At 38.1% G+C, this 72089-nt stretch overlaps 2 long non-coding RNA genes across 2 annotated transcripts; one reads left to right on the forward strand and one right to left on the reverse strand.

Moving 5' to 3' along the window:
• Nucleotides 1-41319: 41319 nt before the first annotated feature.
• On the reverse strand, nucleotides 41320-51345 carry LOC128821991 (uncharacterized). The gene is made up of 3 exons (XR_008441305.1): nucleotides 50838-51345; nucleotides 44222-44329; nucleotides 41320-41576 (listed from the first exon to the last, which is right to left on the reverse strand). It is a non-coding gene; the product is annotated as an uncharacterized LOC128821991 (long non-coding RNA).
• A 2568-nt stretch (nucleotides 51346-53913) lies between these two features.
• Nucleotides 53914-56146, forward strand: LOC128821990 (uncharacterized). The gene is made up of 2 exons (XR_008441304.1): nucleotides 53914-54066; nucleotides 56041-56146. It is a non-coding gene; the product is annotated as an uncharacterized LOC128821990 (long non-coding RNA).
• The last annotated feature ends 15943 nt before the right edge of the window (nucleotides 56147-72089 follow it).

Below are 72089 nucleotides of genomic sequence, written 5' to 3' on the forward strand. Positions count from 1 at the left end.
TAACAGGTCCCTTAAATACGACATTTTTGGACACAGCATTCAGACTGGAGAATTGAACTCTGAGGGGCATGCTGAATAGGTATGACATTATACTTCCTGCCGGTGCAGGATATTCCCTGATCGGGGTTAATCCTCAAACCTTTCTGTGGGTGGAGAGGGAAAGTGCTTTTAGGGTGGCTATAACTACAAATATTGACAGTCATCAGAAGCATTTCACAAGAACTGTCTTTTCTTTACAAAAATGTTTCACTACCACCATTCATAGAAGCAGGAGCATCTGCCTATAAGCGCTGGAACGGCACAGGCCAGGGATGGAAATTTCAGGCATGAACAAGAAGTGGTGTTAAGACAATACGAATGTTTGTGCACATTTCAGGCAAGGCTTGAAAATTCAGCTTAAATGCATAGTTTTAAAGTAAGGATGATAGTTACTTAATATTTTTATTTGGTTTTTAGGCTGGTTTTTAAACACTATTTTATACTGACACCCTATGTTTTCTCTTTAGAACAGTATCTAAAGCATAACTTTGGATTGTAAGTATCAGGGGGTTTTTGTTTGGTTGGGTTTTATTTAATTCTTTGGAGCAAAAATACACAAAATCATTTGAGTTGACCTTTGAACTTTTAGTTTAACTATAAATAATTATTTTACTTCTGCATATCTGTAAGGCTAATTGTAGGAAAATGTTGTAGTTGAGAGACAGAAAGTCCCACAGACTTTTAATTTACTCATGAATAATTTTAATTTCTTGTGTCTTGACAATGAGTGGAAGAAAAGCACAGAGTCAGTTTCTTATTGGAATGTAACAGCATCTGTTTTGGCTTTCATGGCAGTTTGGGTTTGCCAATCTGAGTTTCCAGGCCAATTTACCAATTTATGTAGTGGGTTTAGTGCTGGCCAAATGCCAGTGCACCCACTAGAAATTATTTACTCATTTCCTGCTGTGAGATATGTATTAGGAGGAGGAGGGCAAAACATGCTCAAAAGTTTAAAGGGTCTAAAGAAAACTTTATTAACAGAATTAAAAGAAAAAATTATAAGAAAATCAGAATAAACCTTCAGAACATTTCTCCTCCCCTCACATCTTCTTTCCCACTGACAATGTAAAGAGACAAAACTTGGAACTTTCAGTCAGTTTACCACCTCTAATATAATCTTTTTTCAGTCCACTTAGGGACAGGAGTCTCTCTTGCCATGCCATGGAGACTTCTCCACAAGAAACAGTTCTCTTGTGGCCTCAATGTCACAGTGAATCAGGTGCTCAGGAAAGGAAAATCTGTTTGCATTGGGAAGGTCCCTTCCATGCCTTACAGCTTTCCCAAAGCTGCTTTCATGAGCCATGTCAACTTATGGGGTATTGTTTTAAGGATGATCTGTTCTAGCACAAAACCAAAAGTTTTCTATTTTATCTCTGGGAACAGAGGTTTTTCTTCTTCTGTCCCTGGGACAAAGTTTCTCATCTCTCTCATCTCTCTCTGTTCAGGCTTCCCATTGGATTACAGCTTTTCAGCATCCACACGCTCCAGCACAAGTTTTCTCATGGGCTGTGGGTAAATGCTGCATCACCCCATGCACTCCATAAATTACAGGGAAAAAAGAAATCTGATATATCAAAAAATATATCTCCACCATAGCCTCACAAAAGAATTTCAGCCCAAGACTAAGACTCCTCATTGTCCTCCCATCTAGAATTTCACTCCTTTACTGACCTCAGTGTCCCATGCCATTTTCTCTATCTGTCTTCACCCTTCCCTTTTCCTGATTCGGGAGAGAATTAGTGTTTATAGGTTCATTTGTTCTCAAGCTTTATCAATTCAAACGGTTTTTACAGAGTCCTGAAATGTTGAAAGGTTGATCTCGTCCAGGCTCCACAACTGAGGAAGCGCTGTGTCTCTTGCTGCTGATTATGTGGTCCCCACCAGCACCGTGAGAGTCGCACTGGCTGCCAGCACCACCCCTGCGCCTTTTCTTCATGCTGGGTGCTGGGAAAAAGAAACAAAACTGCTGCCACTGCTTTTTTCCTTCTGTCCACAGCATGGCTGGCTAAAAGCGGCTAAACAAACAAAAGTCCATTGTGAGTCATGCCGAGGTAGCTGTGGCCACACAGTCCCGGGCACATGGCCACTCCTGGACTCTGCTGGCAGTGGCCACTCCCAGCCCCAGCTGCTCCTGGTTTCGGGACCATCCCCAGCACAGGCCATGGGGCCACTCCTGGCATTAGTGCCAGAGTAAAACAAAGTTCATTTGTGAGCCATGCCAAGATAGTCCCAGCCGCGCAACACTGCTCCGGCCACGCCAACTCCGGCTGAGCAGTCCTGGCCGCACGGTTGCTCTCGGCGCTGGGACAGGCCCGGTGGCATGGCCTGGTGGTGGCAGAAATCCCAGCCAAGCAGCATGCCAACCTGGACCCAGCCAGTTACCTCTTCAGAGGCCAGAAACCAAGAGAGTTTTTCACAAGCTAGCCCATCCTTAAATGTGTGTTCATAGAGGCATGTCCAGCTCTTCTGAGTGATATAACTGGGTGTCAATCTTCAAAACTAGCCTGCTGATTAGTTAACCAGGTGTCAATCTTCAAAACTAGCCTGCTGATTGGTTAACCAGGTGTTAATTTTCCAAACTGGGCAGTTAATTGGGTCTTCAAAACCAGCCAGTTGATTGGCTCCAGCAGGTCCCCACAAGGTACCACGCCCCCATCTGAAAAACAGGCTTTCTTTTTTATGTGTTTGTTAGTGTTTAATTTATTGCTGTAGATAGACAGCAAAAAATATTTATCCTTGGATCATATATTTGTTTAATGTATAAATGGCTACTGAGTGTAAGATCTTGTGAAAAAAAATTACACGAAGAATGCTAACTAGTAATGAATGGAAGGAAAGGGAGTTTTATGCTTCCTCGGAAAAAAATGGGGAATTTTTGAGAGATGAAATGCAAACAAGTACTCTTAATATGATAAATGTATCATTAACTATGGCAGACAAACAATTTAAATAAAAATAGAAAAAGTATCTCCTCTAACTAAGGAGAGGAAAAAAATGGAAAAAAATTATTTTTGTCATGATTGATTATCACTTTAAATCCTGTGCAGGATCTGTAGAGATCAGGTCCAAATTCCATGAAGTGAAGATGCATACATCCAAGTAGAAATCATTGATACTTTTTCAGGAAGGAAAGAGTCCTTCTGCTGTAACTTCAGTTAAGCTGTGAAATGTGTTTTGTTTGCTTAAGAATTTTATGACTATTTGAACAATGCTGTATGGTTTAGATAATACAGATAGTTTATATATTACATTTGTCTTAATTTGGGATTATGCATAATTTGAAGTAACTGCATTACAGAAGAGTTCTTATAATTCAATGATTTGATGATTTTAAAAAGCAGGACCTGGAGAAATAGAGTACATTTCCATTAGAAAACAAGCCAGAGATACACCATCAAAAAGGCCTGAAGAATTAAGTCACCTCTAGGTGTCTGTGTATGATCTTGAAGGCTTCTGGTATACAGTATCATCAGGTAAACACTTCAGCTCCGAAATCACAAAAAGAGAGTCCCAGCACCATACTCACAAGTACCAGCTTTAGAGGATTTGTTCTAAAACTTTTCAGAAATACAGTGGTACAAGTCCTTCAAAGTTCCAGGGATTTGAAAAGCTCATAAGTTCTTTTGGCTTTATGATCATTTATACTGCTGTAGATATCAATAGCATAATTTTTAAAACCCCAAAAAACCCCCACAGTTTGCAAAAGATCTATGGCTAGTACCATAATAAACAGAATATTTTGCTGAAGTAGTGCATCATGCTTGATTTAAAGGAAAGCCATGAATGTTTTTGACCTCTTTTCCTCTGTGAAGTTTGGCAAGACTCAGACATAATTTGAAGACAATACTGGCTAGTGCTGCTGCAGACCTTTGATGTTATCAAGAATGCCAGCCAATGGGAGACACATGTCAGAAATTGTTGTTGGGTAAGTAAACTGGTAATGGATTAGGGAACTGTAAACTTAGAGCATGATGGCACAGAACAGAGCAGGGTTAGCAGAGATCCTGAAATTGCTGTGGGAACCACTACTCAGTCTCTGCCTGTGAAACAGTATCTCTCTTCTTTAACAAGCTAACTTACCTACCATTCCATACTCATGAAAGTTCATAGCCTGTTTAAATGCTTCCATAAGTAACTATCTAGAAAGAACAAATTGAAGATGCAGTCTGCAAATATGGGAAAAGTCTGAACTGTGTAGCTGTGATTTAATCTCAGTCCTTCAGAAATATGCCAGAGTAGTTAGGCTGATGACAGAGACAAGAAAACAGCCTTAAATTGAAGGGAAATGGTTGTTTACAATACATAGATAGCGATTTTCTCAGTTATATTCTTAAGGTGACATCTTTGGATGCTGTTTACATTTTCAAACATTGCTTTTCAAAATATTAATTGAAATCAAGGCAACTCAAACTTCATTTGATCGACATTTTTCTCTATTCTTGGTTCAGTTCTTAAACTTACTTTTATTAACAGATCGCAAGGACACAGAAGTAATAACATAAATGAGAAAGGGGAGCAGTTGTCTTTCTCTTTTATTACTTACTGAATTGTAGGTTGCTTATATACGAGTATGCAAAGCCAAAATAAAACTAGCTTGATATAACCTTCATTCTTTCTATTTTCTGTGCATAGAATCCATGAAATCTCAGATCTCTTTTTATTAAAGATTAATATTTTTCTAACCTTGAACAAGACATTGCTAAAAGAGAGGCTGACTTTTAGTGAAGTATAGATACCAGGCTTAGAATACACCTGCATTGCTTTATAAATACATAAACAGGAACAGCAAGAAGCAGTGTTGGTACTTACTGAAGTTGAACCAACTTTCAATCACTTAAATGATGAGTGTAAAACTTGGAGTTTTGATCTGCAGATGAAACTCAAAGCCTTCAAAGAATTGCTATTCACTCACAAGAAGTTTCTCATGGAAATCTTATGAGAAGAAAAAGCACTCTGAAAACTTACAGTCATATGAGTTCAGTGACTACAAACTTCCAAATACTCTGTGGGGGTTATATCTCAATTGGAAATCTTACCTCTGCTTTTATTTCTTAAATATCTTGATTTTTGACAGAAAATGTGTCACAGTTTAAGTTGTTAGCTCTAAGGTTAGAGAATTTCACAATTCCACCCATCCATGCATCATGGTTTCATTGTCAAAATCCTTTTTAAGAAAAAAATCCATAACTTGCATACTAGTAACCATATGCTTCCATTCTAATTGAATTTTGCTTGTCAGTAATCTAGTGTGAAGGAATCAATAAATAGTATTGTAGTTTTGTTCCCAGTACACATTTACTTTTGAGATCCTATTAACTCTTTCCACTCCTAGGAACTAGATCAATGCCATACTTCCTGAGGAAAGGAGTTTATGAAGAAAATCTATATGATCACAGTATGAAAGGCTTTGCCACTCTTGTCACAATAGTAATTTTCATTAGGGGTTTTCATAGGCAATTAAAACATTTTAATTAAAGCTGTTCAAGATGTCCTTCTGAATATTTAGTAGCTAATAGAAAGACACTTATTATCCCAGAGTATAACAGCAAGTAATAAAAGGATGCTGGTGACATTAATTAATTGCTTTATCACCATGATATAAAATATGTATTATTTATCAGAGACAATGCAGTGTCTCCATTAGAAACAATTATTTATTAACAAGTTAATGCTGCAGCTTTTCTCTTGGTAACTATGCAGTAAACCCCTAAATCTATGTCCCCGTTATACTCAATTATATCAGTTAGTATGTACATATTTTCCAGTACTTTCAATGTTCTTTGTGAGAATATCTTTATAGACAGCTTTTTGGGGTTTAAATAAACATTTTTACTGATATATATGAGCTGTATCAGCACTTGAGAACTAATTTATATTCAGTTCTGTAGGTGGTCTGAATTATTTTTGATTATTTTTAAATATTAATGCAGTACTGCACTAACTGTAATGTGTAATATTGAAAGATATACTGATCTCTAGAGAGATTTGCAAATCAGGTTAATATGAATCTTACTTTACTTGGAACTGTTTCCCACATTTAATATGTAAGTGGAGAAATCTGCTATTCTGTGATATTAACAATAACATTCCAAACATGCAATATAGTTTTAGACTCTGCAAGATCATGGTCATTAGAAGAGTTTATTTATTGTCTTTCTCTATGATAGAATGATACACTGCAAGTAAGTTGTCAGATCCCATTAAAGTAAATTCAGTGTGTTTAAATGCATGTCTGTTTTATCTTTGCCTTTCACGAAGTTTCTATTACTATTTTCTTTTGCTAAAAGTGTTAGAAAATCTATGAGGCTTTTATTGCAGGTCACTGCACTGTAAAACAATGTTTTTGCATGAAATCATACCCAAATATACATAAATCGTGTTACACTAACAGCTGGACTCAATGATCATAAAGGTATTTTTAAATCTAAATGATTCTCTGATTCTGTGATGCAGCAGTTGCTCAGAATTACAGATTAGTCAGCCGTACAGCTGACATCATTATGCATATTACAGTATAATGTACAGAAAAGCAACCTTACTTTAAATAGCAATTTTTAATAAATTAGCTCTACTTTTGGCACATTTTGTATTAATTTTTATTATTAATTAATTAATAAAATATTTGACATAAGAACAAGCACTGCAATGGACAGAAACTTTTATGTACATGAAACACATAGGTAACAGGATTTTTTTTCTTAGAAGCCTTTTATGCTGGCTGGTTTCCAAACACCCACCCAGCTTGTCTCTTGCTTCCTCTCCTCAGTAGAACAGGGGTAGGAACAAACCTTTGACAAGTCAAAGTAATGACAGAGAGATCTTTCACCAGTTGCTGTGACAAGGTGGGAGAATTAATCTAATTTATTATAAACTAAAACTTGAGTCAGGTGAAAAGGATCAAAATCAAAAACTGTAATACCTCTCTCTCACCTCCTACTTCTTCACAGGCTCAGCTTCACTCTTTTTCATTCCCAGCTTCTCCATCTTCTCTCCTCCAAGCAGTCGGGGGGGATGGGAAATGGCAATTGTGGCCAGATCATAGCACTTCCTCTCTGTTGATCCTTCCTTCTTACACTTTTCCCCTGCTTCAGCAGTACTTTCCACAGACAGCAGCACCTTAGGAAATACCCACCTGACCTGATATGAAGTACTCCAGAGTTTGCAGTGTGGGTATCTGTTCCAGGGTCTGAAGCTCTTCCTCACCTACTTCATCTGACTTTGGTGCCTTCAGGGTTCTTTTTCAGATTTTTTTTTCTTCATTCCTCACAGTGATGGGCAGGGATTTGCTGATATTTTCATACAGCTTGGCTGAGTGTCCCAGCTGAGACTTGCAGTGCCTCTTTTGGAGCCAGCTACAGTTGTCTGTGTCCAGCACTGAGTAGCACCAGTCACTCCTCATAGACACCATCCCTGCAGCCCTCCCACCCCACTTCCAACACCTTGGCAGTTAAACCCAATACAACTTCTCTGTTTTGTCTTATCCCCTTCTTCATATTTTACGGTAAAGTATCAAAGTGACTGTTGAATTATGAAAGATGTACATTCTACATTTCTCAACTCAATACAAAGCAAGCTTGTCTCTTCTCATATCACATGCAACATACGATTTTGACTTAGTATAAAAAATAGCTAGGTTTGAAGAGCATACAAATTTTCTCTTATTCAGTTCTCAGTTCAGCATCAGTCATGGGTGATTTTTAAATTTTGAATAGGCAAGCAGTTGGTGTTTCATCTTTGTCTGTAGTTTATATCTCAAATGTTCTTCTTTGCAACATGTTAGAACCAGTAGGGAGAAAATGCTGTTGGAGCTGGGAGAATTACATTAAGGGAGGAGAGAAATGTGAGAGACATATTAACTGAGGTCCACTGCTCACAGTCTTTCTCTGTATCAGAAGAAATATTATATAAATGTTCTCAAGACCAAACATTTATTCCTAAGACTGGAAAACACCAAATTTAAGCACAGCTCAATGCACGTTCATGCACTGTTTTAAAAATGAACAGACTTCAACTACCGTAAAGTTTTAGTACTGCATCACATAGAGAATGATGAGGAGGAATAAGAGTTCTTTTTTACTTTGGTCTTTGAATAAAAATATCAGTCAGACAGAGAAACTCTTAAACTGAACTCCAGAAATTCTACTGCTGTAAGAGAAGCAGGCAAAATCAACAAAGTACAGACAAGAGGATAGAATTTTACCTTTTCTCAGTGTTAGAAAGAAGAACAAAACCAAATACATTAAGATAATATTTAAACATCAGTAGAAAGGAAATAATTAAATTACATGCCTTACTTCTTTTTTAAGTATTTACTAGGATTATGACACTTTGATAATATTACAGTGTTTAGAAATTTTTAATCAGGATTAGATTTTTTTTTGTGTGTTTGTAATTCTAAATTATAATCTAAAAATGCTCTGTTTTGATTTTAAAGGTTTTCCCAGATTTTGTCTTCTTTTTGGTTCATAACTCTTTCTATATTACTGTTACTTTAATATTATACTCTTACCAATTTTTTGTTTAAAAAATAAGAGTAGAAAATATGATAAAGAAATATTTCCGAGAAATCAGGAACAAATATGGAATTGAGTTATGCATGAAAGTTAATCTTAAGTGCTATCTGTATTTAAAATATGCAATTCATAGACAGTATAACCAGGTTAAAGAATTCATCATCATGGATTTGAGTACTTCCCATGCAATGCAGATTGGATATTGAAGTTGTAAAGTCCCATTGTATTTCTTTTGCTTTCAAAATCCATTTTACATTTAATTTCTGTTTCTCAAACAGTTACTTCACCTCTGACATTTCAAGAAAGGACTTGAAAGCAAGACTTTGCGATAGCCTCTATTGTCTTGAAGGTCAACATTTTCTTTGAGCAGTGAAAGCAAGGTGGAAAGTGATTATTACGGCCTTTACTGTGCCTAAAGAATTCTTTGATTTTGTTCAACATTTGCCATTTTCCAGCCACTCAGATCAGAAGAGTACATAAGGATCTGCCATTCTAGACAGTTTCTCTGCATTAGCAACAGGTAATTTTACAGCTGCCATGTATGAGATCATCAATTTAGTCTGTGTAGCTAGGATAGTATTGCTTGCTACCTATGCCTTTAATTGTTTGCATGCCCAGTTTCACAAAACCTATTCTTTAATCAGACACAGATATATATTTATTCTAGAAGTATTTCTATGAGGCACTATCTTTTCTGGTCTTTGATTCACAGCACTGTGCTCTGGTCACCCTCTCAAAAATAGTCTCTCTATTAGCTTGTCCTCTTTACCTCTCCAGTTTTGCTAAGTCTGAAGGTTAGGTCTGCTGTGATTGTTTGTGAGATGCAGAATCTAAGATACTTTTTTTTATCTTCCTGCATATACATAAATCTCTACCTGTTCAACTGTCTTCAGAATTATAATGCTGAAGACTTGCCCTCGATTATGCTTAAAATTTAGTCACTAGACTTCACAGAAGCTGGATCTCATTAATTAAGTTTGACATTATAAAATCATACAATACTGAATAATCACAGTTAAATTGTAACTAACAAATTACTATAAACTTTATGTATTAAAATAATTCAGATAAATAGAAATATGTATGATAAAGTAATGACAGAATAATTCATACTAAATTGTCATGTCATTTCCATAGCTGAAACTGAGTTAAAAAAAAAAAAATGACACCCTTATAGCTTAAAGTAGTATCGTTTTTCCACTAAAATCTGAGAACGATGAACACTGCTTATACCATTTTAAAGATATATTTGTTAATTATTTTTCTATTTAATTTCTTTTCCACAAGTTTGTGTTAACAATATGGAACCAGTGATTATACAAAGCAGTGTGTAGATTTAATTCTGTAAATGCTGTGTTGAAACACATCATTGCCTCATTAACAATAAGTGAGACATCTGTAGGGCTTAAAGATGCAGAATATCTCATTAAAGTTGGAAAAGAAGTGGGAAAATGTGCAACTATTTAATTCAGAGTGAATATTTTCATATTCAGATTAATATTCCTGACTGTAAAACACTGTCATGGCTATAAATATGAGGAATTAAAGTACTGGTGTTCATTTTTTTACAGCATACAGACCCATGGATCAATACCTATCTATTTATAGTCATTTGTATAATTTTCCAATTTGACCTAAAAGTATAACTTAATCTAAAATAGTATTGTATAGTATATTTAGATATGCTATCCTTTACAGATCTTGTTGCTATATATAGTTGAATATTTATAAGCTGAGAGAGAGAAAATAAAATCTTACAATTCAACATGTGTATTTCTGCTGTAAAAACTACCAAATCTCTTACAGACCAGTATAAAGAAAGCATTTTTTTTTCCTTTCCCTACTTAGAAATCAGAGTTTATATTTTTTCTTCTATTTCTAATGCAGATCGCTCTGAGGTTGATTCCAAGTTCCTTTTTCATCACATTGTTTGAAGTAAATATGAAATAACTAAGCCTGAGAATAGCACAAACATCTTTGAAGTGTGCATGATGATGAAGACAAGACTGATTTACAGATGATCTTTTTTCTAGACAGAGTACTGAATACAGTAGGGAATTTGAAATTTTTTTTCTTATTGATCTGATAGTATACATCACAGAGAGGTCAATTAAAAAAACAGACGAGTGGTCTAACCAGTGTGCAAATTGTGATAGTCAAAAAGTGATTTGGTTGCTTAAATTGTAAATTGCATTGACCAGAATATTTATAAATCCTGTACATTTATTAAATTTTTGTCTGTTTTCATTTGGGAAAGTGAACTCAATAGGGGAAATAAAGATTGAATTTGTCCTCATTCAAGATGAATAATTAGCAAATTCCAATAAGTATAAAGCAAAGAAAAATTCACATTGTATCTAAAATCTAATGAATCAAATGCAAGAGTCCACTAAATTAATCCTATAATTGGACTATGCATCATTATACAGAAGAAATCCTATTTTAAAATTGATTAGGAATGGTTCAGAAAGCTTAGACATGGTGAACTAAAACTTTTTCGTACTACTACCTCTGAGGTTGATATCCTAAGAAAGATATTGCAGTTGAAGACCACTCTAGATGCACTGAAATATAAATTATCTTACACAAGATGAAACACAGCAAAATAGATAAGTTTAAAATTATAACTTTCACCAAACATGGAGTTGTAATACAATTTATGAGTAGAAACTGCTTAAATGTGACACTGGGTATTGAAATTCTGTATTAATTTATACGTAACTTTCAGATGAACTTTTAGAGAAATTTTAAAGAGTTGTTATACATAAGGTTCTCTAAAATAGTCTTTTGACTGCTCAGGGTAGATAATATTTGAGATGTCTGACAGTGTTGTGAATAATATCTTTGTGAACAAGTAAACCTATTGCAATTTATAGTAAAATTTTGCTAACTACAAGGGTAATAAAAAATCTAATTCAGTTATGCATATAAATTAGATGTTTTGTATCACCAATTTATTAAATTGCAATATTTTAATTACTTGTACAATAAATTGCATAATTATGTAATGAGAACCAGGAGTAATTATGTTAATTGTTGCTTGCCATTGTACATCAAAAAGGATAAAGTGTTTTCTTGACAAAGCCATTTTACAGAAGTGTTATTTTGCATGGAGTGCTAGAAAAGATCCATAATTAAAGTAGTGTCAAGATTTATATTTATAAGGCTTTATTTAGCTATGACTGAATTCAATAATTCTTTCTATTGTTTTAGATGTTTTTTGGAGTGGATCCCAAATAAGATTAGGACTTGTTAAAATTCTTAAAAATTAATTAGACTGTTCCCCCTTCTCCTCTCCTTTGTGTTCCTTCTCTTAAAAAATGCAGGTCCATCAAATCACCAAAAAAAAAAATTAGTAAATGAGTAGCCATTTTAATATCTAGCATCAGAAACGAAAGCACATTAAGGAAACCTAGGCAGTTCTAGTTAGAAGTTGCTTATCATTGTGTAATACCTTAACATCCAATCAGAAAAAGACTTCTGTTAATAATGAAGTCAGGTGTTTGTGGTTTTTGGTATATTCCATGTTCCATGGATTTAGGAAAATAGCTGCAAAATCCTAAGTGCCATCTATCCAATATTGAGACTTTTAAAACTTTGTTTTGGATTATCATTGGCTTTACTTTCAGGAAAATGTGAGATTACCTTATGAAGTTTTTTAAGGCAGAGTCCCTTCTGGGCCTTACATAACCTCTTTGGTTGGAGTGGTAATAGAATTAGGACAATCTTTTAAGGTAGGTCCTTTATTTCAAGCACTTCCTGGTGAAACTTTGTGAACATGTCACAAGTGGATAAATATCTAATCATGGAACTGAATAGAGACTAGATATAGAACAGAGTATTTTTCTTGTGGTAGTTATGGCGGCCTGGGGTCCCAGGGGTCCAACCGGCCCCCCGGCAGCTGCCGCCGTAGGTGTCCCGGATAGCACTGTGCTAATCAGCTCAGCCTGTCTGGGCCCTCGGGCTAGCTCCCAGCCGCAGGCTACTTAGCGAGCAACTCTGGAGTGATTTCAGCTCTTGTGAATTCAGCTCATAGTGATATCAGCTTGTTGCTCACTATGTGCCTCAGTAGACGTAGGAATTGAGAGACGAGAAGCCTGTATGGAGTTCCGCAGCGGTGTCTTTATTGGCAGCTCCTGCAAAGGGTTCCCGTGACAGCTCTTCTGCTGAATTGGGCAGAGATGGGATTTTATATAGGGTTCTGGCGTGTTGGAAATTGGCCAGGATTGAGAAGAATATGACCTATAGCCTTACAGAGAGATAACAAGGGTCTGAGGGTGGAAGAGGGGCTGCTTTGGTCCACTCATCATGACTATGCATTTCTTATCTTAGGCGAGTGACCGCCAAGGAGGCCTTGCAGGGCCTCTGCCTGCTACAGTAGTTAGGTGAAGTTTATGCACTCAAACTTACCTGGCCCTTCAAGTATCAAGTTTGGGAGATGAGCTGTGCAAAGAAATCTTTTTCCCGATTAGAAGTATAATGAGGAAACTCCAGAACATGGTAAGAGAAGACTTGACTGATTTTCTTTGGATGACACCCCCGCCACCTTCCAAATCCTGTTTTGCTTGAAGTGCTTGCGATTGCCTAGCTACTGGAGAAATTATCCTATATGATTCACAATTGTTGATGTAAAGCACCAGTGCAAATATAGTGCTAGCTGCAAACTTCTCTTTGTTTCTAGAAGTTGTTGGTGCTTCAGCTGAGGCAAAACACTGTTTTACTAATGATTTTTGGAAGTTTTACATTAGAGATGTTGATTTAAGCCAACGTCTTTCAACAGGCAAGATTACCATCCTGATGCCCATTGTAACCTAGACTCAGAGAATCATTTAGATTGGAAAAGATGGTTGGAGTCCAACCATTCTGCAATAGATCTGGTAAAATGGAATATAATTGATAAAGATTGCCAGATGTCAGCTAAAAAAAGCCATATTTAATTTTCTCAAGGTGTTTTTGGTTTTTTTCCTGTGGTGGATTCCACTGACCTGTGTTATTTATAGGCTGGTTTTAAGTTGTCTTCATAATATTGTTAAAGGTTTCATTCCAGTAGTTATCTTTTATATTTTTTTTAAAGTAAGCTTCCTAATTTTTTATCCCTTGAGAATTGAATTTTAAAATCACATGTTGCTGGAAGCCTGTGAAGATCTATTTCTCCCTAGTGGTCCATTGCTAGCAATGGTAAAAGGCTTAACATCTCATATTCAGAAAGATGTCTGTTCCTGAGTGCAAAGTGTTTTGTTTCTATGTTTAATATATTGGCTTAAGCAGTAGCTACTTCAAATCCATTGAAATATGCCAGTAAAAGAAGTAATTATACATAAAAGCATATGTGTGAGCTCAGAGAAACTAGAATCCCAGTGGGCTTAGTAACATATATTCCAAAGGCTTTGTATTCAAAATTCTCATAAAGCATATATGTAAAGGTAAAGAGGTTTTAAGGACTGCAGAGAGAAAGATAAGGGAATTACTAATAATGCATGTTTACAGAAGCAAAAATCCTTCATATGGAGTTTGAGAGAAAATCAGATTTCTCCAGTTTCACCTCGGAAAGTTTTATCAGTATAATGGTGTTTCTGGAAGGATATTTTTGGTTTTTTCTTTTCTAACAAGAGTTTGCAGAAGCAGAGGTCAGGTATCCCTGGATAATACATATTCTTGATATACATTATATCATATTATATTAAAACACATGCCATATTCCTTAATCTGTTTGGTCTTCCTTAACAAAAGCAAATCACTACAGCAGCCAGAAGTAGTCCTTAATGAAATATAGCTCATTTTAGCAAGATTGTTCGGTGTTTGCCTTTTTTTTTTTTTTTTTAAGAATGGATATGAAATATTAGTCTAATTTTTATTGGAAGGAGAATACTACAGGTTACAAGACTGAAGGTCTTAAAAACTATTAAAAGCCATAAAAGTATAAATTATTTTAACAATAATTGCAAACCCCTCTTTAATATGAAAAATAAAGTGTTCCTAAGCAGTCTTCTAGGAGATAGAGCAAAGGATAATTTTAGGTCTTGAGTTTGTACGGCTATCATAAAATTCACAGAGAAAATCAATCATAAAAAAGGAGGAAAAACCCAAAATGAGACGCTATTTCTCTGATAAACTGTTCTTCGTTGAACATTTGTGGTAACAACCATTTAGTTTGAACAGATACTCTAGTGTGATCTTTTTATCCAGTAAGATTTAGGGAATTTCTGTTGGGCAGAGAGATGAAATGTGACATTTCCTTATAATAAAATCAAAACCAAGTATGAGGACTTCATAATTTCAAATTATTTTCTAAGTAAGTTATATAATGCATCTTCCTATCACTCTAACATACAATTCTTAGTCTCTTAGCCCTGCTTTTTGTTTAGATACATGCGTTTGTGAAATTTTCTTAATTTATGTGGGAATTTCCTATAAGATATTGCTTATAATATTCAAGATTATGTTATTGCTATGCATTTTCTGACTATATCAACTCAAAAGTAAAGCAGTATGTGGACTCTGTAACAGACATAACTTATGATGTAATCTGAAGTTAAGCATTTTAACTGATTTTGAAATTACTCTGGTAGCTATCAGTTGTTATTTTAAATATTTCTCCATGCTGCATAATTTGATAGTATCAGGCATAGCTCTCTTATTGTCTTCTCCTGTTCTGCCATGACCAGATCAGTGATTGTCCATGAATACTTGACACTGGTGAGGCCGCACCACAAGTACTGTGTTCAGATCTCATTCCTTACAACAGGAAAGACACTGAGGTGCCAGAGCGTGTCCAAAGGAAAACAGAACTGGGGAAGAGAGTCTAAAGAGTACATTCTGTGAGGAGCAACTGAGGGAGATGGGGTTATTTAGGCTGAGGAAAAGGAGCTTTAGGGGGGACCTAATTGCTCTCTACAACTACTTGAAACAATGTTGTAGCAAGGCAGGTGTTAATACTTTCCCCCACAGCCCTCTGGAGTTACAAGGCTAGCCCAGATCTGAGAGAGCTTTGGGGAAAATATTACAGGGTTAAGGCAAAAGATTCCAAAAGGGGCTCTAACCCTCAATGTGGTCCAAGACATTTATTCCATAGGAGGAAGAGGGAAAGAAGGAAAGAGAGCGGGCAAGAGAGTGAACAATGGAGGAGCAGGACATAATCTAGACTCCTGTCCAGGAAGAGATAATTGGCTCCCAGCCAATTAGGTCCAGAAAGGAAGGAAAGGTTAAACTAACATGGTTACAGCTACAGGAGTCTCTGTAGGGGGGGAACCATTCCCCAGAGTGATGCAACAGGCAGGGGTTGGCCTCCTCTCCCAGGCAATTAGTGACAGGGTGAGAGGAAATGGCCTCAAGTTGCACCAGGTTGAATATCAGGAAGAATTTCTTCACTGAAGGGTTTTCAGATATTGGAATGGGCTGCCCTGGGAAGTGATGGAATCCCTTTACCTGGAAGTGATCAAAACAACCCCGTGCCAATGGATTGAGGCAGAGTATCTGAAAAATTGCTTCTCAGAATAGGAGGTGGCAGTGCTTGTCAACAACCAGCTTGACATGAGCCAGCAGTGCCCAAGAAGGGCAACAGCTTATAGCCAGCAGGATGAGGGGCAGTGATCATTACTCTGTACTTGGCACTTGTGAGGCTGCACCTTGAAGGTTTTCATCCCTCACTACAAGAAGGACATTGTTGAAGCATGTCCAAAGGGCAATGGACCTGGTGAAAAGTCTGAAGCACAAATGAGGGAGTTGAGGTTGATTAGGTTGGAGAAAAGGAGGATCAGGGGAATCCTTATTGATGTCTACAACTACCTGAAAGGAGGTTACAGATGAATGGGATTCTGTCTCTTTACCTAGGTAACAAGTGACAGGCAAGAGGAATTGACATCAGGTTGCACCAGGAGAAGTCTAGAGCTGATATTTGGAAATTTTTTTTCACTGAAAGAGTCCATAGGCATTGGAAGAATGTGCCCAAGAAAGTAGCTGGGTCACCGTTCCTGCACATATTTAAAAGATGTGTAGATGTGGCACTCAGGGACGTGGTTTAGTGGTGAACACAGGTCCTAGTTGAAGAAAGGTGTAGGATCTTAGCAACATGTGGGCATGGCCAGGCTGTTATTTTACACCACACCCATTATCATGGTGTGTGTGGATTCTTGGAGGAAAAGCTGAGCACCCCACCAGGAGTGCACAATTTTGCCTCTCAACACCTTCCTGCCAGAGAGATTGGCAGTAAGGTATTGGCGCCTCCTCTGCTCTACCATCCACTTTCCCCCCGCATTCCTCTGAGATGCTTCTGCAGGATGTGGTGCTGAGTAGAGGCAGCAGTGTGGATCTGGGACATGGTGCTGAACAGAAAGCAGCAAAATGCATCTGAGCCCAGCAAGGCTAGGGAGATTGTGGAGCTTTCACATTCTGAGGAGGCTGCAATCTGATTTTAAGACTCCTCCCATGGGACACCTGATAAAACCCCACGGCCCTGGGTCTGCTCTCTCTCTGCTCTTCCCTGCTTAGGCTCCCGGGCCTCCACCCCCTGCTACCCCCGGCACCGGGGGGGAAATAAAATGGACTCTCCTGCTAAACAACAAAGGGACTTGTCTCATCTGTTTTCCCGCTGTCGGCTGTGGCCACCCTGGACACGATCGTCCTTGCTGCCACAGGCTGCTACAGGAGATGATACTTGATGGGACTGCTTTTTCCCTGACACAGCAGAGAGATCAAAGGTGTCGGTGCCAAGACAAGCCAAAAGGGAGCCCAGGTGAGCCAAAAGGGAGGATGGTGGACTAGTGCAAAAGGCAGAAGCAACCCATGGGAACCAAACTCCAGCATGACAGAGCAGTAGTGGCAATGACATAGGCACCTGCATGGAACTTAGCTCAGCAAAGGGGCAATGTCACCCTACTCAGACAACCTGCCTGTCGGGGGGTTGTTTGTCATTGTTTTTATTTGTGTCAAAACAAGCAAATATATGTGCCTTTTCTTAGTTTCTTGCACCCTTATGTAGCTTTAACAAAATAATGGGAAAACAAATGGAATGGATAGGATGTGTCAGTATGTACAGCACTACTTTGGCACATTAAAGGGTCTGGACCTGGAAGAATGATACCCACGTATCTTCAGTTTCCTGTCAGACCTAGAAAGCTGTAGCCAAATTAAAATACTCACCTTAAAATACAACTTTTGTTGCTGCTTTGAAATCTTTCACACGTAACTGGGGACATTTTCATTTCAAAATCACGCAGAAATTTGCCCAATCGTCCTATTCAAACAAACACACATCACAGATGTTTTTTTCTTTTATGTGCCATAAAAGAACCACATCTTCACCTATTTTTAAAACCTATTTTTTTAAACTTATCAGTTACATGGTAGTTTAAAAGTGTAGAGGAAACATTTGCCATGACTTTAAAACCTTTTTTATTCTCGTGAAAATATGTTTCTTCTAAATCCTCTTTAAAGTCTAATATTTATTGACAATATTATGTAGTGCCAATTAACAATTTTACAGTAATTATAATAAGAATTTTTTCTTTTTTAATTACTACATTCCCCTAAATTTAAATTTATTATAAGCTAACTCAACTGATAGTTGAAACTTTAACTACTCATGAGTATTTTATGTATTAGAAATAATTAATATGAATTTAATTTAGAAAGCTTCATCTTCATTAATATCATACAGAGACTCTTTCCAGAAACTTTTTACAATGTAGAAGTGAATTATTAGCATAAAGTTTCATTTTTGAAGGCAGAAATTTTCTAGAAAATTTAACCAAAAATTATCAAACATTACATTGTTTCTTCTTAATAGCTAGCTATGTTACTTAAAGCCTGTCCAGGGTTTATATTTGTCCTTGAAAGTTCACATAGTTCTCACAAAAGTAAGAATACAGTAATCTTGCACTTTACTAGTGTACAACTAACTTCATGCACTTGCAAAATACAAAGCAAGAAGTATAAATAATGACAAAGACTATGAGTCTGTAATTGTCTCTCATATTTAGGCAAGCTTTTTTCTTGTAAAACACCCTAGTCTCTTCTACATTCTCTGCTCAGTCAAAAAAAAATCTGGAAAATTGAGTCAATATTTCCAGGATGGTTTTACAAAAGAGGTCAACTCATCATTACCATTGTAATTGGGCTTGTGTGGCCAAGTTTTGGTAGCGGTGGCTAGAGGAGTGGCTTCTGTGGGAAGCTGCTGGAAGCTCCATGTCTAGCAGAGCCAATCCTAGCAGCTCCAAAGATGGATGTGTCACTGGTCACGGGTGGACCAATTAGAAATAGTGGTAATGCCTCTGTAACAGCATATTTAAGAAGAAGAAAAAACACATTACTGCACAGCTGTAATTGAAGCCAGAGAGGAGCATAGTGAGAACATGTGAGAGGAGCAACTCTACAGACAAGGTCAGTGGAGAAGGAGGGGAAGGAGGTGCTCCAGGCACTGGAGCTGAGATTCCCCTGCAGCCCCTGGTGAAGCCGCTGTGCCCTTGCAGCCCATGGAGCACTGCAGGGGTGCAGAGATCCACCCACAGCCCGTGGAGGAGCCCATGCCAGCGCGGATGAATGCCTTTGAGGCCACTGAAGGTCCATGGAGAGAGGAGCCAATGCTGGAACAGCTTTCCATGCACCCCATGGAAGAGTGGCCAACACTACAGGATTTTGGGAAGAACTGTTGCCATGGGATGGACTTGCACTGCAGCAGTTCACAGCAAGCTGTTGCTTATGAGATGAATTCATGTCAGACAAGTTTACAAAGAACTGTCTCCTGTGGGAGAGCCACATCGCAACAGGGGAAGGACTCTGCTCTCTGAGCAGTGGTAGGAATGAATTACAACAGCCCCCATTCCATGTCTTCCTGCTCAGCTGGGGGAGGAGGTAGAGCTGGGAAGGAGAGACGATGGGGTGTAAGGTGTTTCGAAGGTGTTATTTCACCTGTCATTATCCTGCCCTGATTTTGTTAGTAATAAATTCAGTTAATATCTCTAATTTTTGCCCATGATGTTATTTAGTGAGTGATCTCTCCCAGTCATTATCTCAACCAATGAACTCTTTTGTTATATTTTTTCTCCCCTTACACCTAAAGAGGAGAGGGATAAAGAGGCTTTCGTGGGCTGCCTGGTATCCAGCCAGCACAACATACTATGTATTTTTGAAAGATAATTAAACCTATTATTATAGCAACTCTGAAAGATACGACCTAGATTAGAATTGGGTAGAAAAGTCCAAAATGGTCCATTCACAGCAGCAAAGAGTTCTACAGTACAGCAGAACAAATATAAGTTCTTTCAGGTGAGCCACGTGTTGCTCAGGCAGAAGAGCAGAAGTTACACAAATATTTTAATCTAATCATATTTTTCAAAAGAAACTTGTTATATGGATGTAAATTTTTTGTATATGGATAATTCTATAACTGTCAAGAAATGTAAAAGATGAATATTGGAAAAATGTTGAAAGGACACATCATCACTATGTATCTTCAACATGGTCAAAAGCAGTATTTTATGAAAAGTTTGGTTTCTAAAATTACCCAGAATGACAGAAAAATGATTGAGGCAAATAACAAGAAACTTATGAAAGTGAGGCACAAAATTATTGAGATGGCATTTGGATGCGCTCTGTATAAAAAAGAAAAGAGGAATGCAGTCACAGCATATCTCTTGAAATAAAATTGATATTGATGATTCTCCTAATTTCATTGAAAATCTTTTAACTGGCCAAAATGCAAAACATACACAACCTGATTTCTTGGCACCTGACATGCAGTGTATTTAGGATTTTTGTCTTTTTTTTTTTTTTTTTTTTAACAGGAATCTGTTGGACAGTCTTCATGACAGAATTTTGGTAATAGTTTTATCAGAAAGTGTGAGTGAAATGGTAAATTGTGGGACACTTAATACTCATGCAGAAGTACTACTGAGGAAAACACTATGAAAAACCTTCTAATTCTAAAATTCTAGACTTTCTCAACACCATCAAAGCAAAGAATAATTCACAAGGCATGATGAAGTACTAATAAAGTGATAAATCACATAACATTATTAAATTTTGCTATGGTAGTGAAAACAGAAACTACTGAAAACATGTATTTAATGTGCATCAGGAATACACCAAATTTCAAGGAAAATTGGAGCTTATATCTAAATACTAATAAACCAGTAAACTATGTGATTCCAGACATTATAAAATAAGAAAGCAATTTTGATAAATAGTGAGATGTATCAAATTTCTGCAGGATATTTTAGGACCACCAAGAAGCATACTCACAGAAGAACAATAGCAAATGTGTAAGATATTTATATACATTGTAAATTGGCAGTTAAGAGAACATCACAGATGAAAAGAAAATCAACTGTAAAATATATTTGATCAGAAAGAAAAAGCGAAACATACTCACTACGAGGGTCTCTTTCCCTCTGTCCCTCCACACTTGTAGCTCAGACTATTACATTGGAAGTACTTTCTTCAGTGTTCACCTTCCAAAACATAGGATGTTGAAAAGGATCAGAAATGAGATGCTCATATGATTCAAAGGGGAAATAGTGCACAACTAGCACTTTGAAGAGATATTGAGTTTAACATTCATTCAACATTCATTCAACAAAGCCTCCAGGCTTTATTTATAATGCAAAAGATATTTTAGGAATGTTCTTCTCTATACTCAGCATGTTATCCCCCTATCTCCCAAGGCTGTTCTTCACTACACAAGATCTTCTTCTCATCTTCCAGCTCAAGATTTAGCTAATTGTTGCCCTTCCTGCCATTTCCACCTTTTATTCATCGTTGTGGAAGTGCATGCCCCTGCCTCAGTAATACTTATCACTTCTCTTATCCTTTCTCTCTGATGGCCAACTCTGTCCACCTAGAAAGAGAGAAATATATAAATATTTTTCCTACCTATAAAATCAAAATTCAATAATTTATGCCAAGCCGATATGGAGACACTTGGGTATTTTTATAATATTTATGAAAAACTTTTTTAGATATCCTAATTTAGATTATAAATATTTTATGAAAAGTATGACATTGTTTTGTAAACGGTTGTCTACTCCTCTTGTACTGCAATCCTGAATCTTGCAAAAGCTGTATGCTACATAGAACTCTAAAGGTAAAAATTGATACTTTGACTATTTTGTGACTTTATGTATTCGTCAAGTAAAATAACTTTTTCCTGTCTCTTCCTTTCTCAAAGATTTCACTGTTTTGCCACTATAGGAGTACCTGATAGACAAATGGCATAACAATGATATTCAAGATGTTCAAGAACAAAGATTCTTCACACCTGACCTTTTCAAAACAAAACAGCTGAGGAAAAAGTTTCAGAAATTCCCCCCAGCGTATTTTTCAAAAATAAGATTAAGGCATCAGCTATTCCAAAATAATACTAGAAATAGATTATCTTGTGTTCAGTGTGATTTTATTTCAAAAATTTCCTGTAATATTTTTTGATGTGAGAAGATTGATTTAAAATAATTGATTTTCTGACACTTTTTCAAATGACAAAGCCAGGATAAAGCATTTTATTTCTGCATTGTACATCTGATATTATGATTCCTGTTTCTGTCTATTAATTATATATAAAAAAAGTTAAATGTACAATGAGATGCACTTTTATTTTTGTTGACACAACTTACAAAAGTTATTTAATGCTTGGTTTAGTGTTATATCTGTACTTTACAAAATACTTCAAGACTTAGAATCATGGAATGGTTGGAGATGGAAAGGATCATCATGGATCATCTAATTGCAACTCCCCTGTCATGGACACAGGTATTTTGCACTAGATATGTTTGTCCCAAGCTCCTTCCAAACTGACTTTGAACACTTTAAGTGATGCAATATGCATAATGTCTCTGGGCAACCTGCTTCAGTGCCTCATGATGCAATATAAATTTTTCTATTTTTTATACATTTATTCTATATATTTCTGTTTTCTAATAATAGAAAACATCTTCCTTATGAACAACCTAAACCTAATGGTTTTCATGTCCAATGTATGTATAGGTAGCTCTAAAATATGTATATTTTTCCTGCATTTAATATTTACTTATTTTTGTGCCTGGCTCTCAGCGGGCATGGGATGGAGGCTCGCCAGCTAGCTGTCCCCAAAAACAAGGTTCTTGCAGTTTAATGATGGGGAGTGTTTATAAGTCTCCACCTGTTGGATGTGAGGGAGAAGTCCAGGCGCAGCAGTGACTACTTGCCAGTTGTGATCAGGAAAGAAAATAGGATTAGTTAGTCATAGCCAGTAAGGCTGTCTTTTATCTGAGGTTATTACTTGAGCACTGACATTATTGTCAGTGACTCCCTCATGGCCTGCCCTATTTTTATCGACGCGCAGGGCAGACCTGCGTTCTGTATTTCGGTTTTTTTTGTGGCTGGGATGCTTCCCCCTCCCCTGCCCCTCCCCTCCCCGGAGACACCCTTCCTCTGAAGGGGCATTGACTTATAAAATGTCCTTCTTCATGGCAGTGGAAGCATCTCCTCCTAGGTGGTTGATTCCCTTGGGTAACAGCTGCTGGAGCTGCTGTCCATTCTCGCACAGCTGGTTTCCTCGGGGTGTCTTCTACAGTGATCATGGCTTTCTTCGTGCACTCCTCTATGAGCTGGTCTAGGGTGGGAGTTGGAGTTGAAGGGAGTGACAGGATGATTTTTCTGCAGGCTTCGTTTGCGTTGTTGGAGACTATTCCTAGTATCAACTATTCTTGTATCTCTAGGTTTTTGACTCTTTTTTCTACAGCAGCATGAACCCGTTCAACAAAGTCTATAAATGCCTCTGAAAAAGTAAAAGTATAGGGTTGGATTGGTTCTTTGGATGGCATGGTCAAGAAAGCTTTCTCTGCAGCATCTTTAACTTGATCTAGAATTATTTTTGGAATCCCCCCTGCCTGTTTCTGCGCCTGCTCCCAGTCACCTTCACCGACCAGATGATCAAAGGTGATATCATTCCCATCTGCGTCAGTGGAGCATTCAGAGTTCTGCGAGAGCTGTGGAAGGAGGTCTCCTACTAATCTCTTCCACGTTTGCTCCCATATGGAGCAACATGGATGATGTGAGCAAGCAATTAAAAAGCCTTTGTAAATCTGCAGGAACCAGCAGGAACCAGCATGTTTGATGTAAATGTTGTTTTTAAAAGACTCCTAAAAAACTCGCTTTTCTGGCTGAATTCATGCTGTGTTCTGCAAAGTTCCTTGATGCTCTGATATGACAATGTTTCCCACCTGGGGTGGTCCCCCCTTGCATTATAGGTGACTGGGGCTAGGAAAGGTGAGTTGTTATTTTCCACCACTTCCGGTCTCCCTGGCACTGGACTCCTAGTCCCCCTGTTGCCATGGGAACCAGAAGCCAGAGCGTGGGAAACAGGAGGCTGGTGGGCGGAAACCTGGGCGGAGGCAGCCGAGAAGAAGGAGGAGGGGGCTGGTGATGACACATCAGTGGGAGGAGCAGTGGGTGGAACCCTGGGTGGGGTGAAACTTCCCTCCGCAAAGGGGGAGGAGGGACCCAGGGAGAGGGAAGGATCAGGATTTTGGGCGGGAAGAGGGAGAAAGGGGTTCTGGGAAGAAATAACATCTGCCATGAGGCCAAGGCCATTTTGTGGTGCTTGGGTGGGCTGAGAGAAGGAGCCGTCTTGGAACTCAGAACTAGGATTTCTAACAGGGATAAAGGGATTGGATTGAGGGATTGGGGTGAGGTCCCTGACAGTGTGGCAGGGGACCTGGGGGAGCCAGGGAGACAGTGGCAGCCCTGCATGTTCCGAGGACAGGCTGCTCCCTCTTGTCCAACTGGTGTGGGGGAAGAGGGAATGGGAAAAGAAAGTGGGGAAGAGGAGTTTCTGGGGAAAACTGGGGGTAAATTTGCAGTTTGTTTTTTAACTCCCTTTTCTTTCACTTTTAACACATCCCAAATCAACAGAAATAATTGCAAAATGCCCTCTTTTAATGGAGGGGTCACCTCTCTTTGTTAAATCATTCAATTTAGCACCTACTTGTTTCCAAAATACAACATTTTGCACATCTTGCGAAGTAATATTTGGAAAGTTAAAAAACAACCACCTCACTAAATTTTTAACAATGCCTTTTGAAAATACAACACCCACCTCTCCCAGCAGCTCTGTAACTTGGTAATAAACTTCCCTTTGCTGGGTAGACAGCCTGGCACCCATCCTATCTATCTAGCTTCCACCCACCCTCTGCAGGAAAAAGGAGAGAAAAGGAAAAGGGTCCTGAAAGCTGACGGGGATGAACCAAGCATGCTATGTGTTGTGTGTCCCCTTGCCTCAGGAAACAGCCACCCACCTCCCAAGCCCCTGGCTGGGTCCCTCTCAGACCCTAGGGAACTCACCCAACTGTCAGCTTCAGGAAATAAAGCTGCAGAAGGGGGTCCTTGATCCCAGAGACACCTTCCTGGATGCTGATGAGGAGGCTACGTCTCTTTCCACTGGGAGCACCGCTGACTAAAACGCAGCGTGCTCACACAGAGGCGATGGCACAGCACGACTTATAAATATGGGGCACGTTTGCCCACAGTACAGCCTGTCCATCGGGTTTCTTCGTGCGGAAACTGTGGTGCCGCTTCCCACCACCGCTTCTGTGCCACGGTGACACACAGCACCAGTGCCAGTGATCCTCGCGGCAGTGAAGACACGTGGAGAAAGCCTCACGGCAATGAAGAAGCCCCAATGTTGGTGTGCCAACTGCGCCTGGCTCTCAGCGGCCACAGGATGGAGGTGCGCCGGCTACCTGTCCTGCTTGTGGCTGGAGGGCAGACACACGAGTGGCCATCCCTGAGTCTCTGCTGAGACTATTGCGGGTGGAGGTGATTGCTGTGGTGTGAGGCACAGAGCACGAGGAAACCAAGGCAGAGGAATAAGGGAAGGACACTTGTCTGAGTCTCCAAAGATTTATTCTCGAAGTGGGGGCAGAGCAAGTGACAAATCTGAACCTGAACAGCCTACTTTTATAGGGTAGAGGGAACACAGGGAGGACACAACTTTTGACCAACAAGAAGGCATTTGGGGAGGGGTGCAGAGTAAGGGCTCCCTAATAGAAGCCAGCACGGGGAGGGAGCAAACCTTACAATCCAATTCTGCTTTGAGGAAGGGATGAAAGACAGGGAACACTCCAGAACCAAAGGAGTGTGCTGTCTTTGACAGACAGGGGTAAGACAAGGGAACAAGGGAGGTATACAGGTGGATTGACATGTTGTCATGGTTTGACATGAAAGTAATTTTGTTCAAGAAGTTAGTAGTCAAACCAATCAGTGGTCAGGCTTAGATATGAGCATTTAGACTGACCACTGAAGGTATAAGCATGCCTCTGAGAACACAGGGGGTTAAAAGCAAGAACTCCCAAGAGAACTCTCTTTTTAGTTCTAGTCAGAGTGCAGTGCAGACCTCCCCTGCCTGGCCATAGGCTGGGTGGGGGAGGGGAAACCCTGCAGCCTAGGAGAGGTAGGCCAGAGCCCCAGAGGGAGAAGAGGGCAGGGAGTGAAGGGAAGATAACCAGGCTGCCCCCCTCCCCGCAAAGGACCGAAGGGTGGAGGAACACTGAAATGTCCCAGGAAGCCCCCCCAGAGAGGAAGAGACAGAGAGCCTAGAGGCACCTGGAAAACGCTGCAGAGAAGACAGAAGTGTGGGGGGAGGCAGGTGCCCAGCTGTGGGAGTGTGAGAGTTCAGCAACGTGCTGTGAAATCTCAACCATCCTGGTCCTGGGAGCCTGAGACTTTTAACCCTTTCCTAAAAAAAGAAAGCTTTACAAAACACTATTCCTCCTCAATGTAGGAAAAAAATAATAATTAAAAAAAAAAGAAACAGTCTAAGACTGAGATTTCAAAAGAAGATAAAGAAAAGAATTCTAAGTAAGAAGAAATGATAGAGTAGCTTTTAGTCTTTTCTTATATAACCATAAACTGAACCAATCTCTCTTGCAACAGAGATTGCATTTTTAAGAAAATGCAATAGTAAAAGCCAAGAAAGTACAAAAGTGACAGTAACCTACTTCAGCAGCTGGAAGTACAAGAGTAGAGAAAAAGATCTCTGTTCTTAAGACCCTCGGCCCCAGGAAAGAGAAAAATAGAGGGGACTATTGTCCCAAAACAAAAAACTGAACTGTTGTTCTTTTAGTTCTTAACAAAACATCCTTAAAAGAGCCCTATAAACAGTCTGTCCATACACAGTAGTAAGAACACTGTGACATAGAAAAAAGAATGTCACACTAACAGATTTTCTCCAAGCAGTTACCATGTGTAACATAAAAACACAAGAAGTAGCAACTGTGTTTCCTACAAAGTCTATAACACTACAAAAGCTCCACTCTCCCTTAATAAACTAAGTATTAATTAGCTAAAGAGTGAGAACCTTAATAAAAGTCCGAATTGTGTCTCACTATAGTTTTGTTAGAATTGGGGAGGGGGTGGGGGGGAAGAAGAATGTTTTAGAAAGTTTTCATCCTAGATTTAGTGGGTATGTTTTTTATAATAGTAGTAGTTTAATAAAGTTTTTTTTTTTTCCCTTTGTTATTAAGTTTAAGCCTGCTCTGCTCTGTTCCTAATCACATCTCACAGCATTTATTTGGGAAGGTATATTTTCAAGAGAGCGCTGGCATTGTGCCAGCGTCAAACCGTAACACATGTGGATTGACATATATTTTTGCAGGGAAAACTGTGGTAAACAACTCAGGACTGAACCATTAGGGAAGCCAAATGGAGTACATAGACTGAACCACTACAAACTTATAACAAGGAATATTAAAACATACTATAGAAGAACAAACTTGTTGTATTGTGTTTTTATATCTCTGTAACACTTCTGTAATGGTTTGCCCCTTCACCCCCCATTTTCTCCCAATGGTTCCACCCTGAGCTTTCCTGCCTTTCCCTCAATGCCAATCTCCCTGAAAATGCTCAGTCATTCCCCTGTCCCCTCCCTGCTACCCTGTCCATCACTTGGCTCCACAGCCCGCTCTCCCAGAATCTTCCACCTTGGGCATCGAGTGAGTGGATGAGGCCCAGGGGTCCCTCCCTTAAACTTTCCCCATTGGTTTGTGTGTCTGTCTGTCCTTCTGCCTTCCATTCCCCCAAATCCCCCCACTGGGTGGTGGGTGTCCCTTCCCCCTTGTTACCGCCCTGGTATTTAAGATGATTGCGAAAGACGTGAGGGACTTTTCGGCTGTAGGGACAATGGCATTCGTAGCTCCTCGGAGCTTGCATGAAACCTGACTTTTTCCCCGGCCTTGAGTCGACTCCCTCATTACCTCCTTGGACGCCGCCTCTCCTCCTAACAAGGCAAACAGTGAAGCGCTCTGTCTTAGCTGCTCCCCAAATCTCCTGGAGAAACAGGGGAGTGTCCCCTGCTGCTGACGGTGCCTTGGCTAGGCAGGCGAAGCCGGGGAGCTTCAGGGCAGTCATGGCGGCACAAACTGTAAAATAACAGACTACCACACATTTTATTACAGAAATTCCTTAAAGAATGCTGGCTACCTTTCTTATATAAATCAACGAGCAGAAAGAAACTGTAATTTTTCAAGCCAGGAGATCCTATGGAGAATAAGTGATTTCCAAGCTATCCATACCTGGTTTGAATAACTGATTCATTGAGGTGGATGACTGTGTGAGCAATACTGTAGCTGTCAATAATGAAACAAGAAGCTCAGGACCACACATATAAGCCAGTACTTCTGCACATGTGTGTGACTTCTGTTAACTTAAAATTATAACACCTGAGATTAGTGATGCAAGAAGTTCAAAAGGATTGCTCTTCCTCTTTATTTCACATCTTCTGAAATTGGAGTATGAAAATCTCTGTAGTCTCTGAACACTTTCACACTGCATCAGGTTGCCTGACAGCATGGCAGTCTTATGGACAAAATGGTAAGAAAGCCCAAATGTTTTGTCTCTTCAGTCTTATGCTTATTTCAGTTTGTGATTTGACTTTTGCGTCTTCATCGCCATACTGACACACATTACTTACACATATGTGGCAAAGATGAATATTAAAGATGCAAAAATCTTTTACAATTCTTCATCATATGACATTGTATGTTAGGCAAGAACAGGTATTGCTTGTTTAGTTAAGTATTCAACAATTCTGAATAATAATCTAAACCTAAAAACAAGTGTAAAAATGTAGTACTAGAAATCTTAGAGAAATCTTAGAGTTAGTATGGAATTTAATTTACAAAGTCTTGAAAAAATCATTATGAACACAGGGTGTCAAAAGTGAAAACTGTTAAAAGCTGAGTAAACTGCACTTGATTTTGAAGGCAATGGAAGATGTAGCTACTGCTTTGCATAGAGGTAATTCTGCTGAGTAGGCAATTCTTGTAATCTGTATTTAATTTAGCTTTTTAAAAAATACCTGGATACTGTCTGAGAGTTTTCTTTCCAAAAATCATGAGGGCTACCACTATCCAACATTTTTAGTGTAGTACAACAGTAAAGTTACTGTAACTACAAATAAATGCTAAATAACATTAGTTTGAGAAAAATAAGAAGTAAAAAAGAATGAATAAAATATAAAATAAATAAATAAATAAATAAATGTTTTAAATTTCAACCAGAATAGAAAGTTGGTCTTTAATCTTCATTAAAAAAATCATTCTGAAAATGGGGGAAGGAAAGAAATAAAAAAAAATCTGTACAGTTTTTAAAAAATAGCATTTAAAAATATGGTAAGAAAAATTAAGGCATTTGTTAAGAATCTATTGCAAAGGTTATTTCCATAAAATTTCAATAAATTTAAGGTAAGAAGAACTAAGAAATTCAATGCAAAATACAGTTCACACAGATATAATTTCCTTTTTTTTTTTTTTTTTACATTATTAAAAAACTCAGGAGATAGCTCTCAGTTATTTCAATTACTAAATAATTGATGGTCAGACCGGTGCTTTCACTAAAAAAACAGAAAAGGACATTGCCTCACACAGTTTTTGTTCAATTTCTTGAAATATATCATACAAACCCCAAACTTTATAGCATCCCTCTCATGGAACTGAATCAATAGCAACATGATATATTCTTTCTTTTGTTGCGTTTTCATGAACAAACACTAAACATGATGACAGAATAAACACTAAATATGGTGACAGAAAAGCCCTTCAATTTATTCTATGTAATCTTTTTTTTCCTCTAGTAACCTTAAAAGAACCGTAGTTAGAATTCAAAATGAATAAAGCAATTTCAGAGGAAAGGCATCTCATATTAAACTATTATGCTCATTTACCATCTTGAAAAATACAGAAATAAAATATATAAACTTATTTCATATTCATGTCTGATAGCATAGAGTAGTGGAGGATAGGATAGAATAGAATAGAGTAGAATAGAATACAATACAATAGTCCAGTTGGAAGGAACCTTCAACAATAATTCACTCCAAATGCCTGACCACTTTAAGACTGTCAGAGTTACATTACAGCTTTTTTAATATGATTTGTAAGTCCTATGTCTTCAAGCTCTCCCTAAAATCCCTGAATCCCTGTGAGGAAATAAAACTTCTCAAAGTATTTTTTTTTTGTTGGTTGTTTTTGGTTGGTTTTTGTTGCTGTTTTTTTGGGTTTTTTGTTTTTGTGGTTTTTTGTTTTTGTTTTTGTTTTTGTTTTTTTTTTGGTTTTTTTTTTTTTTTTGGTTGGTTGGTTTTTTTTTTTTTTTTTTTTTTTTTTTTTTTTTTTTTTTTTTTTTTTTTTTTAATATTACTAAGTGGTAAAGCCCAGAAAAATTAATAATATTTCCTAGAAATATAAGTATATTTATATTGGCTGGAAAACACATGAACTCTGGCTGTGTGCAAGCACAAGGAGAAAGGCAAGTTTTTATCATGATGAATCTGAATAGACCCACATAGACATAGTATCTTTTAATCATGCTTTTGGGAAGAAGAATGTTTCAAAGATAATGCTGAAAGATATTCTATAAATTTAGAAAACACAAAAATCCTTAGGTCACCTCATAAGAAATCACAGAAATATGAAGATTACAGAGACAGTTTATTCTTTAAATGATTAATGATGTGACTGTCTTGAGATACGTTTTTTCCTGATACTAAATGTCTTTTTTCTAGGAATCTGACATAAATCTAACCATTTTGCCACATAGTAATAACTAATGAAATATGAATTCTCCTTTTGTTGTGTAGGACCTATTTTCGCTTTCTGACAATTTTGTTTTCTTTACCAGCTCTTCTTTGGTGTGCCAATACTTAAGTCCCCAAAGAGAAAACCTACTAAGTCAAAGAATTTTTAATTCATATATGATCTAATATGTACACCATCATGGATTCAGAAATATTTCTAACTACGTTTCCATGTGATATATTTCATTAATTGTCCATTTATACCTGACGAGGTGTCAGAAACTGAAATATTATAGTTTATGATTTAAACATCTTCATGAAGGACTTTTGCCTGTTATAGCATAACTATATTACAAAAAATGCAGAAAACACCACCACACCCTGAGTGGGGCCCTGACTGAGGCCCTACACCACTCACTGATGAAGACAAGTAAAATAACAACTCAGGACTGGGGGAGAAGAATAAATTCACAGAGCACAAGCTCAACACCTTGGGAGCGAGGCCGCAGCCCCAGGGCTTCCAGCCGCCGGGGCCGCACAGGCCTCACACACAGGTGGGGGCAGCGGCTCTGGGGTGTGGGGAAAAGGCCTCTGGTGAGAGGCAGTGACCGCCCATCCTGCGCTGTGCACAGGGCTCAGCTGAGCGGGCCCTTGGCCCGGAGGAGCTGCAGCCACACGGAGACACAGGGGGGCCATGGCCTGCCACAGGATCCCCCAAGGAGCCCCGAGCCCGCAGCAGGGCACGGCGGCACAGTGCAACAGACCCGCAGTGCTGCGAGGGACAGCGTCAAACCGGGTCCCTGCAAGGGAGGCACCTGGGCGTTCCCACCTGCCCGAAGGTATCTTCATCCACGGGATGCCATACATTTCCGTGTGGTGTGGTGGCACAGCAGCCGCAGGGGACCCTCAAGAAGACCAGATGGAGGGGAGCAACGAGATGTCATTGGGATCCTTGGAAAGGGGATATGTTTCTTCTTAACCCTTGTCACTCTCTCCCTGTCACCCCACCCTACACCCACACTTTCTCCTTTTCTTTTCTTTTCTTTTCTTTTCTTTTCTTTTCTTTTCTTTTCTTTTCTTTTCTTTTCTTTTCTTTTCTTTTCTTTTCTTTTCTTTTCTTTTCTTTTCTTTTCTTTTCTTTTCTTTTCTTTTTCTTTGCTTTCCTTCCTTCCTTCCTTCCTTCCTTCCTTCCTTCCTTCCTTCCTTCCTTCCTTCCTTCCTTCCTTCCTTCCTTCCTTCCTTCCTTCCTTCCTTCCTTCCTTCCTTCCTTCCTTCCTTCCTTCCTTCCTTCCTTCCTTCCTTCCTTCCTTCCTTCCTTCCTTCCTTCCTTCCTTCCTTCCTTCCTTCCTTCCTTCCTTCCTTCCTTCCTTCCTTCCTTCCTTCCTTCCTTCCTTCCTTCCTTCCTTCCTTCCTTCCTTCCGCAACTTCCGCAACTTCCGCAACTTCCGCAACTTCCGCAACTTCCTTCCGCAACTTCCTTCCGCAACTTCCTTCCGCAACTTCCTTCCGCAACTTCCTTCCGCAACTTCCTTCCGCAACTTCCTTCCTTCCTTCCTTCCTTCCTTCCTTCCTTCCTTCCTTCCTTCCTTCCTTCCGCAACTTCCTTCCGCAACTTCCTTCCGCAACTTCCTTCCGCAACTTCCTTCCGCAACTTCCTTCCGCAACTTCCTTCCTTCCTTCCGCAACTTCCTTCCGCAACTTCCTTCCGCAACTTCCTTCCTTCCTTCCGCAACTTCCTTCCGCAACTTCCTTCCTTCCTTCCGCAACTTCCTTCCGCAACTTCCTTCCGCAACTTCCTTCCGCAACTTCCTTCCGCAACTTCCTTCCTTCCGCAACTTCCTTCCTTCCTTCCTTCCTTCCGCAACTTCCTTCCTTCCTTCCTTCCTTCCTTCCAGACTTCCTTCCTTCCAGACTTCCTTCCTTCCAGACTTCCTTCCTTCCTTCCAGACTTCCTTCCAGACTTCCTTCCTTCCTTCCAGACTTCCTTCCAGACTTCCTTCCAGACTTCCAGACTTCCAGACTTCCAGACTTCCTTCCAGACTTCCTTCCAGACTTCCTTCCAGACTTCCTTCCTTCCTTCCAGACTTCCTTCCTAACTTCCTTCCTTCCTAACTTCCTTCCTAACTTCCTTCCTAACTTCCTTCCTTACTTCCTAACTTCCTTACTTCCTAACTTCCTAACTTCCTTCCTAACTTCCTTCCTTCCAAACTTCCTTCCAAACTTCCTTCCTTCCAAACTTCCTTCCTTCCTTCCAAACTTCCTTCCAAACTTCCTTCCTTCCAAACTTCCTTCCTTCCTAACTTCCTAACTTCCTTCCTAACTTCCTTCCTTCCTAACTTCCTTCCTTCCTAACTTCCTTCCTAACTTCCTAACTTCCTAACTTCCTTCCTAACTTCCTTCCTTCCAAACTTCCTTCCAAACTTCCTTCCTTCCAAACTTCCTTCCAAACTTCCTTCCCTCCTTCCAAACTTCCTTCCAAACTTCCTTCCTTCCTAACTTCCTTCCTAACTTCCTTCCTTCCTAACTTACTTCCTTCCTAACTTCCTTCCTAACTTCCTTACTTACTTCCTAACTTCCTTCCTTCCTAACTTCCTTCCTTCCAAACTTCCTTCCAAACTTCCTTCCTTCCAAACTTCCTTTCTTCCTTTTCCTTTCTTCCTTTCTTTCCTTCCTTCCAAACTTCCTTCCTTCCTTCTCCCCTCCCCTCCCCTCCTCTCCCCTTTCCTCCCCTTTCCCCTTGATATAAATAAAATATATAATTTTTTTAGCACTAAGATCTAACCTCATGAAAATATACCCTCATGATAGCTACCTCAAAGTATGATTTTTTTTTTCTTTAGACAGAGAAAATATGGAGAAAAAAAGGCTTTTGAATAAAGCAATAAGCCCTTTTTGCAAAGATCAAAGGATCCACAGTAGTTATTTTTTTCAACATGTGAACTGTGTCAGGAGGAATATTCCTGCCCCTTCATAAGCTATTTCCAAATCTAGATATCTCCAGATCTAGGTATCTTACAAGTGAGCAGCTGTATGAAGCTATGAAGCTTATGTCCAAAGCATTATAATGGCTAGATAGCACTGCTAAAAAAGACTGCACTGAAGTCTTGCCTCCATAGCACTGTGTGGAAAGTGTCTGTAACAAATTTCTATGTGGTTTTCTTTGTCCTAAGACACCACAATAGACTAGGGGAGAAAAATTATTACATTTTCTGAGGAAATAATATTTTTTGCATACCTATGTAAAACCAGCTGACTTTACATGCTCTCATTTACTGGTGTGGATTGCTGCCAGATGCTTTTCACTGTTATTTTACTATGCATACACCTGCTCTGTCACTCCATTCCCCATTCTTTATAGTGGGCTTTCAGCAGTAAAATATGACATGTTTGCTGTTCTAAGCAAATTATTAAAATAGATTTTGATTTATATGCTAGATTGTAACTTGGCATAAAACTTTACGATCACAGATTGTGATAGCTTCAATAGATCTTTCCCTTATCTACCGAACTTTTGCTGTTAACCTTTTCTGGGAATTATGATTCTGTAGGAGGAATACTCACTTAAGGGTAAAAGATTTGGTAGAATATTCCTAAGGAATTTGATAAAAATTACTCTGCTTAAAAGAGTATTTTGTAATTTATTTTTGACTTTGTTTATTTATTATTATTTATAATTGCTTGATAGAGTGATAATTTACTCATGATCTGATCTTTTTAGTCCTGCCATGTTCTGTGTTACTGTTCAACAGCTACAAAATGAAGCCTCTATCTGAATTGGAAACTTGTGATTTCTGAGAGGTAGAAATTTGGAGTGAGTTGCTGTGCAGTGGTTGCTAAGCAAGCTTCTGCACATACCCTGTAGCAGCTGTTACAGACATTGTAGAGTTATGCCGGCAAATTGGGAGGATCTCTATATCATCCCCTAGTGTTTGCTTGCCCTTAATCTCTTTTTGTAGCAGAGTTATGAAATGTATGAAATGTGAGTTATGAAGCTTGAATTAAATCAATCTTTGCTGCATTCAAATGCTCTTGCATTTTATAATTGCTTCTGTTGTAACAGGCTTCTTGAAATTCCCTCATTTCGTACACGTACTTGGTCTGGAACATGGTCCAGCCCATAGGGGTCAGAGTAAGAGAATCATGGAGGATTTTCATCCTTTTCAAATTGTGTATTAAACTTTTTTTTCCTTTTATTTTATTTTGATTTGGATTTTTGGTTTGGTTTGGTTTTTGGTTTTTTTTAACCCTATTAGCATTTTGTAGTCCTTTAGATGATGTAAAATTCCTGGGGCAGTAGCCATCCTGTAAATATCATGCAGCTGGGAAAAGTAGGAGAGTGGGTAGCATGTATCCAGAGATTACTGACCCTTAGGTTAACTAAGAGATAACTTTGACATCTCCATGACTGTCTTTTATAAGTGGAAATGAGTATGTGACTTATCAGGTCAGCTGTCATCTTTTGTGTGTGACTCAATTCTCAGTAATTATAGAAGAAAGTTTATCTTCAGTAAGGCAATGAGTAAGGATGATGAAAAAAACCTGTCTGTCTACTATAGAGAAGTATAGTATATGTGTGTATTGTACCAGCACATAAACTGACAACTATTTAGACAAATGCATGGCATATGACATGCTAGAAAATAAAAACTCTGTAGAAAAAAATATAATTTGATCTATCTGATTCTCAGCTGTACCTTGAGAAGTGTTTGTGAACACTCTCTCTACTAATTTGTCAAGACTACCTGCCTACTGTTTGTCTTGAAGTTTTCACTTGGCACTCTCTTTACAGGGAAATGAAATTAAATTTGCAGTGTCTTTTTCTGAGAATGCATCACAGACATATCCGTGGATCACTCGTTCTCTTTAAATTTTTCTGAAGGAATAAGCCTCCATTAAAATAGTGGAAGATCCAGAGTGACTTTCAGGGAGTGATGATCTTAAGTCAAGACTTGTACATGTTGAGCCAAACACAGACTAGATCCAACCTCACAAGAAATTAATTATTTCATTTCAGTTCATAATTGTTTTTATTAAACAAGAAACTAAGTGACTGATTTAATTTTCCAACTGCTACTATCAATTTTTTTTTTCTGCACCTAATGATATGTTACTGTTACAGTGATCATCTTGTGTATCTTGCTAGACTGCTGATGTAGTGGCTCCAAGAAAGTTAGTAGTCTACAACAATTAGTAACAGGAGCCAAACCAATCACCAAGAGAAATACCCCAAAGTACAGGTGTTTCAACAACAAAAGCACATGGAAGTAAAACTTATGCTTCATAAAAGCTATTCTTGTTAAATTGAGACAGATGAAGACATTTGTTTAAAAAACATACAAAAATCACAGATATAGATTTGCAAATATTTAGGGGAAGATGCTTGCTATTTTAAGGATTGAATGTCTGCCCTACTATTACCTATCCTATATAAAAAAAATATTTGTTCTAATTAATTAAAAATACTGTCACAAGATCTGTAGTTTATAGAAAAACCTAGGTATGGACATGCACAATTCTCTTCAGATTTTATTCAACCTGTATTAGGTTTATTCATGTTAGACATCTTGTGTGCTGCGATGTCTTGACCACTTGTATTTGAATACATTTCAGAGAAAAAGTCTCCATAGGGGGTGCAAGCATTTCAGTTCCAGTACATCTGTTCGTACATTTGAAAGTGACATATAAGAATTAAAGTTCTTAAAATTGTTTTTTTTATTCCAGCATTATGTTTACTAGACAAAAATATCAGGATAGAGATAAAAGCACCATTAAAATCCATCTGTTTTACTGGTTTGGACTATGAGGGAAATGCAAACATTTTTTTTCTGACCTTTTATCAAAATGCCAAATTAGGTGATGCTAGGAACAAGATTAAAAATTAACAACATAATTTGTTAACTTCACATAAGTTTCTTGTTTACAGACTAGTTAGAAATACATCGGAATATATGTGACTCCACTGTGTGGTCTTTTTCATAATCTTTGTGTGTCAATAGCCTTCATAAGAATCTGAATTTGTGTAAAATCATGCTTATGTAAATCTATATGTTAAAATTTTGGAAACATTAATTTTGTGATTCAATATGACCTACATCTTTTACTAATGATATGGTGTAATTCTTTTGTCAGTGTAACTTTGCTGTTTGCAATAATTGAGGATGTGTAACCTACTGATTACAGAGCATTTCAATTCAGTCATTAGATGAGAAAAAAACCAACAACATTTACCCATCTCTGTTATTGTTCAACAGCTACAAACTGAAACCTCTGTCTGAATCGGAAACTTAGGTAGCAATTATGGAGCACTCTACCTGCCACAGCTACAGTCTCAGTCAAATGTCCTTAACTTCTTTTTTAAGAGACTGTCTCTTTAGGGGTTTTCTTTGGGGATAGTTGTGGCATTGTGTTGTTTTCCCTGGTCCCGGGCAGCTCTGGAGAGCCCAGCTAATGGCGCTGCTTCTCTACAGGACCAGGGTGCCACGTGGTCCGGGCGCTGTGGCGTTCAGTGCACCAGCGGGGGCTGGCCACGCTCCGTGGCCAGTGCTGGGGCAAAGCAAAGAGGCGAAGGAGGCGCACTTTGTCCTAGAGGTTGGCTGGAAAGGGTTTATTGTTGCGTGGAGCCGTGGTGGAGAACAGCGGCCGCTCCCTAGCACCACGTGGACGAAATGGCAGTGAACAAAGGGGCGCGTGGGATTTTATAAGGGGTGGGCCGACGGGGGCAGAAGCCCCCCCACCCAATGGGGACAGGCAACGGGGAGTGACGTGGACTGCGGCGCCAATGGGGACACGACAGGGGTGTGTACAGGGTTCTGGGATGAACAGGAACACAGGGATAGGGTAACTGACATAGAACTCTCAGGAGTGAACAGCGGGGTGGTTACAGGACTGGCATGGGGATGCTCCAATGGTAAGTGACCCAGAGCGGACCACCGCGGGGGGAACATGGGGGTACACAGGGGTACACAGAACCAGCTAACTAACATATATCAGAACCCCTAATCTGAACCCAAACCCGGGATGAAACAGATAGTCTTGTTTTTATAACTTCCTATTTCATGGATCTTTTTTTTTTTTTTTTATACATGGGATGTTTTATGTTGTAGCTCTTTTTCAGCAAACAGGCAATTTATTATGTTGTGATTTCTAATAACACTGTACTCCCTGAGTATTTGTATTAGTGAAATAGGCATAGTTAGGCATACAGCAATCTAGAACAGCAACAAAGAATTTTCATTATTATTGTTTATTTTACATACACACTGATGGCTGTGTGTATTTTTTATATGTGTGTAGTTATATATTATGCAACATAGTATAGAAAGAGCTTAAAAACAATGAAAGCTGCAAATATTTACTATATTTTACACACAGCTGGAGTATTGTGAAAAAAGGCAGGTAAGTTTCATGTATCAAAAATGAGAAGAGGAACTGAGGTATAAACTGATAGTCACCTCAGTATATTTCATTTGGCACATATTAATGTGTGGTGCATGATCTGACAAGTGTACATGGTGAAGAATCTGTACCTTTTTATTCAGTGGGAAGCAGCACAACATAAACACAAAAATTAAAAAGGGCTAGTGTTAAAGCAGGGAGAGGAATTTTCAGAAGCTGATGAGCATGTGCTGGACACCAACAGAATGATGATTTGTTAACTGGTCAGAAGATTCCAACTGTTACAGTAGATCTTTTATAAAAGCAGCGGCAATGTTTACAGTTAATGGAATGATTTTTTCCCTAGCTACAGTAAAAACAGGTCTTAGAGCCATAAAGAAAATCTGGTTTAGCATTCAGCCTACTACCTTTCAATTCAGAATTCTCTTCCATTAAATTTAGTGAAATTAGAGTTAAGCTTTTAATAACATGTCCTTTGGAAAACCTAGGAAAAAAGAGTAACCAAGAATTTTCTGTTCTAAATATTAGTGATCTCTCCAGAGCAACTGACACAGCAGATTCCTTTAATATGAGAATCTGTGATTGACACAACTTAGTACAACAGAATCAAGCACATAAATATTTCCTAGTGATGTTTAATTATATCAGTAGAGTGATCCTGCCTATTCACGGCATGAGATGGATAGACTCTTGGCAGGTAGCAATGTCTCATACTGTATTGCTCCTAATAATTATCATAACATGTGTTTCATGCAAAAAACTAGTCAACAGAAATAAGAAAGAAGAAGATATTGTCGCAAAATTAGCATCTGTACTGTATATATATATCTATATATATATATGTACATATAAATATGTTCACTCATACATAGGAGAAAAACTTATTTAAGTTCTGACTTCCTTTGGACTGCTAGTTAAAAAAAAAGTCAAATTCAATTATTAGTCTAGAAAGCTAAGTAACACACATCATAAATTTTCATGTCATTGGTAATCACACATTTAGTCCATTCTTTACCTGTTTCATAAGTTTTGTAGTTATGTAGTTATGACTGATACTTACATCAAATGAAAAGTTTTCTTCCAGACAGAATATTCATCAGAATTCTCATGAAGTCTACAGGAGGAGAGCCCTATGTTGGGGTTTAAGATTCTTCCTTTTGTTTCTTTCTTCCAGAGAATTTTCTCTCATATAAGTTGCTATGAGACAGTAACAACTGGGTGCTTATGAGAGACAAGAGAAGTGGCCACAGCTCAAGGAAGGCATCCAGCTGGCTATTTTTTTTTTCTTTTTTACCTGGGGATTTTGCTGGGAAGGGCAGAGATAGGTGAGAAGAGGGGTTGGATGCAGCTTCTAGCTCTCTTGTGCTCTCAGCATTGGGAGGGGAGAGAGGCTGTGGCACTGTGGGGAGAATTCACCACCACTGCAGGGTTCTCTCTCCTGCTGCCTTTCTTCTACCATGAGTGGAGTTCTGCTGGCAAGAGCAGCCATTGTACTGGGATCATATTAACACACTACCTCACCAAATAGGGGACCCTTCGCCATCTGCTCGAGTGCCTCAGGAGAAACCCTGTCATCCCCAAGCCTTTTCTCTCTCTCACGGGAGCCTCTCTCTGCCATGTTTGGAAGCTGGGCTGCCACTGCCCAGCCCCGCACTGTTTCTTTGCCACTGCTCTGATTTTTTTCTGCTGCACTGTAGCCCTGTACCTTCTGCCTGCTGGACTGTACACATACATGTTAGTAAATAACTGTTACTCCTTTTCCCATATCTTTGCCTGAAAGCCCCTTAATTGCAAAGTTATAAAAATCAGAGGGAGGGGGGTCATATTGTCCATTCCAAGGGAGGTTTCCACCTTCCTTGGCAGACACCTGCCTTTCAAACCAAGGCACTCTTATGACTGGGACACAATTACATTTAAGAGAAGAGATATAGGACAATATTCCTTGGAAGTCTAAATTGCATCTCTGCAGTATTATCTACATATTTTTACAGTATATCTTTTATCAGATAGTCTTATATTTCAATAACTTCTGTAGAATATAAGAAATATTTTTCTGAGAAACTCTTGACTTCATTGACATGCATTGGCCGTTGTGGGCATCAGTAATTTGGAAAAATCTGTTGCAATTCCACATACAGTTCTACACATACGTAGCATACATAACACCTGTGTGTGTCTTTTCTCCATTGAGAAAAATGTATATAGTATAGTTGAAACAGAAAGCTTTCAACCCTATTATGTGTTCATAATAATTTAAGACAAATGATGAAGAAAATGTAACTTGCCTCTCATACAAAAAAAAAACATATTAGCTGAAGAAGAAAATTATAGGGGAAAGCCAAAAAAAAAAGTGAAAATTTACATTAAAAAAATTACCATAGGAGAAAATAATATGACCACAAGGATCTTTGGAGTCTTCATAAAAGACAAAACACTCTGATGAAATTTATGGGTAACTTTGTAAGATTTTCTTTAAATGAAATTAGTACTTCAGTCTTTGATATGTAGACATGGTGTAACTAGAACAGATCTTGCAGCTGGAGGGCATTTAAGCTGATCACCATCCTGGAGGCTGGCCACTGTGTTGCCACCTGCAGCCAGGTGACTGCAGTACTGTGACAAATGAGTGCAAAGCTCACTCAGGCTGAAGAGTTCAGACCTTAAAAATATTTTCATCCCAAAACCTAAAGCTGAGTTTTCAGTTTAATGTGTAGAATTTAAGACATAAATATTAATGTATGCACCTTTAACTGGAGTGTCCATCTAATTTTGTCAGAAAATATGAATTATCAGAGCAAATGAAAGTGGCAGACTCCTCTGGTGTTTTGTGTTCTTAGGTCTGAATTGAAAGGAGCTTGTAAGGTAGTGTTTTACTTAGAGAAACCTTGGAATAAGCTTCACTATAAAGTCTGATAATCAGCTAATTTCCTTTGCATCTTAATCTTTTTGCAAGGTTTGATTAACTTGCTTTAATGATAATCCTTTAAAATTAGGTGGGATAGTGTGTCTCAGGATGTGTAAGTTAAAGAGCTAAAATGGACTGTATCAACCTTAAGAGGCTTTTTCCTTTTGACAACTGCACTATTTGGTGAGTTTGGTTCAGAGTATTTGTAACTTGCTTCATTTAGTATTTAAGTTACATTTTGATTATAATTTAAATATTCAATCATTCAGTTTTGTAGTTTAGAATAGTTTAGAATAGTGAGATTTTGCCTTTACTGAGGGCATAGGTCAGGATTCTACACGTCTACAGATAAGCATCTATCAGCTTATATCTTAAGTTTTACAACTCCAGAAGTTAAAAAGAAGAATTTTAACATCTATTCAGCTTTTTCTTCAAATAAATAGTGTTAAAAATGGTGCACAGATAATTTTTCATTTAATCTACAAATGGATTATCAAAGAAAAAAGGTCTTTTGGATATTCTAGGATACTACTCATCTTAGGTGCAAACACTTGCTAACTTCTGAAAATGTAGTTCTATGTTGACTGGTGATAGATGGCATGCTGTGTCTTCTTGTATCTTCTAAAATCCCATCCAACTGTGATTATGCCACGTATTTTCTCATGCTCTTTTGAAGTTTCCAATGTACCTACAGGGAATAAATATTATTTACTGAGATTGTAAACTGTTCTTGTTGTTTGTTTCAGTGGGAGATGTGAGAGACACAAATTGTTTCTTTGAAAAAACAGCTCTTTGAAAAACATGAATAAGTTAGTCTCCTTCTGTGCATTTGCTTTGTTGTCCTACTTGTAAAGACTATGAAAAGGATATTTCTGAAGCACTAGGTGGCTTTTTCTTAATACTGCCCTTAAGGCTTATGCACACTGGTGGAGTCCTCTTTCTAAAAATAACAGAACTGAATTTACATAAACTTTTGTTCTGCCACTTAGGTCAGGATCATTTCTTGCTGCAATAGTTTATATTATGGGTTTCAAGTCTTTCCTTCAATTAGATTCTGTTGCTTTGAAAGCTTAACATCTTTTATTTGTGCAGCTTTGAGACCTATCAAGAACCCCTTCAAGGCAGTCAGTTTGTGAAGTAAACACAGAGCAACTGCACTTTACAAAAGCAATCATTTTCCGTTAGCTCGTCTTTCTTTGTTTTTTAACTGAATCTGATGAAATTGAAGCTGATTTCATCATATACTCAGGCCTGGTTCCCCATAGCTAGGAAATTGTGCTTAATTGCTATTCAAGGCCAAAAGTACACACTTGAGCCCAAACTTTTATATCGTTACCACCTGTTAACTACCAGATTTGAAGTAATTTCTAAGCATTCATAACTCTAGGCTGCTTTCTAAAAAAGTCTCTTTGCAAAGTATAACACATAAATATATAACACTTCAAAATATCTGCTGATATGAAGTTTTACAGAACATAGATAAGTGCTTAAATTCAAATTACGGATAAAGTATAATAGCAAAGTCCTTTGCTGACCGTTTTATCACAGTGCAGTCCAGTGCTAAAATATTGCTTACAGAGTTGTCAGAATGTTTCAGATCTACTACCTTCTCTTTCATCAGTTTTCTGCTTAATAAGGTTGGCTGGAAAACAAGGATTCTGGTTTTCTATGTATACTTGTAAGCTTTGAAAATGTCTGTTCTCCAGTGAGATGACTGAGAGATTTGTTTTCCTTGAAACAGTCTCCTTCAGAAAGAAGACTGAAGATAATGAAAAGCAAAGTTCTCACAGGCTTTTTCTGGAATATAGAGTATTCACAACTTGTCTTTCTTTATCTCTCTATAACTTCAGTATTACTCATCACAAATTTGTAATTTGTCTAGCAAACTATATTGTTTGTCTTTGAACAACCAACCCATCTTGATCATGAAAGCTTCTCATAAAAGTTATTTCAGAAAAAAATATGAATTAAACTTTAGTCAAACCACCCTACCCCACAAATCCAGGAAGAGTTCATCGTTTGCTCTTAAACATGTGTGTCTTTTGCACTGGTGATATTCTTAGTAGAACAATTTTCATTTAACCGTTCTTTTATTATCAAGGATTTCAAGACCATGTGTATTTATTAATAAATTAATAAGGCCCAGTTCCTATTACTGCCATTTATTTAGAAATAACTATATTAAAACCTGAGTTTCATTCATACCTCCAGAATAGTTTCTGAGCTTAAAGAAATACACACATATTTTTTAGCTTGTCTAGTGTAAGTAAAAATGAGTTTGTATTGTTATATTTTTATCTACCAGCTTAAGTCTTAGAGAAATACAATTTATAAGTGTTCCAAAGAGTTAAACAAATTACTTTTGGTTAGGTTTTAATTTATTACGCTTTATTCGGATATACACCAAAGTGGAGAAGAAAGAGTTCAAAGAGTCTACTCATATGTAGGACATCTCACTTCCTCATATCTCTCTTTCTTTTCTTCATTCTTTCTTCTCATTTGGAGGGAAAAATTGCTTCTATTTTGTAGACTGAGAATAAAGACCTTCTTCCAGCAGTACCAAGTATTTGTTATTATCTCAGATATTAGGTTGGAGGACTATCCCTTCCTTTTTAATTATACACAGCTATAGAGTGGACATATATGTGTTTGCACACAATTAGAAGAGTCCTTCATCTGCTTTTATACTGACCCTATTTTAGAGATGGGCTACAACTCTTAAAAACTTGAGTAAGGAGAGTAGTTCATCCCTGGATATATTTATCTGGACTTGAGGTCTCCATGTGGACATGTAGACATTGCTACTACAGACTTGTAGTAATAGATACTAAATATACTAAAAATACTACTACAGACTTGTAGTAGTAGACTTTTTTCCCAGAAACTGATTAAGTGATACAGCCAAATCTTGCTCACAGTGAGAGAGTTGGGTACGGATCTTTGGTATACATTTCCAGACTAAGCTTGAAGGTTCACTTTTCTACTATACAGTTCTCCATTCACCTAGGTTAGGTTAGGTTAGGTGTGTTAGAAGCATTTTTAAATCCTATTGGCAAACAAAATTTGGGAGAAACCTTACAATTTTAGAAATGTGTGAGATACATCTTTAAACAAATTAATACAATAGCTCAGATCTTTAAGCTAAATTCTTTGTCAGGTAGTCTTAGAAACACTGTTGGAAAACTTGGAAGTCTCTGTGTTTTTTCTGCTACTGTTGTTAGTTTGTGTCCTTCCTAACAAGCAGCTCAAAAACTGTTCAGGCCTCAATGGAGAAGTAAGATCTTGGAGGCTAAAGTCACTAGCAGGGCACCTAGTGAGCCTGATGTTCCTTACCCAAGACTGCAGAATGATTCCTCTTTTGAGACTGCATTTTTTCCTGTTTTTCTTTTGCATTCTTTGTAGCATCTGTGTCTGCCTTGGAATCAGGCTGAGTGAAATATTCTGTATAAAGAAATGTTCATCATAACATGAAATATGTTTCCTCTTAAGCCTTAGTTGATAAGGACATGGTGTTTAGAAAGTGATATAATAAGGTGTTTTTCTTAGCAATGTTACTGTTGCTAACAATTACTTAAAATGTTTTATTTTTGTAATGGAGATATTATACTCAAATTCTTCCTGCTACCTTTTTTTCTTTTAAACCTTAGAAGCTTCCTCCTGTGAAAACCTGTGCAAGGTAAGATTGTTTCCTTCTTGCTCCTCTATCATGCTTTCTAGACTGCTTTGATATTTTTGCACACCATTTTCTTCAACTATGTGAATGCCAACCCTTACAGGTTAGCATTCATATACTTGGACACAGGACTCAGAGACTGAAGAATGCTTCTTCAATAACTGTATTTCTGAATATGGATGTGGTTACATTTTTCTTTCAATTTTCTAGAGAGTATTAACACTATACTGGTATTGTTTCTTTGGTTACTATTAAGAATTGATGAGCTTTATTTGATTAAATTTTGGTATTAGAAAATTGAGAGGTCTTACCATTCTAAGCACATTCACACACCACTTGAGATATTATTCTCTCAGGCAGTGTTTTCAAATCACAAAGGTTAGGATAAGATTCACATTGATTTTGAAAGTCTTTGTTAATGTTTGACCATAAAGCGTTACAAATGGGAAATGTAACCAATATGAAAAATATTCTGAATGAGTATTTTGAATTGATATTTTTACAGACATATTTGCACAATGAATATAAGCGTCTTATGTGGTACAGTGCAATGTAAGGGTACTTCAGATCACATTTTTGGAAAATGCCAATTCTATGCATCTTTCAGTCATCTGCCCATGAAATCATGTCTGAAATTTACAAGAATAAGAAAATGAATCCCTGTAATAAAAGCTGTACTTTTCCAAGACTGCTGTTCAGTCACATACTTTTATGGATATCTCCTCGCCATGGAAGTTTATATCTTAATTGTCTTAAACATGAATGCAAGTAAATACACTTACTAACTCCTTAAATTTTACTCCTTTCTTTTATTTGAATCTATGCAGTTTTGTGTTCTTTGATATTGTTTATACTGGATTCTCCTCTTCTAAGATAAAAGGTTTGGTCATCCAGGCTTTTGCAGTAACCTGAATTCTGCCACTGGCCTTTATTCTAGATCATTCTCGGTTGCTGGCTGACATTTTTGGTAGACTTTTGGGATCTCATTTCCTTCAGTGAACAGGAGAATTTCCAGTTTTATGCTTAGAAGAAAAGGAAACGTAGGTAAGCTGCTTTACATGCATTGTTCCCTAAACTGCCTTTCTTACTGCAGTATTTTTTTTCTTTGGTTGGCTGTTTTTAGTTGGTTGGTTGGTTGGTAAAGGTTTGTTTGTTTTTTGTTTGGGATTTTATTTGTTTGTTTAGTTGGTTTGATTTGTATTTTGTTGGGTTTTTTTAAATTTTTGTTTGTTTGTTTTATTCCATTTTCCTGTTTGTCTGGAATATTAGTATAAATGGAAAGGATGCTTCTTTCCCTACAAAAATGTGTTTTTTTAAAAAAAAGGTCTTATTAAGAACACATTAATTTTAGGAAGAGGAGGTTACTCGTAGTACACTATAAATCAAACTTTATTATTTATTGTAGTGTCATAGGTGTTCAGTAATAATAAATGATATAAGAGGTAAGATATTAGTAAGAATTCTGTGTATGCGAATAATTTAGTGGTTCTGTTTAGACAGTGAGAACAGATCATGAAACCTCCCAGGCTTCCAGTAAGCTTAATAAATATAAACAATGAATTAATTTTAGGTCAGGGATATAACTTTGAAATACCAAAGCAAGTAGAGTTTAATTTAAAAAGATATTCATGAAAGGTAGTTCACATAAATTGTGTTTGGACATAAAAGGAGCTTTCAATACAAGACTGAAATTCTTGACAAACATGACCACTCTCAGCTATTTTTATAAAATTTGTAACTGTTTCCAAAATTAACTGTTTGAAGATTTCTTGAAGAGTAGAAGTGACATACAAACTTTTGTCCAGCTGAAAAAGATGAATGCAGTGGTTTAGTTGTCTATATAGGTCTTTTTATATTTAATTCTGCCAATGCAATTATACTAATACTAAACCATTAAAGCACCATTGGTGCAGTAACAAATTATACAGTCTGTGTGAAGACTCATTCTTGATTTTTGTTTGGTTTTGTTTTGGTTTTTTTTGTTTTAATAATTTCCATAAATTAAATTGGAACTTGAGAGTAAGTGTAGGTTATGTGGCTATACAAGTTTGTGCAGCTATATACTTAGTGACTCCAACTCATATTCTGTGCTATAGCACTGTAAGTTGTGTAGTCATGTATGCAATCAACTTAGTGCCACCCTGAGTAACTATAAACCATGCTATTGTCCGAAGAAGTTCTGTGACATAGAAGTTCCAAAAATGTTTCAAAGCTATCTGACTGCTCATATGTCCCAGTCATGTCTCCTCTAGGCCTGAGAGTATGGATTGTACTATTTATCTGTCAGCAGCAAATAATCTTCAAAAGACTTTAAATTTAGACTTAGAGATTGCTTTCTACTCAGGATCTGATTAGAAACCTTTCATTTGTGCTACTTCTAAATGGCTGTAAATTACAGAGCTATACCAAGGGATAATGCAATACTTCAGTAAGCAGTGACTCCTTTTCCCTTGTCATATTTAGTTAAATTGTGAATGCTTGTTTTCACCATATCATAATGCTTTACTATGTGGCAGAAAATCTGCACTAATCACCAACAGTATATGGTGGTTAGAGTACTCTGATCCATGTGGCATATTTGCTGTATATCTGTGAATAACACTGAAGGTTGTAACAGTGACCAAAACCAAGAATTTTGTAAGTTTTCAGTGCTGGAATGGAATATATGAAACACTTAACTGCTCTCTGCAGTCTAATTGCTAAACAAGTTTCTTGGAGATCCCAAATCTTCCAAAGTGAGCATTTGGCTAATTGTGTTTGAGTGTGAGCATACATGTGAAGTACAGAGAAGGTAACACTAGATGATTAGACTGATAGCCACTTTTGAACTGCAGATTGAGTCATTCATCAGTGTTGTTTTTAGTTGCATTAGTGTTGTCTTGAAACCTTTTTTGTATAATTTTCTGTATCCTCCTGATAGCTCTTCTCTTACATAGAAAAAAAAAAAAGTAAAGATTACTCTTAAGGCATCAGATAGTCTTAGCATCTGGCTAATAGCATCTGGCTAATATTCTGTAATTTTCACTCTTTTGCTCTTGATCCTGTTTTTACTCCATCTTTTATTATTTCAGTCCAATTCCAGTATTTGTCCCTTTCAATTAGGTGTAACTTGCTCAACTACACTGATGGAGAAAACAGCAGTCATGTCTTAGAAGGCATTTTAGACCATGAAAGAACGGCCTCCAGACTATTGTGCATGATCCACAGTGTTGCTACAGACAGTGTAATACTCCCTGCCACTGAAGAGGTACCTGGGCGTTCCCACCTGAACCTGAACCCATTATGTCATGTATGCTTCCCCCACCCTCCACAAATCAAGACTGCAACCATCATTTTGACCAATGCACATCTAAATTTCAACAATCAAGCCTTTTTTCTGGATTTACGGGTGGAAATACCTTTCTTCTTCACTATATACTGTTATACTTTATTTATATTTTTTTCTTTCTTTCCCTATCATCACTATTTTCTTAAGTGATCTCTTTATACTTTTATAAGTACATAACTTTGATAATAAACCAAATGGCTACATTCCTCCTTTCCATCACAACCAAATTGTTCTGAAATAAACCTGCCACATAGATGTAAATATAAGCCCTGATCATTTAGTGTCATTTAACTCTAGTCTAAGGGATGCATTAACATCCAAGGGATGTATTAAGTCCAAGGGATATATTAAAAAGGGATGTTGAAAATATATGCACAGATTTCTTAATTTTGCTAATCAGTATTTAATAGAATTTTATTCTAATGCTTTCCTTGAGAATTTTGTTATCATTTTTTCATATCTGGATCAATTTCAGAGTTTAGTCTTTTGAAACAGACCTTTATTTTTTTACTACAGGTTATTTAACTGGTGTGTTTTATCATCTGCTACATTCTTAATGTGCTCTCATACTCCTGTATACTAATGCATTGATAATTCAGTACTTAAAAAAAATGTCTTGTTTATGCAGTTGTATACAATTTAGATATTTATGACCCTTATGCCTTACATGAATTTCACTATAATCTGCTAGATTTTGGAGTAGTTTGTATGTAAGTATGGCATAAATAAATTAGGAGTAAAAGATTATAAGTAATAGAACAGCACAGTAAAAACTAGGGATCATTAGGGATGATGACCAAAGCATGTGCAGGACTTGCTACCAAAGATTCCATCTCCTCAAGAGCAAGAGTAGTCTTGCTCTTTTTACTCTTTTTCACAGTAAGGGGAGGGTGAGTGTTTTTAGCCATAGGAGCCTGTAGCCTGGTGCATGAGCCACTCTGGGGAAACAAGGGAAAACTTACTTTCTCGCCTTTTGAGAAATCTGTCTGTGTGAAAAAAAAAATTCTTATTTTTGCACCTTGAAAAGGAACTTCATTTAGAGGTCTGATCAATTGCCCTGAACACTGAGGAGAATCTCTGTTATATGTATCAATTCACAGGAGAGATCTCCATGCATTTAAATAGCCTCCATGCATTTTAAAGGTCCTCAAGGAAACTCTGGTTCAACTTTGCCCTCAAAGTTTCCTATTAATCAGGTTTATTATATATTGAACACCTACACCATGCAACACCCCTTCAAAAAATTAATATCTTCATATTTAAATTTGAACTTCCTATTTTCCAATTTAAGTTATTTAAATCAAAATACCATGACTGGTTTCCTCTGCCTATGCTACATATCAAAATACATAATGAGAATTTTTTTTAAAGTGTGGGTTAAAGATTATTGTTAATTATAATAAACAATACTTATTAGCTTGATAATAATATTAGAAATAATAATTACTATTTTGTTATTGATAATTTTAAAAGTGATGGACTTTTCAAAGTCACAAATAATTCTGGAGAAAGGATAAGGTAAGGAGAATTGCCACTTTACAGTTTCTTACATTATGCCAGTTGATGAAATAAGAAAAAAAAAATTAACATCAATTTAAATTTTTAAGCATGAATTGAAAATGAATATATTGAAAATATTGAAGCAAAATTTGTTTGGTAGAGAACTTAACACATAAAAGCCAATTTGGGAAAGTTTTATTGCTGCTATACAACTGTCATGGTTTTGCACAGAAGACATTTAGGGAAGCGATGCAAAGCTTCCAGCCACTGCAAAGCTGGACACGCCTCTGTGAAAAACAAATATTAAAGGTGAAAGAAACCCTGGAACTTTCTCTTCTGGCTGGCAAAACAGCTGACACAGCCAGCCTGGCCCCTGTGTTGGCCAGGCTGGGCTGGGCGGCCCTGCCGAGGGGACTGGGCCCCCATCCCTGGGGTTCCCACTGGCCCCCATTGTCCCTCTTCTGGCCGGGCCGGGCCGCAGCAGCTGCCTGGCAGAAAGGAGAGGGAGGCTGCGTAGCCCTGGCTGGAGAAGGGCTGGCCACAGCTGTTAAGATCTTGCCACCAGGCCCTGTCCCCACAGTTCAGCTGAGACCAGATATGGTGGACTACAGCTGGCCTGCAGACCTCACAGTATAAATAATTACAAATTTATAGTGGAAATATGACGGGGCTCCCCCCCACATTGGGGTGACCCCGGGAGGTGGTTAAGTCTCTCCTCCAACCCAGGCCTTCAAAGGAAGACTCAGTAGTCTTCAGTCATCTGGTCTAAAGGTAGTTTATTGCATGTTATCTCACGGCACACACACTTCCTGACATTCTCTCTGACTCCTTCTTCCTCTGCGTCTCTCTCTGTCTCTCTCTGTCTCTCTCTCTGTCTCTCTCCGTCTCTCCTGCCCAAGGGCTGGTGCCATCTTTTATATCACACATTTCATATTAAATGTTTATAGTTTTTCCCCAATGCCTATCACCTATATTGACTTTCTACTCTAAACCAATCTGTGAGTGCCAACATCACCAAGTACATGGAGGATAGGAAGGAGAAAGAAGGACAGGGCACGCCCAAATCCCTCCATCCTAGAACATCTGACCCACATGTACAAAACTCAGACCCCTCTGTACAAGGCCTAAAACCCCCCTGTACAGCACTCAAAAATTCTTCCTTTCACTTTGTGACTACTTCGACTATAATATCTAAAATTTTGTGATTTCTTGTTCTTCCTGCAAGGTTGGTAAATTGTTCCATAGATCAAATTCAAAACCACAGGGGTTTCCATAGATCAAATTCAAAACCACAGGGGTTTCCATAGATCAAATTCAAAACCACAGGCAGAAATGCCTGCCAGGGTCTCAGATGCTTCTGACCTGGACCCGGAACATCCAAGAGTGTCTAAGGGACACCTTGGGTTCCGATAGAAATAGATGATCAATTACATAATAACCTTACTTACATAATTCTTCCGGTAAGAGCAGGCCCAGGCCATTGGGGATTCGGGCTCCTATTGGCTGGCTGACCAGGAAGTAACTGGCTCGGCCAATGAGGACTAACCCCGTGGGCTTCATAGGTACATAAGGAAGCAAGATCTCAATCAAGGCAGCTGTTGCTGCATGAACTCAGTGTGTCCTGGCACTGGTCTGTCTCTGAAAGTGTGGCAATTGGTGGACCCTGACGTGATTGCAACAGCTACTGCTGATAGAGCGGGGAGACAGATGGGGGCAACCAGGAAGAGTTGCCCACAGCCTTTGAGATGCCCGCAGCTTTGAGCTGCAAAGAGTGGTGCTCACAGCGCTGTGCGGCAACCAGGAAGACTTGCCCACAGCCTTCGAGATGCAAAGACAGGTGTATAGAGTCGTGATTGGTCTGGACCCCCTTTTATTCTTTCTTTTATTCTTTTAAATACAAAAGCAGTGTCTGTCATCCTCTACAGCTGCCTTGCAGACTAGATGACAGACACACCCTTGTGTAAAAACCTTGACCTAGGCCTTGAATGAGGCCTTCAACTCAATTCAACAGGCCCAGCCCCTTTTTAGTTGTTGATGTATCCCATATATTCTTGAATTTGTAACATTCACTCTAGGGAGCTGTCAGATGACACCACTAGCAATACAAGTTATCAATATGGCATGCTGCAGCCTTGTAGCTTAACAGTTACAAACTTACAATTTTAACAATAGGAAACAGCTCAACAGTTACAAATGTACAACTTTAAAAAGAAGAAACAGCTCAATGGTTACAAATTTACCACTTAACTTTAAGAATAGGAAACAACTCAATGGTTACAAATTTACAACCTAACTTTAAAAATAAGAAACAGCTTAATTTGAAAACAGGAAACATTTACATTCTCATAACTGTGGGAAAAACAACCAACAAGAAAAATAATCTTAGTTCAGGTCTGCTATCTATATTCTTAAATAAATAAAATCCTTTGTCTTCATTTCTTTAAATATAGAAAATCCTTTTAATAGTGTCACCTGTTTTAGGGTGTGCACAGCACTAGGTGTTCCCCCTTTTCTATTTAAAAAATATATTTTTAAGTGCTATGTAGGAGATACTAATGATGTAACACACCCTATAGCTGTAAGAATTGTATTTAGTGAGGTATACAACTGCTTCTGAAAGTGCTATTTACAAGACTTATTCAAAATTTTTGAAGGAAATATGTCTTAGTTAGGTTTCATAGGCCACATCTTGGCACATGAGCAAAATTTACAAATTTTTGTGTTTGTAATGTCTTCAAAATATTTGATTCTTGAACTATTTGAGAAAAGTTACGAGTGAGTTGTCATTCTAAGGGTCCTATTGAGGGCCCAAGGTGAATTTTTCTTTGAAGGATTATGAATAATCATTAAACTGAAAATGACAAAGTGTTATGTTGCTGTTATTTAGAGTTATCACAAGGCATGTCCAGTTAGATATAAGGTGATAAAGTCTAGGTAAATATCATCATGAATATTGTTTGAGAATAATGTATGTTATTATTCTTTCACATGCATATTGAACAGGTTAACTTTTGGTGTTTTCTTAATAACCCTATAAGCTTTAGAACTGTATTTTTAGCTTTGGCTGGTTTGTCATAAATTTGTCTAACAGCTTTTATCCTTAAATAATATGTCTGCACAATTCTGGATAACTGAGAACAAAACTTAATTTTAGGCACAGGGGGACCTGCCAGGGTCAAAAGGGAAGTTCTGCGCTGTGCTGGCTCAGCAGTGGCAGAGGTGTCTTCTCTGGTGTACACTGTGTTCTTAGGTGCTGTATAATCTAGGGAAAACTCTAGGTCTGGCAGCGTTGGAATGATTGGGACAGCAGCACTGCTTCCATGTATGATATCTCTGGGAACTCCTGGTGACACATTTCTTGGGCCCACCCCATGTTGTGGTGATGAGCAGGTACACCCCCACCCCTTGGAGGCCGGGCAGAAAATGCAGGCATGCCTTGCGGAAGAGGACTTGAGGGTGTGGTCTTGGAGCTGGTCCAATTGGTCTCGGGAGGAAGCAGTTCTGGTGCGCTCAGGGTGTCTCTGCCCTCTGGGTCAGTGGCAGTGCGCCCTGTTGACAACGCGCGCTGGTCTTGGGCGGACATGGACGTTTCTGCCAGCACGGCAGAACAAGGGGCAGTAGAGCGCAGAGCGGGAGGGCAGATGGTTATTTCATAGGTCTCGGCAGCCACAGCAGGGCATGGAGGGGCTTTAGAGTGCCCATTTAACACAGCACGACCGCTTGGGGTGATTCCACTGATGGCCCCAGGGACAGGGCGATCCATTGACAGATCCTGGTCCCGGAGGATGTCAGGGAGCTCTCCAGGTAGGTCACCCTCACCTGGGGAGGCTCCATGGCTCCACCCATAGGCCTCCCAGTGTGTTGTACTTTCTGCACCAATCCTTTTCCTTCTCTCACCTGCCACAGTGTCTGCCTGCCCTGCTGCCTCCCTTGGTGCCCTGCTTTTGCTGTTCACCTCAGCGGATGGTGCCAGCTGTGATCCCCCTGCCATCCTCACCACCTGCTTGCTCTGCAACTGTTTTATCATGTTCATGATGAGTCTCCAAAGTTTGATAACAGAAATGGCAGAGTCATCTCCTGTAGAGACAGCTGTGAGTATATGTAGGCCAGCCCAATCCCAAGTTTTTAAATCTAGGGCGACCCCTTCTGACACGTCCAGTCCGTGGCTCTCACACCACATTATTAGGGCTAATAAAGCCCATTCCTCATATTTTTCAAATCTATTTTTTTAGAATGGGAGTCCATACCTTCAGGAGGGGGTCCTCCGATGTTGAAGCCTCATGCTCCCATGCTGCAAGTGTCTTCCACTTACAAAAAAAAAAAAAAAAAAAAAAAAAACAGGGTCTGCACCAATCACGGCTCTATACACTGTTCTTTGCAGCTCAAAGGCTGCGGGCAACTCTTCCTGGTTGCCTCATCTGTCTCCCCGCTCTATCAGCAGTAGCTGTTGCAATCACGTCAGGGTCCACCAATTGCCACACTTTCAGAGACAGACCAGTGCCAGGACACACCGAGTTCATGCAGCAACAGCTGCCTTGATTGAGATCTTGCTTCCTTATGTACCTATGAAGCCCACGGGGTTAGTCCTCATTGGCCGAGCCAGTTACTTCCTGGTCAGCCAGCCAATAGGAGCCCGAATCCCCAATGGCCTGGGCCTGCTCTTACTGGAAGAATTATGTAAGTAAGGTCATTATGTAATTGATCATATATTTCCACTATAAATTTGTAATTATTTATACTTTGAGGCCTACAGGCCAGCTGTAGTCCAGCACAACCAGTGCCCCTGCAGCCCATGCAGAGTGGCCCTGAGGCTGGAACGGAATGCAGAGAAAATCAAAGACCAGCCATGCAGCCGATCCTGACACAGCCCAGCCACAGCTCCCAACACAGGTCAGGTGACCGATGGCAGGCCCCAGATGTGATGTTAACCCTTTCAGTGCTTCAATCCTCCCTCGAGTGAGAGAAAGGAACAAGATGCAAACATGTAAGGGAACAACATGAAGAGACATCATGGTCAGTGAAGAAGAAGTCCCAGATGGGGGGGGGATGAGGAGATGCCTTGATCTTCCAGCTGAAATCCTGTTATAAGCTATAGAGAAAAGACTTTTTATCCCTATATCATATGAAACTATGGGGAGATGAAGAGTTCAAACTGATATCGAGCAAAGGCCTCCATGCTAAAGTAAGCAGATGTTAAAGTAGCTGTGATCCCATGAGAACTTTGAGCAGAGAAAGAGAGAAGGATGCCTTCTCCTGTGGCCCTAAGAAGAGAAGAAAAAGACCTCTGTTCTCAGGGATAAAGATGATTTTAGATATAGATAATGAGAAGTTTTGCCTTTGAACAGTTCATGTTTAAAGCAATACCTCATAAGTCAACATGGCCCATCAACAGCTGTGGGAAGGCTTGTGGAAAATGGGAGGGGCTTCACAATTGCAGGTTTCCCCAGGCAGCTTTTAGCTGTGAGGAAATTGAGAACCACGGGAGAGCTGTTTTTTCTTCTTGTGGAGAAGTCTCCTTAACATTAACAAGAGGGACTTGTCTCCCTAAGTGAACTGAAGAAAGACTATTTTAGATGTGGTAAACTGACTGGAAATTTTAGGTTTTATTTCTTTACATTGTCAGTGGAAAAGAAAAGGTTGTGGGGGGAGGAGGAGCAGTATTTTGAATGGTTTGTTTTGATTCTTGCTATTTTTTTTTTTTTTTTAGTTACTGTTAATACAGTTTTCTTTATACCCTTTTAAAGTTTTGATACTCCTTTGCCTTTCTCCTAATCCTGTCTCACAGCAGGAAGTGAGTACACTGGTGATTGGCCCGCACTGAACCCACCACACTAGTTGGTGCATTGGTCAGGAAATCTAAAAATTGGTGAAATCTCTAATTGGTGAAATCTCTAATTGGTGAACCAAAACCACTACAACTACAAAATTTATCTTACTGTGAAACTGATTGTATGAACAAAGTGGATGTAAATAAATGCTATTGGTTCACTGTCACAGTTAACTATTCATATACTATAAATTAAATGGCCAGGTTAATATAAATGAAATCAAATAATAATTTTTGCATTTTAGAAAAAAATATTATTTTCTAAAACTACACTTTGTAAACACTCGCATCATTTCCTAGTCAGTCAGTAATTGCACTCAGGATAAAGGTCTAAAATTATGTTCTGATATTCGCATGTGCAGCTACCTTGGTTGCAAATGGCATCTACACTATCAATGATGAGGGTGAAAAAACCCACACCATATGCAATGCATCAGAAGCAGAGCTCAGATTATAGACACCATGACCACTGATATAACCAATATTTTTCTACTTCCTACTGAAATAGTGTATTCCCGTGTGTCTCATAGTAACCTCGCAGCTGGAACATGATGCAAGGCATGGTTTTCCAAAGGTTGCTTTAAAAATTAGCCAGCAAGCTGCAATAATATCTAGTAAACAGACAAATCTAACAGTAAGTCTAAATATATGCAATAAAATTAATAAACTAAGTTTGGCCATTGCAAATGGAGATGCTTCAGTATAATACTTCCCCTTTAATTAGCATAACTTTCTGTGCTGCAACATGTTTTGGAACTTTTTTCCCTCTTTTTTCCTCTTGATACATTTCTTGTTGCTAATGTAAAATTTTTTTTCTTTTTTAGGTGGCAGATGGAAGAGGGCCACTTGATGTGGAGAAGGCAATGTGTGCTTCTTCTATGCAGAAACTGTTACATTAAATCACAGAATGTTATCTGCTACTGTTCTAAAGTAGGAGTTACATATTCCATTTTTGCATAGCACTTGTAATATTAAGAAGCAAATATTGATTGCTGGAGCAGTTTTGAAAATGAACACTTGAAAAGAAGTGTACTGAAAAGATTTAGTGATTAGGCTGACATTCACCATCCCTTCCATGGTAAAGGAAGGAGGAAACTTGTTTATGTTACAAGTTCCTTGTCTCCCTTCCAAGAAGAAATAATTCAACCATAAAATGAGTAAATTCTCCACTAGGGAAATCCCAAAGCTTTCCAGATATGTTATGAACAGTGATGAGTGGATCTGGGGAAGCAGCCAGTCAGCTAACCAACTAAAAGGCCACAAGCCCATGACAAAGTGTTGATTGACACTTCAGAAGCAAGCAAGAAAATTATTTATCTTTCATATGAATAATAAAAGTTTAGGATTCCTAAGTCAGGATGATAATAGACTGGAGAGGAGGGGGAGCTAATATAAATAAAATGCTGTGATGTCTTTGCCAAAGTAGAGTAAATCCTGGGGAGAGAACAATTAATTAATGTCACTCTGAATAATGATTTGTGGTGGTATCTGTAACAGAAGATCCCTCAGACACTGCAAGCTGTTGCCTTAGAAATTGAGCCTCTCTAATTAGGTAGATGGCATACAGGGTGGATCCTTCAAGATGGTACACCGTCTGGTCTGACTAATATACAAAACAAGCACCAACAGTGATGAGGCTAGCAAAGATAAATGGAAATGAAAGCCTTAGGAACAACAGTGCAGGGACCTGGGGTAGCAGATCAGTACAGAAAAACTCCTGAAGATAAATTAGAATCAAATGATCTACTTAAAACATATGGAAAATGGCAATTTAAACTGCACCACATTGCAAGGGTGCATAATTATGCACTGCATTGCAGTGCATAATTTTGAAGACTAAAGAAAGGCAGGGATTAAACAATTTACCAATAGAAGATTAAGCGCCAAAACCTCAGATACAAGGAAGGAAATCACCAGTTTTTGAGTAATTATGTAATATATAATTTTGAAAAAGCAAGGGCCAGTACTTCATGTTCAATAAACAATGTTGTTCGCATACATTAATTACTGAAATACAGTGTAGGTGAACATTTCCTATAATGTAACAAATATTATAAGTGCAGGGAACATACAGGTTATAGAAATTGCACACAAAGAACCTAAGCATAAAGGGCATCCTGAAGCCACTCAAAAATTCATTTAAAATCTGAATTTCATCTTATTCAGAAGTGTAGACATAAGTAATATTATAGAGTATATTAACAACTAATCTGGTAAACAGCCTAGCCATCTTGGCTATAATATTTTGTTACACTTGAGTATCAGTCCCATACCTTCCATGTAGAGTGAATTATTGTCAGATTCCTTTCCTTTCTTAGCTGTCAGGGCAGATATGGAGGTTTGTACTGGAAACAAAATGAAACAAAACCCCTAAAATGTTGTTTGGTGCACATGTCTTTGGCCTCAACAACAAAGCTCAATATACTTCACCTAATTACTAAGCCAAGCCATTCAGAAGTTGTGGCAAAATACATTTAGGGACATTATAATGTATCCTACTTCATCCATCAGCACCAGCAGCTAGACAACTTTCTCCATTAGAGGAAGAGGCTACATCTGTGTACAATTATGTCTCTGTATTTTGTTTCTCATTGCATATATGATGCATTGCTTTGTAGTTCAGAAATCTTTGAGTGTGTTTTGCTGAAGTAAGAATCTCTATTCATTGTGATGATTCTTCCCTTATTTGCCTTGACCCAGCTCATATTGAACATTTATACTCACAGTAGTTCTGCTTCCTAGTTCAAAGTCGTTCTTGAAATCCATCTCTGAAAATTTTTCATCATTGTGTCCCATTAGTCATCATTCTTCTGCTTCTGCTTGTAAGTTTCTTTTGGGTTTTATTTTGTTTCTTTCTTCTTTAGCAATTATGCTTTGGCACAGATATGAACATATCCTTGTGATGCCCCATCTAAGGGTGCACTATAGGACTGAGATAATCAAAGTGGCTTTAAAGCTGGGGAGCCTCAAAAACTGGTGACTAGACAGATGAAAGATCAACTTTCCTGAAATTCAGCCTGGCATCCTCAGCTTCCCTCATTGCAGCCTATACTCCATCTTCATTACCAGCCTTACATTCAAACCTTCCTTTGTATGAAATGTCTAAGATCTGAGTTGTACAAACAAGATGACATGCATACTATTTCCATTTGCTTATAATTAGTGGCACACATAGTGGTATCTTGTTTGCCTTTCAGCACATGTGATGCCTCCATTCATGCCTACAAACAACTGGGCATTGTGATTGTTAATCACCTTGATAACTACTGACTGCAGTCGTAGGGAAATACTTTCCCTGTAGTATGTTTTATATTAGTTTTCCTAAAGCATTTTCTTTTTTTTTTTTCCCTGGGAAAGAAAAATTGCAGAAGTACACTACCAAAACACCAATCTGCATTCAAGCAAAGAAGGGATTAGGTACTTAAATCGCATGCCCAAATTACAGGGTGAAATATATTTCTTTCCTTAGAGAAAATATCAAATTAGTCACAGTAAAATTCCAAGGTAATTTGAGATGTTACTTTCAAAGTTTCATTTATGAGATATATGATACATTATGCTTTTGACACCTGTTTTATTGAAATGTAAGCAGTCTTAAAAGACTAGTTCTTTTATCCATCTACCAACTGAAACATTAGTTTTCATGTGTAATTGAGGATAAATTTTCTTTTTGATTGACATTTGAAATGATAGAAAAATATATCAATAGTCCTCTTAAAAAGAAGCAGCACAGTTCCACATTTGCATTTTTTTATAGGATAGGATCACTAGAGAGTCAACTATGCTAGTGAATTTTGGTGAAACACAACTATATGCATTTATATCCATGCATATAAAGCATTCATTAGACAAGAACTTCTGGTATGCTGTACATATTCTCTGCAAAATTATTACTAAAAGATTGCATATTATTATCATACTCCTGGGAATGCTGATTTGCAACACTTCTGCTGGTTCTTTAATCTCTTGCATATAAAGTAAGTGAATTGTGACTGTATAGCTGCAAAACTGTATGACATCTTCAAACCAGGATAAACTATCTCATCTTGATTTCCTCAGTGGCAATACATTTTTCAGGCTTACATGAACATATTGCCTCTAAAGCAAGTTACTTGGCTCTTTGTGTGAATATTGAATTTGCCCTTTTTATTTGAGGTTTCAGTTATTTCTAATAATTATATCTCACTTTCCTTCTTACAAACTTTTTTTCCCCTTAAATTTGCACTCTTCTATTTGGGGCTTGGGGTTTTTTTGGAAACAATACATTAAATATTTTCACCCACTTATCATATGGAAGTAAATTATTTTATTATGTCTTTTAGTGAAAATAATAAATTTTATACCTTGAAATAAAAAGAGTTTGACTGAAAACAAGAATGGAATGAGAAATTTACATAGCAAGAAAATTATATTGACAAAACCATTCAATTAGTGATGTATCTATACTAAATCTATTATAAACTTTCAACTTTAGATGTTTCAACTTTACAATGTTCTGATGAAGTCTTATTACTTCTCTATCAACTGTCCTGTCAATGTTATGACTTTTTTTTTCCCTTCTGTGTTCTTTATGGTTGCTTACTCAGCACTGTTAATAAACCCACCTCCCACTTCAGGCACAAAATGCAAGTATTATTCCAAGTTAGTATTTCTAAAGGCACATCATGATAAAAACATTTAGAAAATTATGAGAAATTATTTTCTGTGTAGCCTCCAGTTAATATTATTACTTTTTTAAAATTGAATTTACTCTTAGTATTGTTAATTTACTTTCACAATTTACTCAAATGTGATTTCCATTTTATTTCTTTTGTTAAAAAAACAACTTTTCCATGTAAGTTTAGCTCTGCTCCCTGATATGGTATGTTTCCAAATTAAATCTGAAACTGGAAAAGTCAATGATTAAATGGTGTCCTAACAGAGGTTAAAGGTTCTGCCAGGAATGATGGATGCACTTTGCTTTTGCAGAGAACATTCCTGGCAAAGTCAGCTAGTCTGTATTATGCTATTCACCTGTACAGAAAAGCTACTGTGTCTCTAACTCGGAGTAAAAGCTACCGTGTCTCTCACTTAGAGGCTAAGGTTGTTTTTTCAATGCAATTTAAGCGTGTGACAAGGATGTACATATCATCTGGGATGTACTTGGGGTTCTTCAATAGATGTTGCTTGAACACTGATTATCTGGTGGCTTCAGGAGTACAGGACAAACACTCGGCTTCTTCCCTCTGTTCATATGGTGGCACTGCTGGTTCAGAAGCCTCACATTTCTTCTTCCATGTCTGACAACAGTGAAGTTGTATATGTATATGTAAAGTTGATTCAAATTATCTGATACAGCATTTGGCTCAAGATAGAAGTCTTCAGAGAAGGCATGCTCTGCTTTATTTTTTATAGGATAGCAATTCAGGTTATCTCTATTGATTTTGAAATAACCTGAGTCTCATTTTCTCAAGCATTTTTAATCTACCAATTACTCCTAAATCTAGATTTTCTTCTTTGTTATTTACAATGGAATTTTTATAGATGCATTCTTAAACAACAATTCATTTTTCAAAGGTTTTGGCTGAATGCAGGTTTAATTTTTGTAGCATTTTTTGTATCTATTGGAATAAAATATTAACATAAAAGAGCAGAGGTTCTCTGTCAGAATAGCATGTTCGTTTGGGGTCAGTGATTTTCACACCTGAAAGCAGTACTTTTTTTCTCTCTTTTATCAGTATTATAAAAATGCAGAGGCAAGAATATAAAATAAAATTAGCAATTTTTAAGCCTGAAATTCACTGAACTGTTTTTGAAGATATATTTAAAATAATTTAAGCTATTAAAAATTATAGTTATTAATTGCAATAAGCATATATAACCCTAGGTTTTTACTATAAAAAGTTCAATACAGGAGGTATGACACATACCCTTCCATGTTGCTTTGCATTTTGAGAAAATATGTGTTTTTACATCAGCTTTAAGATGTGTATGGATTGCTCATTATAAATTTATAAAGATGGATAAAAAAATTCTTTGGTTACTATTATTTTTAAAATCCATATTCAGACTGAGGTAGAAGTAAATAGATTCTATTTAGAAACTAGGAAAAAGTGTACAGATTGGCAAATAGAACTGCCTCTGAAAGATTTCAAATGCTTTTTAGAAGTTCACTTTTTAATCATTACAAACAGGAAATTTAATCTCCAGCTGAACATAAATAACAACAAAGACTCCATGACTCAGTATAAAGCTGTAAGTCAAAAAAGGGTCATAAAATATGAAGCTGCCTATTAAAAAAGTTTATATATGTATAGAGAAACAAAATATTTGCATTCCAGCTCCAGTCATTACATACTGTTTTACAGTCTGAAGGAAAAGAAAAATGAGTAAGGCCATTGAAAATATCAAATTATACTAATTTTCTGAATAGATAGTCTGTTTCCTTTGATAAGATAGTATTTTTACTTAGTCTGAAATTATTTTAGTTGAGTTTCAAATTTTGATACAGAATGGTGTTTATTTGTGATAGCCAGCATGTCTGTGTTGCACTGCTGTCAGCAGAATAGAAGAATAATGGGTATCTTCTTTCCTGTTTGCAGGCAGTTTTGGCAATAATATGAAATGGGCAGAAGAAAATTCTCTTTGTGAGTCTTGAAATAAAATATCTGCTAAATTAATAATAAGCATGCCCTGAAACAGGGTGGCTTTTTATCAATATTTCTATCTCAGGAATATTCACAATGGTTATATAAACATATATGTAAAAATATGTATATATTCCAATTATACACATAGCAGATATACTTCTAATTTTTAAATGTATACATTTTTACATCTGTGTATGGGGATATATATGTATATATGGGCATGGAAAAAAAAGATTGGTTTCACAACCCAATTCAATTAATAATACAGTCTCCATCTAGAAAACTTACTACAGTTGAAAAAAAATGTACTTGTAGATAGAACAATATTTTCAATAATACATATAAAATTCCCAAACTGAAAATTAATGCTATTGGTATAAAAGCTAAAGAGATCGGTTTTCATCCTCAAATCAAGCGAACAGATGAAAAGGAACTCATTCATTGGCTTGAGCCAAAATTCCAACTTTATTTGAAAATTAAAATATTTTGTCCTTTAAAGGGCAGCATAAGTACTAATATAGTTAATCTCTCATCACCATCTATTTTTTAAGTTAAAAGCAACACTAGGATTTATGTTTGAGATAAGAACCTAAGACAAGTACCCCACCCATGGGTTAAGTGAAATTAAAATTGGAGTCAGCAGGGTCTGCTATTTTTCACTCCCAGCAAAGCCCAAGTAAATACATTCTGTACTATGGATTCAGGCAGAACTGCAGATTAACAGAGGCTCAAGGAGAAGGAACAATATAGTCTTAGATACATCTTTTAGATGAGAGTGAAGTAATATTTCCCCATTACTTATCTACTTTGCAAATCCAAAAGATGCTGTGGAAAACCATTAAGATTGTAAGTTTTTTCACACAGACCTAAAGAATTATATTGTTAATGATATATCTATTCTTAGAATTTGGAGTAAAGCATTAAGTTAGATTAAAAAAAGACATTTCCTTGATTTCAGGCTACTGTCTCAGGTTTAAAATTTGGTCCTATGAAGCATCTGTTATCTTAATGATATTCCTAGAAATTAATTTCACATAATATGTAAATTTAGTATTGCCATATTACTTTTGAACCATACTGCTGAGCTCAGAAGAAATCCTATTTCTTTTACAGACCAAAGATCAGTTATTTGTGTTGCTACCAGAAATTAAGAAGTCAAGTGTGAATTATGTTTGGCAAACATAGCATTTTGATTTGGCACCAATGTATAATAAAAGTCTTTAATGCAAAGAAAACTCACTACGTTCATCCATGAAGGTAATTATATTTGCCTGGACTTCTAGTTCATAAAGGTGAAGCATAATAAAAAAGGTTATGTCTGTCCTCACTCAATCCACCTGAAATTTCTTCCCGTGTTATATTAAAATATCACTAAAAGAAATTTGTAAAATAATTCACCTCAAATACTATCAAATGGTGTTCTTCATACAAAGTTAGGCATGCTTAGAGAATTATAAATATGATGGTAAGCAAGGGAGCACTCAATAATTCACACTTATCTGGAAGAGGATTTTACTAGTGTGAACCATTCCAATATTAACTAAATACTGAGCTTCTGATGTCCTGGGGAGAATGAATAAAACATTTCACAATAGACATAGTGTTAAGGGCTGTCCTGTTTATGGTTTGCAATTGAATGATACAGAGGATGCAGACACACACCACCTGGGGAGTTGTATAGGCATTCAGCCCCTTCCAGCATTCAGCACCAAGCACTGAGCACATGCACTACTGTACTGTGGTCCTGCTCCAGCTGCTGACGCTGAGCTACTCCTTCACATAGTCTGCCAAGAGGCTGTCAGTTAGCCCTTGCAGCAGTAACACACACAGGATAAGTGAGATTATGCAGAGATGTAGCTAAAAAATAATTTAAGAAGATGGGATGGTCTGCAGTGATCACATGCAGGTCTTAGTCAGAAAAGCTGATTGACTGTCCCACTTTACATTTGACTAGCCCATTTTATAATGTTTTTGCCTACCTCCCCTTTATTCCTTCCCAGACCCTTTCTCCTGCACAGTTCTCCGTAAGTTTGTACAGTCTCACTAGCCTTCTACCTCCTGGTTTTCACCCTTGCCAGCTGCAAAGCCCTTATTGCTGCAGTTCCTTGGTAGCCCATCAGTCAGTGTGTTGGCCACTGCTTCCATTGTTGGCCACTGTATTGACTCTGCTTCCATTATGTGTACTTGTCACTCTTGTCACTCTGTATATTTTGTTAATGGCTTTTCCCTTTTGCTTGACATCCCCTTTCACAAGGTACATTATCACATAATCCTACTGAAATGAATATTCTCATGTTCCAGTGGCCCCTTACCAACTTCATTACTACTTTCCTTAGTGTGTGTGTGTATATATATATATATATATATATGGCTTCCTGTTTTAAATAGTATCCCTTTCTGCTTTAAAAGAGAGCCTTAATTGGAGCTGACTCTGTCCTACCACACTCCCAATATAGTACATATTAAACTCAATGACAGATTGTTTGGTTAAAGAAAGCTTTTGTTATAAATTCCTGCTTAAAATATTGTTGGATAGCATTAGGTGATTCTGCGATGCACACACAGAGTTAGGGAGCTTAAATTTTAATCTAATAAACACTTCAGTTTTAGAACTTCCATCATTGAATAGAGGTGAGAAGAAGCATAAATCTTTGCTTTCACAGGATACCAAACCTAAATTTTTTTGGATAACATTAACCCTCCTTTGCTCTGTCCTTTTCCTCCAAATGTGGAATAATGCCAAAATAATTGTAAAGTTTCTATGCAAATTTGAGTTGGGGCAAAGAATTGATAGAGGGAAGAACCTCAGCTGAGCTAAAGGAAGAGTTAAGAAAAGTGCAGTTGGCACTTACCACTTTGACAGATCTCTAAAACTTTTTGCATATTAGGTGTAATGCTGTATGTCTGAAGCTGACTGTCAGCAAATATACACTACCAAAAATAACATCCTCAGTATTTAAATACTAAATCCTAAAGTATTTAAGGTACTTATAAAAGGCAAAAGAAGAGGCTTAGGTGACCTGTTATACACTCTTTGTATTGAAGATACATTTTCTTCAGTTACTTCTACTTTATTTTTTTTCTTTAAAGTGCTGGCACACTTAACCTTCTGCAATTCAATCTGTAGCAGTAGAGACTAGCATCTTCTAGCCTACAGAAGTGGTAGATGCAGGAGTACTCTCCAATAAACTTCTTTCATGACAGAATTTCTTTCCTCTTTCATTATGTGCAAGACATCAAATGCAATCCCAGAGGGGCTGAGAAGAGCAGAAGCAGGTCTTAAGATAATTGGTATATTTTTCAAGGTCTATTTATAGAGTACAGAGAAAAGATACATTTTGGTGAAGAAAAAGGTTGGGTTATTGAATCATTTTAGGTCATTAGACAAGTTGATTCACATTAAAAGGGGAAAGGTAGAGCAACGTGATAGAGAAACAGAGAACTTCTCCTTTAACTCTTTTATTGTTCTTTAATGAAGCATTGTGGCTTCATTTGAGAATTTCATTCAATAATAGAACTAATATGGTCTAACATGAACTAATCTGAGTAGTGAACAGTATTGGAATTTTTTTATTGCCTTTGCTTAAGCTACTAATATTAATTTCAGTGTCTGTTTTTGCTCCTAGATGTTAAAAGTACAAACAAATGCATCTGTTTTATTGAAAAGCACGTACAGCAATAGATTACTCACAGTTGGCATCCCATTGTATCATGATTCACTTTCTGGCTGGTGACTGTCTGGTGTACTACAGCAGTCGAAAAATATGAGAGTGATTATGGAGAATACAAACTGCTAAACCCTTTGCAGTATAAGAGGTGATTTACATAGCGTACAATATATTAACAACAACACAGGGTAAAGTCAGTACCAGTTAATTGCCTCTGTCCCTTTAAATGTTCCAGGTCACTAATGGGCTACAAGCAAAACAGTATATTAGTCTTATTTTAAAAACAAAACCTCAGTCTCCAATCTTCACAGAGAAGTTGTTGAAGTGTAGGCTGGATAAGCAGACAGTGAGATTAATCTCTCCTCCAGGATGAAAGAGCTGGGGTAGTTCAGCCTGTGAAAGAGAAGGCTGTGGGGTGAGTTTATCGAGACTTTCTAGTACCTAAATGGGGCTTATAAAAAAGAGGAACAGTAGCTGTTTACATTTACAGGTACTGACAGGACAAGGGGAGACAGTTTTAAACTAAAAGAGGACAGATTAGGCTAGTTGTTAGGAAGAAATTCTGTACTCAGTGGGTAGTGAGGCACTGAAATGGGTTTCCCAGAGAAGCGGATGCTCCATTCCTAGAGGTATTCAAGGCCAGGTTGGATGGAGTTCTGAGCAACCTACTCTAGTGGATGACATACCATGGCAGAGGGATGGAACTAGATGATCTTGAAGGTCCCTTCTTGCCCAAGCCATTCTATGATTCTGTGATGAAGGATCTGGATGGTAGGGCAGAAAATTGTGCTACCAACCAGAGGGATTTTCAGAGATCATTACTTACCTATCATATCTTACCTAGCCTTCTTTCAGCACAAGAGACTTTGTATGAACTATTTCTTTGTATATGTTTATCAGAAGAGAACATTTAGAGGGTGATTACAGGTGTCATGTAAGAAAATTGCCTCAGCAGCGAAGTAGCATAACTCTTCTTTGACTGCTACAATACTATTCTTTAAGAAGGAAACATTGATACACCATTAAACAGGAGAAGACATTACTAACGCCTCCAGACTGACATGCCATTGGTAGAGACTCTCATATTGAAAGGAATCTGTTGCCATCTCATGAGAGTGCTTATAGAAAAGTAAGAAATTTGTAACAGGATAATTACCAAAGCTGTTAATTTCCTAATATAGAGCTTGAACAAGATCCTAATCACCACTTATTTCTATGCAAATGATAAAAGGAGTTATGAATCATTTTAGTAAAAAACAGAATTAGTCACTCTCTGCTAAGTTTTCATCAGTAACAATGGAGATGAACTCATCCCTTTAATCAATGATTTCTCCTCTCTCTCACCCATACATTCTGAGTATCCTTAATTCTTCAGAAGTAGACCTTTCTAAACACTCATGCCATGATGATTTTTCATCTCCCAAATATGTAGTGGTCCTGTTGCATTTATATATAATTGCAAAGGCAAGCTGAGTGGCTGGTGAAGACAAATGAAGAAATCCTATTGACTTCCACTGTACCTGAGATTAGCTAAACTCACAGCATAAAGGAACAGAACTCCAAGCATCTGCACTGGATAGGGTATCACATTTTGTGAATTCAGGATTCTTATTTCTAACAATCCAGTCTGAATGCAGTACTCCAGTGGGAGTCTCAGGAGAGAAGTGCAGAGAGGAAGAACCACCTCCCCTGACCTGCTGCCCATGCTGCTTTGGATGCAGCCCAGGATGTCATTGGCTTTCTGGAATGCAAGTGTACATTTTTGAGTCATGCTGAGCTTCACATCCACTCACACTCCCATGTCCTCAGCTGCAGTAACCACTACCAAGCACTTATAATTGGAATTATGACTTCAAGGAGACTCATGCCCTTCCAAATCCAACCATGAAACCAGCACTGTCCTGAACTGATGTCACTGCTCATGGTGGGACCCACCCCCAGTTCTCCAGCCCATCTCACTCTCCAGATACCAGCACATTCACCGGAGTACCAGATACCCCAACTCTTCCAGTTTGGTGGGTTTCGGCAGGGCTCAGTCCCCACTGGGGTCAGGCACTGAGGGTGTTCCACCCCTGTCTTGGGATAGATGGAAGAATCATAATACCAGGGCTAAAGAAAAGATTTTTTTTTCACATTTTGAATAGGACTGGGGTAACCCAGGGGTTCCTGACCCCACATTCACTGGATGCTCAGGATTAATGAAGTTCAGATTCTATTATTTATCTTCTGGGTCCAGCTCTGCCAGCACAGGGGCTTACAGAAGGGCTTATGTGGTAGGGTCATGCCCCTATCTGCAGCCTAGTCCACATCCACCTGCAGCAGCTCTGAGGGAACACTGTCCCTCAGGAACTCCAGCTCAACTGCATGGACACAGGCCCCCAGTACCTCTCTCTACTGGACCAGCTCCTCCTGCAGCTCCGCTCAGACTGCACATGGGTCTATGGGAGGGTGTGGATGATCTCCAGGAGCAGCACATCATTGTCTACAGCCATGTCTGGGAGGCTGCTGGGGTGCACCTCCACATCGCAGGGCTCTGTGCCCTGTCCTTGATGTTTCCAGCAAGCATCCATGCTTTGGGTCTGTTCCTGACAACAGCTCCAGTGGGGATCCTGTGAAAGACCATGCCTGGCTTTGTTACTGTCCTCAGGCCAACCTTGCAGAACTGGCATTGTTCCATGTTGTTGAAAATGGTCAGGTCAATGATGGCCTGGGGCCAGAAGAAGGAGTATGTGGAAATGGAGCTGTGCCATGACACAGCTGTTGGTCCTCAAGGCTCCAAGGGATGGGCAGGCAGGCCAGTGGAGACAGGCACTCCTTTCTTGAAGCCTCCATATTCACCATCCACAGAAGAAGGAAGACCCTGGCCACTGTGGCAGGACCTGTGGACAGCAGACCTCCTTAGCTATTGGACAGCACTGCCCTGTATGGGATCTGGTGTTCTCCCTCAGCATTCAATGCCTCTCTGAGGTCAGTGTGGGCTCCTGCACTTCTGTACCTGCCTGGAGAGATGCTGTCAAGAGAGAAGAGCCCCTGGCACAGTCCTGAGTTATTCATGCCATGAGGTGTTGGCCATTTGTGGGTGCCAGGGCCACTCTCAATTCTGCTCCTGTTTATGGGCTTTTGCTGTGCTTCTGCAAAACCCACAGGACATGGGTAAGAGTGGAGCAGCTTCTGGGCCCACCCTGCAGCCTCTCCTGCCTCTCCACATGACATAATGCAATACCATTCCTTGAGAGCCCCAAACCGCCCAACCCCATGCTGCAGTGCCATGCAGTGGCCACTGACCTATGCCATCACTTGGCCTGCAACTGTGCATTGAGCCAGTGCACCAGGAATGCAATCAGCCATGGCAGGGATGTTGGAGCACTTCATGGCACCTGTTCTAGTGCAACTCCAGTGCTTGGTGTCACCAGCACAGGCTGATGATGAGGATCTCCAATGACACCTGGATTCCCCAGTGATAGGTCTCACCCCACATGACTGGGGTGGCAGAGGCCAAGGCTGCAGCCTGTGAAAAGACACTGAACTGTAGTGTCCACTTGATACCAGCAATTATGACACCTGTGTGATCTGTTTGTTTAGATCATCTAAACATTCAGAAAGAAGATCTGTGTGAAAATTATTAGTGTTTGGTAGTGGAATAAATTCTTTTTTTGTGAGTGATTAAAGTGGGGTATTCTACCACAGACAGAAGCTGCACTGTGTGCTGTGTCCTGATCAAAGATCGAAGACACATTTGATGTTGCACAGCTTGAGATTCCCAGCATCTGAGAGACTTAAGATTACTCTGTGTAGTGTTATCTTTAATAAATAAATTTGAATTGATACTTTGCAGAGTCAGAGTGCCTTTCTTACTGGAATCATAACAAACCATCAGATTCTGATGCAAAACAGATGCTAAGATGCTGCTCAAAGCTGATAAACTGCAAGCTGCAGTGTCTTTGGAGGAAAGACAGGCTGCAGTTGCAGCTGAGATAAGTTGCATCAGCAAGTCTCCAGTAATGAAAAACAAATCAGTAGCCTAGAGGGAAAATTAAACTTAAATTAAAGAGAAATTCCTACTCTTCCTACGGGTATAAATATACGATGAATATGAATAGAAAATGAAAAGTGAAAGAATAAAAATGTAAATACTCTGTATACCAATCTGAGCAGAAAGTCAGACTGAAGTTTTGGTGTTGCATAGAGATGACTACAGTCTCTAATGCAGAGCCTTCCCTGAGTCTGACTCCTTTAAAGAAGGTGAATGTTATCAAGGTACTAGCAGGGAAAGAAACATGTGGTCCAATTAATGCAGCTGCGAACATCTGAGCCTGTTGGAATTAAGTGCAAACACTGCTATGTATTTGTCAGAAATACTATAATGCCCCTGTAAACTGGAAGCAAGAAATCAGTAGTTTAATAACTTTGAATTAGAATAACAAAAGCAAACTCCTTCTCTTCTGAAATAAGACAACTTAAAAGCAGTATTCATATGCTGCATTGTTTATTTATGTCGAACTAAGTAATTGCTTTTTCTGTCTATTGCACCTTCATTATCCCTACAAGAGAGGCATCACCTTACAGAGATTTATGGCAGGGGGTTGCCAAGAAAATTATTTCCTTTCTACTCTTTCACCCCAGGACATTTCCCCCTTCCATGAAGCAAAATGAAACTAAACATATATGAAAAATTTCTTGTTAGGGGTTGTTCTCACTGAATGGCCTGAAGAAATCTTTCTCTATGTATTCTGCCCTTGTCAAAAAAATGGAAGTGTTGTGTATGCAACATCTTCCATAGAGCTTCAAAACTTAAGAGTGCCAGGCTGAATCTGGCCATAGTTATTTGTTAAGTGGCACATTACTGCAGAGAAACATCTGCTAGACCAGATATTAATTAATATGCTTTGTCCAAAACATATAAATATCAAATAATAACTAAATCTTGACTATGAAGAATTTTGGTACTGTTTCTCTTGCTAAGAGAATGAATCTTCTGTTACCCATGATGTTCATGTGAATCTTAATTTTTAAGAACTTTTGAGAAAGATTGGAGGAGAAGCAGGAAATGCATAAAGATGGGAGAAATATCTAACCTAATTCCTCTCTTTCAGAAATACTTTTTATTCCTTCTGGTGAGGGGGAGATGATAATTTTCATTTTCTCAGATAGAGAGCCACAGCTTTCATTTTGTATATTTTACACTCAGGTACTTCAAAACTGAGGAAATAGAAAGATTTTTTTGTTACTTTCTTGGACACTTTCTCCTAACCCCTTAAGTGCTAAAATATTAAGATATGTAATGCTGTTGTTTGTTTAAGATACATAGATCAGACAGATGTTTGGATTATATTTTTTCTCCACCCCTTAAGTGAGTAGGTATGGGGTGTAAGCAAAAGTTTCAGGAAGCAAATAAAAATTGTAAAATTTATAAATAATAAATTTTTTACATCTCAAATAAGTGTACAGATTACAAATTAATGATTTTCTAGCCTATAAAATTCAAAAATGGTAGTTGAGACTATGTTTTGTTTCTATTTAACTAACAGCTTAATTTTTATATATATATATATATATACATATAAAAATATATATACACACACATATATAGATATCTCCAGGTTTTTCTTTTTTCTGCTTCCAACTAAGATTTGTAGCAATCAAACTATCAAAATATTTCTTAATTTGTAATTTTGCATTTTCTTTTAGATATAGTTGCCTACAATCACCCAAGATTATTTTCTGCATATTAAGTTATATTCTGCATATTAAGTTATATTTCTGCATATTAACTATATTAATAGTTAATAAGTGACAGAAGGGAAGCTGCTGGCATTTAAATGGTGTTTAACACAACAGCACATTACAGTGCTGCTCCAGAAAAGAATTTCCAATGACTTATTTTTAGGACAGTATGTCGTATAGTTTGTCTTCTAAATACTAGGCCTTTGTGACTCTTCAGTTAACTACCTAAACTGAACTCAATAACAACAATTAATTGAAACTGATAACCTAATTTCAAAAGTATGAATAACGATGAGGATGTTCTTCTTGGTTGTCCCCATTTATAGGAACTTTCCTCACATTGGGTGCCAATTGAAAATGCAGGAGATGGACCGTGGGTGCTGCTGCCTAATATTTGTTCCCAACAAACCTCTCCTGTAGAAAAGCAGGTTGGGTAAATATTCAGGCAATGGAGTCAGATCCCCACACAACACTCACTGCAGTTGGCTCAGCGAGAGAGGCAAGTAAGGCTCTTTTTGAAAGGTTTTATTCCAGCGAGATAAATCACATCACACTGAAGGGAACCCAGTGAGAAAGAGAACCACCTCATGGCGCAGGCAGCTTAAGAAGGGGAAGAGGTGGGGGGTGGAACTAAGGGCTGGGCAGAGGGGACTGGTCTCCAGGGGAAAGGGCACGGCCAAAAACTGGTATCCAACCAATGAGGGAATAGGGAAAGGAGAAACCAGGGGAAGTCCATGGAGGAGTCTGTCATTTCACCCCATGAGGACTACTCTATGGTAGTTAGTCACAGCCGTTGACAGGGCAGAGGACTTGGGAATTGACTGAGAGCAGAGAGTTCATGAGATGCTACAG

The sequence above is a fragment of the Vidua macroura genome, chromosome Z (assembly GCF_024509145.1).
Source record: "Vidua macroura isolate BioBank_ID:100142 chromosome Z, ASM2450914v1, whole genome shotgun sequence".
NCBI lineage: Eukaryota > Metazoa > Chordata > Aves > Passeriformes > Viduidae > Vidua > Vidua macroura.